This window comes from Coffea arabica, chromosome 5e, assembly GCF_036785885.1.
Source record: "Coffea arabica cultivar ET-39 chromosome 5e, Coffea Arabica ET-39 HiFi, whole genome shotgun sequence".
NCBI classification, from domain to species: domain Eukaryota; kingdom Viridiplantae; phylum Streptophyta; class Magnoliopsida; order Gentianales; family Rubiaceae; genus Coffea; species Coffea arabica.
In genome coordinates, this window is record NC_092318.1 from 40506648 (window position 1) to 40578736 (window position 72089).

General features: G+C 34.0%; 1 protein-coding gene and 1 pseudogene across 1 annotated transcript; both read left to right on the forward strand.

Moving 5' to 3' along the window:
• Window positions 1-4727: 4727 nt before the first annotated feature.
• On the forward strand, window positions 4728-12668 carry LOC113694759 (cysteine-rich receptor-like protein kinase 10). The gene is made up of 6 exons (XM_072049698.1): window positions 4728-4771; window positions 9672-10193; window positions 10265-10284; window positions 11083-11320; window positions 11457-11607; window positions 12336-12668. The coding sequence occupies exons 1-6, from the start codon at window positions 4728-4730 to the stop codon at window positions 12666-12668; spliced, it is 1308 nt and encodes a 435-aa protein (XP_071905799.1).
• A 23618-nt stretch (window positions 12669-36286) lies between these two features.
• Window positions 36287-41479, forward strand: LOC140007017 (glycosyl hydrolase 5 family protein-like; annotated as a pseudogene).
• Window positions 41480-72089: the final 30610 nt, after the last annotated feature.

A 72089-nucleotide genomic window follows, 5' to 3' on the forward strand; every position in this document is an offset into this window, starting at 1 on the left:
TACTGATAACGAAGGCACCAAACAAACTGAAGTTTTTGTACATTTGATGTATATTTGTATATATTCATAATTTTGTAAATTTGAAGAGAAGGGGATTCTTGTAGATTGATGTTAACTGTTGGACATGATGTCTATTATTGTTATTATTTTTTCACAATTCAAAACAAGGAATTATGTTGTCCTATATTCGTTGCTTGTATTTATGATCAAGCAGTGTTTGTTTCTATGGCTTTTGTTCCAAGCCAGTAAAACTTAACGATATGATATTAATGCTTTGTCTCCTCAAACCAAAATAAATAAATAAATAAAGGTTGTACTTCCTCCTTCGATTAATTCTGCTGGTGTTGTTCATCCATGGATTTTGACTAAGGTCTATACAAAAGGCCCCGCTATTTATGCAAATCCTGCACACAAAAAAAGGTAAGAGAAGGAGAGATAGGGGCTGAGGCCAGATTTATTTTCATTCTACTCTCTGAAACAAATGCAAAACACTAAGGTGGCGTTTGGTTCGCACATCGGTATTGGATTCGGATTCGGAATCGGATATCTTGGGTTTGGAATGAGGTCATTCATTCCAATACATTTGTTTGGTTCAAGTACCTGGAATGTGTATCATTATTATAGTTGATGTTTGGTTCGTCAACTCTTTCGGAATGGAATATAATAAATATATTATAAACCCCAACGTAAATGATAGTTATTGGCTCTTTGTAAATGGGATATAAGAAATCTTCACTAATTAAATATATTAGTATAAATGTATTAGTAAATTTAGTCTAAGTAATTAATAATTTCTATTAGTAAACATGTATAATTATTAGTATAATGGATAATATTAATTATATTACATAAATTAATATGCATTATATAAACATATAAATAATAATATTATTATTATAAGTTTGTAACTAATTAAATTAAATATTATATATATAATTAAATATAAATATACAAATGTTATAATATAATTATATAATTATATAATATACACAAATATTAATTATAATAATATTTTATATAAATATAATATATATTACATATTAAATATAGTTATTATTATATATTATTATATTTAAAATAATAATTATTATAATTATATAACTTATTAATATTACATACATGTATATATTATAATTATATGCACATATAATATACATTTATAAATATAAATATATATTATAAATATAATATTATATAATATTAATAAATTTATAATATATATTATATAAGTATAATTATATTTAACTAAATAATTATAATATATAATTATATAATACAATAACATCATTATTATAAGTTTGTAACTAATTAAATTAAATATTATATATATAATTAATTATAATTATACAAACGCTATAAAATAAATACATAATTATAATTATATAATATATAAATATTAATTGTACTCATATTTTATATAAGTATAATGCATATTAATATTAGATATAGTAATTATTATATATTATTGTATTTAAAATAATAAATATAAATATAATTATAATTATATAATTTATTAATATTATATACATGTGTATATTATAATCATATGCACATATAATATGCATTTATAAATATACATATATATTATAAATATATTATTATATAATATTAATAAATTTATAATATATATTATATAATTATAATTATATTTAACTAAATAATTATAATATATATTTATATAATGTACTAATATTATAATTATAATATATTATATATATGTATATATTATAATATATAATATATATAAATATTAATTATATCATTGTATAATTATAATATGTAATTGGATTTGTTTCTTGGAATCAAACTTGGGAATCGGACAAAACCCACCAAAATACTTGGGAATGGAGAAACACCAAATTTTTAGAAATCATTCCAAGATTTCAATTCTTATTCCAGTGAACCAAACACCATTTATGGGGTTCATTCCATTCCCCGAATCCGATACCCTCTAACCAAACGCCCCCTAAAAGTGAGTAGAATTTAATAATTAATTCACCTTGGGTCAGGTAATAGGGAAAATTAACAATAAAATAAATGATAAAATTGCAACCTATCAATTAGATTAGATTAGTTACTGATTTAAATGTTGTCTTATCTTTTGGGTTTATATTTTGTTCCCTGAAAGCACCATAAGGAGTGGGTGTCTCTTTTTTTTTTTTTTCAAAAGGGTAATTTGTTTGCTAATGTTCTGTACTTCAGGGTGGTAATTTTAAAGGTTTAATGGTGGGCCAATTTCCTTTTTCTATATGCTTATTTGGTGCTTTAAGCATCAAATAAAAAAAATCTTAATGTAATTATAAATAAAATTTCCCCTAATTTTTTGTGTTCGAGGGTCTTTATTTAAAATCGGTCTATTTAGCGGATAATGATTATTAATATGTGTTTATATATGATGTATTGCATGAAATATAGATTCATTAACAAGTGCCCTTTTGACACCCGTTAGAAATACCCATTTAAAATAATACTTTGATCTAAAATTAAAATAGACGCTATGGCATAATCATCTGAAATAGAACGGCGTAGTAGAAGTCTTTGACTCCAACAAGCAATGTTTCCTCTGCGGTACCAACACTGTGAAATGAACCCTCCTGAGAAGCACCAAGCAAGTGCCTATAAATTATTTTTTTTCTTTTAATTTTACTTACAAATTATTCTTAAAGTTTAAAACAACAAGAACTCTGTCCCCCTAACATTTATGCATGTGTCTCGTACTAATAAAACGAAGAAAGTCCAACTCTGATTCCCATCCAAAACCAAATTCAAATGGCACCGAAAATTCCACCATGTCAACTACTTCCATGAAAAATAAGAATGCCCAATACCAATTTAGTTATCTAATCCTATAACAGAAAGCCCAAGCCAAAACCCACCATTACCTATTGTCTTCTTTTTTAATTATTCTTTTTCCCTTAAAAAGACAACCAGGCAAATTCCATATCCTATCCTGTGTAACTTCTTGATTTTCGTCTTGTAAATTTCTATACAAAATTTTGTGCTAAGATAATTTTATTTGCAATGTTTCATTAATTCATCTACCCAAGGCTCCAGCATTCAGTTTAGCTATTGGGCAAATCTTTTGTTTTTCTATGTTTCGTTTTGATAGAAGACAAAAATTCACTTTTAGATTTTCTTGGTCACAACTTTTTTTATATATTCATTCAAAGATGAAACTTTCATTTTGTGCATTTAATATATATATATATATATATATATATATATAAATTAAGTGAATTTGAATCTTGGATGTCATTAGATAACATTTATAATAACTATAATTTTCTTGCCTCCAATGATGTACATCCAAAACAAAGTCCGCTTAATTCCTCAGGTTAAATAGAGCAAAGGGTTTGAAGCCGTTCCCTAATGGTATCTATTGATAGTTTATTGTGACGCATGTCAAGAAAGGATAGGTTGCTGTTTAGAGCTCGATGGAATTTCAAATATTGAGATTAGTGACGGGGTTGGTGTGGGCCGAAGTGTAATCGAATCGGGCTGAGCCTTATTTTTAACATGCTCCAACTCGGGTTCGAAATCAACTAGGGATGGCAACGGGGCGGGGTTGGGGCGGGGGACCCCTCCCCCGTCCCCCGCCCCGTTGCCTATTAGTTCCCCCCGTCCCCCGCCCCGTCCCCCGCCTCCCGCTCCCCCCGCCCCCGCCCCGCCTTGCCCCGCTTCCCCCGCGGGGGCACCCGCGGGGTTAATAAAATTTTATTATATAATTTTATTATAATTAAATTTTAATAAATAATCAAGTACTAAAATATCAACACATCACCAAATTATTATTCATTGTAATTTTACAATTGAAACTCATAAAAACAATCAAACAGAAGTTATTTGAATACAATCCAATATGATGAAATAAATATAACTAAAATAGTCAAATTTTCACTTTTAGTACAAATGCAATCACTAATTCATCATTGTGTTTGTGCTTTTTTTTGAGAAAAAAGTGTTATTCTATTAAGTGTAATTAGAAATTTAGTATAAATGTATTAGTAAATTTAGTATAACTAATTAATAAATTCTATTAGTAGACATGTATAATTATTCATATAATTGATAATATCAATTATATTACATAAACTAATATACATTATATAATACATCTAACTAATAATATCATTATCATAAGTTTATAACTAATTAACTTACATATAATATATAGTCATTTATATATATATATATATATATATATATATATATTTTTTTTTATTTTTTTTTGCGGGTGGCGGGGCGGGGGAGTATACCCCCGCCCCCCGCCCCGTTTCTAAGCGGGGGGGAAAAATTCCCCCCCGCCCCAACCCCCGCCCCGTGAGCCCCCCGCGGGGCGGGCACCCGCGGGCACCCGCCCCCATTGCCATCCCTAAAATCAACATCGAGCTGGATATGAGTTTCAATTTTAACTTGACTTTCCACTCGATACAATATTTTGACTTTCATTATGCTTGAAATTTTGATTGACTTTTCCTTAAAAGTTAGGTCCTTCTATTACGTGCACTTAGCAGATTGGATAAAAGGTACTATAATTCATCTTAATGTACTGGGGACAAGACACAATTCTTAATTTTCCTGTAATCTATAATTCATCTTGCAAATCTTTGCATTTTTTTCCCTTTTTTGTTGAAGAATTTTTTTTAAAAAATTTTTTTAGGTTAGATAATCATAGCGGTTTTGCTTAATGTATGTAGCTCTCGACGCATGAAAATGAGGTCAACGAAATGGAGGGTCAGTCTAAAGAAGAGTATATTGGATCATTGAGAAGGTATGTGTACAAACGCAATTGGCAATAGGATCACAAATTTCCTTTAAATGTTAGAGCTCTTTTTGATTTTCTTCCTATATTAAAGAATTTACTAGGTTCTCCAATGAAAATGTCAAACCTTCATCGTTGAAACTGAATCTTCAGCCATGAATTCTTCTTGTTTTCATCATTAAATTTTCAGGATTATATCCTTTAGAACATGATCATAAGGTACCATAGGGGATATTCTTAAAGATTCTAATGCAAAGCAATAACAAAGATTTCCTTCTCTTTCTTTTCCTCCTCCAATCCTCTCTCTCTCTCATCCACAGCAGGAAAGCATATATTATGGCCTACTACTTAGTAGTGTAGTGGGGATTTTTAGGTTGGTCATCGCTTAAGTTAGAATATGGAGCAAGAGAATATTAGTTCCTTTTCATCCTCGAAAAACCCTGGTTCACAAAAACTGATAACATAAACGAGGATTTACAGGAGTAGCTCTATTGTGACCGGTTTCTTGCAAAAACAAAGATCAGCAACCATCACAATGGTCGCTTCTTACTGATGCTGCAGGCACCCTTGTAAATATGTTTAAAAAGTGGCCCTTAAACTTGATGAATTTTTTAAAACAAAGCAACGCCGAATTGGTCATTAATAAATGGGTAGACGTTGCTTTCCTTGAGGGTTCCTTTGAATTAATCAAAAGAAGATTAAGAAATGTAAATCAGTTTGACAAAATGGTGAACACGTATGTATTGCAAACACAAGTAGTTGGACAGTTTATTGGCATTTTTTACAACGAAAATTATTGGAAAGTTTGAATCCAATTAAAATGCGGCAGACTTTACGGGATTTTATGGTAAATTACATGTAATCACCTTGGATTTTTATATTAATATATGATCTCCTTTACATTTCAAAATATCCGCATAAATCCCTATTGTTTCATGTAATATGAAAAATAGACGGAAAACATCAATGGTTACAGTGATTGAACTAGATGTGCTCCAAAAATGCATGTGGTGAATTAGTAATATCCGCTTAATGCTCCTACAATTCATAAATATCCACTTTAACCCTCTATAGATTTTGTATTTATCCACATAATTCTTCTATAACTTTATACAAGGTGGTCTGATTGTTGTTCGATTTAATATTTAAGTAAGGGCAATAATAGTAGTTCAACTAATAGTGTAACATAAGATATTTTTTTGTAAAATTTCTATTTTATATGAAACCATAGAGGGTTTATATGAATATTGAAAACATTAGGGTTGTCATGTGACAATCAATGAATCTATAGGGATTATGTGTATAATTTATCCTTTTAACTATATATAGAGAACTTTTTCTTAAAAGTATTGAACTAGTAGGTAGAGATTCAATTTGGGTCCACTTTACTCAATAGAGCATTAGTCAAATTACAATTATCCTCCACGATGACGCTGTTTGATATTTGTTAGCATCCTGAAATTTGCAATCCCGTCAAAATCCATTCTATTTTTTTTTTTGTCAAACGGTCAAAATCTATTACTGACGTATTGAATTTTGGTTAGAGACCATTCAGCTGATGGTTCACGTCCAGGCTACTTGGTTGACCGACTTGCTAAAATAAAGTCATCTTATAGACTACTCGTTTTCGTGACCTGTACAACTTTCATGATCCCTCAACCAAAACTTTGGCACCTATGTTACAATTGTAATTTGTGGATTTTTAGCCTTTTGCTCTTTTGATGCCTGCCTTTGAAATTTGTTGCTCCACTTCCATTATTACTTTGTTTGCTTATTAGCTTCCATACCACACTCACTAGCCCCGTTAGTTTTCTTGAGTATTACTGTGGAAATACTCCATACAATCCTAATAGTCCTACCGGCAGCATTTACAGAACCAATCTGAAATTCGTGCAAAATGCATTATATCGTAAGGGAATTTATTGTAATTAACCCTTAGGGATATCAATGTCTTTTTGACATTTCCATTATACAATGTTAGCATTGATTAATGGTTTAGAGGCTAAAGTCAAAAATAAAAAATAATGTTAGGGGACAAAGTACAAAATTGGTTAAATCTTAGGGGGGAGATTTTGTAATTAATCGTATATATATAGGCACAGACACATACACACACAACACTAATCTTACACTAAATAAAAACCCTTTGAATGAAAACATGAGTTTCATCTAAAACCTGAAAATTAGCAAATATAAAAACCCATCAGCATTCATCGATATATTTTAAAAAGTTTTTCATCCGTAACTAACAATAATTATCTAAAAATTCTTTAACATAGTTCCATGTACCATTAATTGATTCTAGTAAACCTTTCAGTAAACAGTTATTAAAAATCATTGAGTTTATAATTAAGCCTCTTTCAATTTCAAAATATTCAACTTGTGCAAATCAGAAAATATCAAGATTTGACAATGGTTAAAAGATTTAATTGTCCCGGCCGATTCACTGTTTTCACAAGATATTTATGCAGTTGGAATTTGGAAAGATCAATGATGTCTTTAGCTTTCGTGAAGGAGTCATCTCCGAAATCTTAATTTTAGAACATTCAAATATGACTCCAAGGTTACCTGAAAGACTAAAACTTCCAGAATGGACTAGATTTACATAATCGGAAGCTCATGAGTTTGAAAAAATCATACAAGAATGGGCTTTCCACCACTATATACATCAAGAGGCTAAAACTTTGATGAGAAACTGTTCCAAGATTTTGAATTGAAACAGTCAACCTTGAAAAAATTTCTACCTTCAATATAAATTGAACCAGAAGAATTACTTTATAAGTAGTAAAAGCCCTTTGGGAAAGCACATGGCACCTTAATCCAAGCTTTATACACCACATTATGACGGATTCAATGCAACTATGCTATGCAGACTTTTCTATGCAAGATCATGAGTTTTTCTTATTTCCAAGTCATGGTTCTGCTGTTGTAGAATACAAAAACCATGAAACTTCATCATAAACGGCTCTGTATCATATAGCTTCTAGGTTTAATAGGTTCTCCAATTTTCTAGAGTATTCATGGGTTAGGATCACGATCTTGAAACTGCTAAAACATGAATATGTCAAACCTTCAGCCATGAATTCTTCTTGTTTTTCATCATTGAATTTTCAGGATCATATGGTTTAGAACATGATCATAAGGTATCATAGGATACTCTGAAAGATTTTAATGTAAAACAATAACAATTTGTAAGTAACATGAAATAGAAGTAGCGATTTTACCCTACACAAAAATTCCTTCTCTTTCTTCTCTACCCTCCAATCCTCTCTCTGTCATCCACAATTACTAAGGAATATATCAGCGCCTACTAGCTAGTAGTGATCAAGGGTTTTTTAGGATCCTTCAATAGTTCCTTTCATTCGTGAAAAACCCTTTTCCTCTAAGTTCTTTTTTTTTTTTTTCAAAAATCTGTTCTTCTTTTCCCTTTCTGGGCAATGATAAATGTTAATAATAACTAAAACAATAAAAATTATTCACATTTGATAATTTCAGCACTAATAGGTCGTAGAAGAATGTGCATCCTTATAATTACTAAACAGAATAAATATCTAAACTAGATACAAGCATCTTATGAACAACACAACTATGTACTCCAAAATATACATATGTTGTAAAATTTGGGTGATTTTGACAACAAAAATACTGAATTAGATTTAAAATCCTTCAAAATAATTTCTTAACACGAACAAAAAACAATATAAAAAGAACACCAATCTTGAAAAGTTAATTTTAACATAAATTAGAAGCCAACAAGCACATGGATTATTTAATTGGTAATATAAATTGGACAGGTATTTCTTTCGTTGGAGGGCCCTTTGATTTAATGCTTGTCTTGTGATATTCCCACTTTAGCCAAAGAAAAAGAAAAGTCTATGAAATGTAAACAAGTTGGACAAAATGGTGAACACACTAATATATATTGCAAATGGTATTTTCGACAACGAAAATTATTTGGAAGTTTCAATCCAATAACGAAAATACGATAGACTTTACATGATTTGACTAGGTTAAATTAGGCCCCTCCCCCCCACCCCCCCACCCCCCCCCCCAAATAATTTTCCATATTTCCATACAATCCCTTTAGGATTTCAAAATATTTATGTAACCTTTTCATGTAATATGAAAAATGGACAGGAAGCACCAATAGTTACACTGATTGAACCATATATAAAAAACGTGTGTAATAAAATCAAAATATCCATTTAAAGTCCCTACGATTTGCATGAATATTCACTTGAGCTCTCAATAGTTTTTGCATTTATCCACATTATTCCCGTATGATTTTATGTACGGTGATTAAAGTGTTGATTGATTTAGTGCTTGAATAGGACAGTACTAGTAACTAACAATATTACGGGATTTATTTTCCTTCAAGTTTTCACTTTACATGAAATCACATGAGATTTCTGTGGGTATTTAGAAATATTAGGTCGTTTATGTGACAACAAGTGAATCCACGGGGGTATTATGTATAATCTATCCTTTTAACTGTATATAGAGAACTCTTTCTCAAACCAGTATGAACTCTGAACTACTAGGTAGGGATTCCATCTGGGTCCACTTTATTCTTCTCAGCATTAGTCAATTTCCAATTATCCTCCACAAATGTCGTTGTTCGATACCCTTAGCATCTACTGACTATAGAATCTTGGTTACAGGCCAGTCAGCTGATGGTTCACGTCCAGGCGACTTGGTTGTAAGACTTGCCAAGGTCAAGTTTTCCCAGGCCATAAGTTTTCCTGGCTTATACAACTTTCATGATCCCTCAAAAAATACTTAATTTGGCTCCTAATCTACCAATCTAGTTTGTAGGTTGTTAGCCTTTTACTCTTTTGATGCCTTCCTTTGAAATGATCTCCAGAAATTTGTTGTTCCACTTCAAATATTACATGCTTTGTTTGCTTAGCTTCCATACCATTGAATATTGTTGTTCCACTTCCAACGACACAAACCCCTGGAACTATCTTGACTCTTCCTGTGGAAATATTACATACAATCCTAACAGTCCTTCCGGCAGCATTTACGGAGCCAATCTGAATTTATTGCTTTACAATCTGTCTTCGCATGCATCTCGGACAGACAACAATGGCTTCTATAATTTCAGTACTGGCGATGACCCTTCAAACAAGGTCTATGGCCTCTTTCTCTGTCGAGGTGATGTCAGCACTGATGTTTGCAAAGAATGCGTCGCAGATGCCCACACACGACTACTTCATGAGTGCCCGAATCAAACAGCTGCTATTGTTTGGTATGACGAGTGCTTGGTACGTTTTTCTGACCAGACGATCTTCTCCAAGGCTGATTTGGGAGAGAATTTGACTAGGCGCAATCCATTCGATGTCCCTGGACCTGACTGGGACAAATTCATAATAGTATTGATCAATTTGTTGCATAACGCTGCGGATGAGGCTGCAAATCATGCCATAAAGTTGTGGACCAATTATTTTGGACCAATATTTTTGCACTATCACTTTCTACATTTGCCGATAAAATCATCAGCTGCATTGAAAAATCAGAGGGTTCTTCATTTATGACAACTTCATTGGATGCATGACTTTCACTATCCTGCTGCATCCCCATCAAAGAAAACACTAGCCAGCTCTGCACACAACAATCTACTGCCTGAGAAAGATCAAAGATGGGAAGCAATTTATGGCTGCAACAACTTCACATTAACTGCAACTACTAATGTTCTGTCATGAAATTCATTCATGGCCATGTAGTATTACATAGCAAGAAAAGAAAGAAAGAGGCTCAACTGTCTACATGATTAAAGGGCTTAAACCTCAGACGCACTCAAACTTTAGTTTTTAAACTTTAATTTTGGATATTTCACATTTGTCACGCATCATTACAATCACTCACTCAATTGTCAAAGTGGGATGATTTCATTAATAATTATACTGAAGTGGGACAATTTAAAACCTTTATAGCTAGTTTGTGAGTTGAGGATAGAAAAGAAAAGAAGAGAAAGGGTAAGTTATGAGGGAAAAGAAAGGATAAGAAAAAATTTTGTAAGCTTCCATCAGTTTTCCTTCGCTTTCCGCCCGTTTGGTCAGAAAAAATTTTGCACTGTAGCAGCGCTAGGCTTCCCTTCAAGATCCGTCCGTTTCTTTTCTTTTCCGTCTTACTTAAATGTCCCAAACGTAGAAAAGTCCACCTTTCCCTTCCTTTTTTTTTCTATTCCTTTGAAATCTGAACTCCCAAACTAGCTATTAGGGTGAAGTGTCTGTGGAGTGCATTTATATTTTAAAAGCTAAAAATGTAATTTACCTATTTGATTATGCTTTCTGGAGTTATTGTTTAAATTTGTGTAGATCCAGAAAATAAACGATCATTGAACTGGTCAAGACGTTACAATATCATTGGAGGTATAGCAAAAGGACTTCTTTATCTGCATGAGGATTCTCGTCTAAGAATTGTTCATCGCGATCTCAAAGTAAGTAATATATTATTGGATGGAAATATGAGTCCAAAGATAGCAGATTTTGGCATGGCAAAGATTTGTGGAGTTGATCAATATGAAGGAAACACAAATAGAATTGCTGGCACAGTGTAAGTTTTGCTCCCATACTATCTTTTCTCACATAATATCACTTTGAATCTTTCATGGAAAATTATGTACACCTCCATTTGATTGCATCATTCGGATTATCTTTGTGCTGATTATAACAATCGTTGTGGCTTGTAGTGGTTATATGGCTCCTGAATACACAAGGTGGGGTCAGTTCTCACTAAAGTCAGACGTGTTTAGTTTTGGGGTTGTAATTTTGGAAATTGTCACGGGCAAGAAGAGCAGTGATTTCCATCAATTTAGAGATTCCGAAGACCTTCTAAGCTATGTAAGTACAAATTGCAAAACCTTTGCTATAGTTGTTACTTTTTTTTCTTTTATTTTGGCTTTTGCAGAACTGGGGAGGAGGATTTGACATTGGCACTCCTAATTTTCAACCTTTTATCTTTTCTTTTCTTTTTCATTATTAAATTCACCTAAACTTGCAATACCATTTTTTGTGTGAACCAGACCAAAATGGCACGATAATTTATGAACTACCTGCCCTAAATAAATACGTATTTCTGTTTATGTGCTTCTTATGGAAATTTTTGGATGTCGGATGCAAGACTTGTCATAATTGCTATTCTTTCTCTCGTTTTGTACGTTGTCACACACTCAAAGTAGAGTACTTGTAAATTTCAGTAAAGACCATTGTACTTCTTTCTCAGGTTATACTTAACTACAATGATGGGAAAAAAGGTTGTGATTCGAAATCTTTTATGAATAAATCTCGTATATCAGACAGTGTATATACTATCACCGTTAGATTCATAACATGTATGCAAAAGTTAAATTTAAAATTTAAATTTTGCATAATTGTTGTTCAACCAACAATGACAACAGTGTATACACTGTCAATGTAAGAAAGATTAATCAATCTTTTTATATGATTAAACTTGAAATAGAGAGTATTGACAATTGCCTATTGTGAATATTGACATTACCTGTATATCTATTTAAGCTAATTGAAGTTTTTAAGTCTGAACTCCTCATACGTGGGATTATTTCGAAAAGGCTTGGAACCATTGGAGACGCGGCCAAACTTTAGCTCTTTTGGATTCAAGCGTTGGAGATTCTTATGCCAGAAATGAAGTCATTCAATGCATCCAAGTTGGCTTACTATGTGTTGAAGAAGATGCCAGTAAAAGACCCAAAATGGCTTCCGTGGTCAGCATGCTCAATCCTGGTTCTGTTTCCCTACCAACTCCACATCGTCCGGCAGTTTTCCGGAGCAATGGATCGGAGAGCAGGGTAGACGAGCTGAAAGTTGATCAATCCAACACTCAAAGAATTTCAGCTCCAAGCTCTGTCAATGATGCATCAATTACTGAACCATATCCCAGATGAAGGAAGAAATAGGCCAATTCTGGAAGAAAATATCAAGTTCATCATCAGCATTATGTTGTAGATTTTGAAGCATGATTCATTTACCAGGAAGGTATCCAAATTTGCCCACTATTGTTGGAAATTAGGGGATCGTTTCAATGTTTGCTTCTTCACACTAATTGACTTCTTCCACCTTAGGGGTATAAGGATGTGCTTGAAAGAAAATGCAAGTTGTTGTCGCTCTTTAGATATTTTTTAAAAATAGAAGAGCAATTTTATTTATGAACATTAATCCCCAGCTGATCGAACAAACAATGTGTCTTGAACTTTTATCATTTGTACATAGCAAAGTTGGCTTCCAAACTGAGTCTATCAATTATATCATTGTACCAACGAATTATGAAGGATAGCCCGGCCGGGTTTACAATGTATACGTTTGGTAACAAAACCAATATAAAGGCTGTCTTGGTTCACAATTCTTGGAGTGTGTTATTAGTTAAAAGGAGTTTAAATTATATCAGACTCATCCTGATTTGGAACTTTTTCAGCATTCAATGATTTATTATCACCTAAGCTTTCTTAAGTATTCTATTGTAATAACATTGTACTTGCATTCATACAATCTTCGTATTTGTTATTCCTTCTTTTTTTTTTTTTGGTTTAAAGTATTTACCCAATTTTGTCATTTAATTTTCTCTTTTCTTTATTCTTTTCTTTATTGCACTTACCTTTTTCTATTCTTCTTTTTAATGTAACTTAGCCAATCTTTTTCCCTTTTCTTTAAGCAAAGAAAAAACCATTCATATAATTGTGTAAATATGATGGCTATCCCAACTATCAATGATTACGCAAAAAAGAAAAAGGATAGTTGATGCATTTATACAATCTTCACATTTAGCATATGAACTTTTTCAAGTGAATAACTACATCTGTGAATTATTCTGCTACATAAATAATCACAAATAACCTAGAAATCTTGAGAATTTAAAGGTATATAAAATTCCATGAAATCCCCAAATGCATAGATGAAATTTAGAGTATGGAAATTGATATTAAAAAATACAAAATTATCAACCCAAAATAATACAAGTGAATACCTTAGCAAGTGTATGAGAGATAATGGCAGATCAACAAAATATTTCTTATTCTTCATCTTGGATTTTTCTTTCCTTCATTTCACTCTTTCTTTTTCTGGGTAAGGAAAAGCCAGGGAATTGTGATGTTGTGATTGGCAGGAAAAAATATTGGCACTTTAAGGAGGACTCCTTATTTCATAATTTTTTTAAAACTTTTTAACTCAAATTGGTGTCCAGATATATTATAGGTGATGGCGTATAAGTGTAACAGTAGAACACTTAAAAGGAAGTTTAGGTTGCAATACCTAATTGGGTGCCTATAAAGTCTTAATATATACCCTTAGTTAAGATATGTAAATGTTTTATCCATATCAAATTAGACATCATCTAATAAAATTAGATTAGATTAGTTACTGATTTAAATGTTGTCTTATCTTTTGGGTTTATATTTTGTGCCCCCAAAGCACCGAATAAGGAGTGGGTCTCTTTTTTTTTTTTTTTTCAAAAGGGTAATTTGTTTGCTAAAGTGCTGCACTTCAAGGTGGTAATTTTAAAGGTTTAATGGAGGGCCGCCTTCCTTTTTCTATATGCTTATTTGGTGCTTTAAGCATCAAATAAAAAAAATCTTGATGTAAAGATAAATGAAACAAAAATAATAAATATTTCCCCTGTTTTTTGTCTTCCTTATCATAGAGCAAGTATTGTAGGGTCTTTATTTTGGGCAAAAAACTGCGGTGGTCCTCAAACTTTCAACTTTGTGCACTTTTAGTCCTTCAACTAATAAGTTCGTAAATGTAGTCTTCCAATTAATAAAAATGTGTAGTTGTAATCCTTTTGTCTAATTTAGCCGTTAAGATGGACGGGATGATACAAAAATGATACAAAGAATAAAGGGATAATTTCAGAAACCTCCCTTGAGGTTTTTAACAATTTCATTTAGCTCCCTGGGGATTTTAAAAATTATACATACCTCCTTATCATTTAAAATGACAATACTACCCTTAAATATTTTAATGAAATTTCCTTGTTTGGTATGTTTATACTTAGAATGACTTTTAAAATTATTTTTTCATTCTTTTTCCATCTTATTCCTTTTTTTAAAAATTTTTTGCCAATAAAGTGGTAGAACTACCACTATTACCTCTAGTTTCTATTGTAACCAAATGTCCAACAAGTGATTTTTTTTTTTGATGAGTTAACTTTATATGCAATACAATATTTTTGCTAATCTTTGTTTTCTATTTTTTGGTATTAAAATTAACAATAAATCAAAAGAAAATGGTCCAAAATCACTATTAAATTATGATAATCCAACTATTCAAAAAATTCATAAATTCTAAATAAATTATTTCAACATTTTCTTTTTTATCTTATAAATTTAAATCCATAATAAAATACCATCAAAAGCATCCTATCATAGTCATAAAAATATTATTATAGTTGTTTATCAAATAATAGGTATGGACATGAAAAATTTGGCACATTTTTCTTATAATTATACTAGATAACCTTATAATTGTATAGGGAAGTAAATTAAAACTCATTACACAAGGGTATTTTTGGTTATTCATTTAAAAATTTGACCTAGTCAATACTATTTTAAGGTTTTGTTACTAAAACTATCAAATCAAGGGAAGTAGTTGTAATTTTCCAAATCTCAAGGGAGCTCAATGAAATTGTTAGAAAACTCTAGGGAGGTTTTTGTAATTATACCAAAAATAAATGTCATATGAGCAATCCATTATATGTTTTCCATCCATCTTAACAGCCAAATTGGACGGAAGGACTATAACTGCACAATTTTATTAATTGGAGGATTACATTTATGCACTTATTAGTTGGAGGACTAAAAATGCGTAAAGTTAAAAATTTAAGGACCACCGCAGTTTTTTGCCCTTATTTAAAATTAGTCTATCTAACAAATAATGATTATTAGTGTATGTTTATATATGATAGATGGGATGAAATATAGGTTCATTAATAAGTGGCCTTTTGACATCAGTTGAAATAATACTTTGATCTAAATTTAAATTAGAAACCATGGCACAATCATCTGAAATAGAATGGCGTAGTAGAAGTCTTGACTCCAACAAGCATTGCTTCCTTCTCGGTACTAACACTGTGAATTGAACCCTCCTCAGAACCACAAAGCATATGCCTTTTTTTTCAATTATAAATTATTCTTTTTTTTAATTTTACTCACAAATTATTCTTAAAGTTTTAAAAAAAAAAAGAAGTCTCCACCCCTAACATTCATGCATATGTCTCGTACTAATAAAAAAAAAAAAAAAAAGTCCAACTCTGATTCCCGTCCAAAACCAAATTCCGCCATGTCAACTACTTCCATAAAAAATAAGAATGCCCAAATACCAATTTAGTTATCCAACCCTATAACAGAAAGCCCAAGTCAAAACAATTGAAAAACCCACCATCCCACCGTCACCTATTGATGGGTTTTTACTTTAAGTGCAAGTTTAATTCCGAATTTACACCCGTTGGACTGCAAGTATACAGGTCGCAATTGTAGTACAAGATATGTATCGGGTCGATCCCACGAGGAGCAATTAAAACAATTATTAGATACTAATTTACTCTATTATTTAGACTTACAATTAATTTGAGCAGAAACTTCAGATTTTAATTCAACTACAAAAATTCTTAAATAGATAAATGCAATTTCACAATAGAAGTAGAATTCACTAAATATTAAGATCTAGGGATGTAGATTCCACATATAACACAAAAGATCTAAAACGAATGAATTTAACACTTGTTACTACTCTTGTTTAACCAAGGATTCATTTCCAACAATACCAAAATCACATTTTCATGATAATAATGGGTTAAAACAGATTAGTTTTTCCTAATCTCTTGGAAAATACTAAATCTGTTTTGTGCATACCTGAAATATAGATTTTATCCACTTGAATGTATTTCTATTCTCATGAATATACTACTCAAGCTCTACTTATGTCATTCCATTATTTTTACCATTTCTCAATGAGTAAAAACAACTATAAACCTGCTATTGGTGATCAAGCAATAACAAGTAATCCAACATACACAAGTAGATAAGTTAATACAAGACATAACAAGCATAAATCACAATCACTTCATATCATTTGGCCATAAGCTTCATCTACTCCCTAGATAAAGGAAATTAGCTACTCATGAATGATGAAACACTCATAACTTCATTAATGTAAATCATCAGGAATTACAAATACAAACAGAGTAAAGAAAGTCTTAGCCAAGATATGGTAAAGCCCTCCAAAAATCTCTTTTGTCTTGAACTTAGATGATTACAAGATGAAACCTCAATTGCCCCTTGCAAGTACCTAGGTAGAGAGAATATGTTTTTCTGTAAGAAGCTGACGTGCGCGGAGTATACATATACAATTAAGCTCATCCTAATCAAGTTTTACATTTATAAACTCCTAAATACCCCACACGCGATTTATCGCAAGTATACGAATCGTGAGCGAGTATAGGGTATTAAGGGTCGATCCCACAAGGAAGATTGCAATTACCGGTACTACTAAAGCTTCTCTATTATTTAGACTATCAATGAATTATAACAAATTAAACCTACTGAAATTATACAAAATAACAAATGAAAGCTCCTTGGGTTGTGGTATCCCTAACTACTCATGCAAGTGCTATATTTGGATCATTGAATACTACATCTAGGCTAATTATGGTGTAATTTCCTTATGCATTTGAATCCTACTTTCGTAGTGAATCAATTATACTCATAACTAATCCATACCTATTTTCATGGTTATGAAATTAGCTACAAGTTCATTTCTTCAATGAAATTACATGAAATGAATCACTAAAAACCACATAAGTGCACCTCTACTTTCGTGAGTGTACTCCCTATGTTTAGCACTTCTTGAACTAGTGTTAAATCTCAATTTTCATTGCAGAAACAACACCTTAGATAATCACAATTAATGGTACCAGATTAATCATGATTTCAAGAGCTAAAGTGCTAAATAACTTGCTCAAATCATAGCAGTCAAATAACCAAATAATAAACACTAACAATTATAGAAAGTTCAACCAAACCCAAGGTATAAACTTTAGAAACACATAATGAACACAAAATCCAGAACTTGTATATTAACTAAACTTGGAATCAAATACAAAAGATAAAGAGTTTGGAAGGAATACAACCCTTGTCACATGAGCTTTCTTCCTTGCCTTCTTCATCCTCCATCTTCATCCTAATCTAGATAATAAACAAGAATGGAAAAGCTACACTACTCTATACTAAGCTAAACTAACACTAGAGAGATGAAAGAGCTACATTTCTGCAACTTCAAGCTTCTCCCGTATGTCTCTCTATTTTTCTGCTATGAACTCCCCATTCCCTATTTTTGCAATGAATTTGGCTATTTAATGATGAAATGTGGTCAAGAAATGAGGATTACATCTCCCTTTTACAGCTGGGAATGTTTCTCACATGTCTAGCATCCAATGTGAGTTGGTGGAGGTGAAATTGAGTTTTACGCGTACAGAGCAGCCTTTTCTGACCAGTGATCCGAGCTGCTACAGTACCTCGGATCCACTAACCCAGAAACAACCGAGGGTTCGGATGAATAGTGGATCCGAGTGTGGATCACTTGCTCTGTTTTTGGCCCAACTTCAACCAATCTTTTCTTGATGTTAGAGGCTGAACCAGCTCATGTCTAAAACACGAAAGTTGTAGCCTTTTGAGTTATCTTTCTAATGCATCAAGAATCACCTCATTTGGATCTGTGTAGGCTGAGATATGACTGGAATACCCTTGCCTGCTCATTGCCCTGTTCCAGCTTCGACCAGTTGAAATTTGCTATTGTAATTCGGCATTTTGACCTGGAAAACCTTCAAACTGGATTTAGATGTCTTCACCAAAGTTGTAGATCTATCTCTTATATTCAAATGGGTTCAAGAATCATCCCAATCCGATCATTGTAACTCAAGTTATAGCCGAAATACGAAAATGTGTCAAAACTGTCAAAATACACAAAATCCAAGTAAAAAGTGATAAAAACCTCATTTAATCACTTAAAAACATTTATTCACCAATTATAGCCAAAATGATTCATATTCTTCCAATAATATAACCAAAGTGACTAAAAATAATATAAAATGTCATACAATTATTACGTAAATTAGTCACTTATCAGAAGCTAAGCTATCTCTCCCCTCTCCAGACCCCTCTCAATGTCTCTGCATAAAAACTACTCAAAAGCTCCATTTTTCCAAGTCAAATTCTATCCTTTGATTCCCAAATCTCCACTTTGTTAGCATAGTCAAAAACCAATATTTTTGACTTGAAAATAAGCCACTTTTGTTGCCCTTTTGTCTTTTGAAGCATGTGCACCGAATTCCCTTGCATCTTATAGCTGGAAAGTGGTATGAACACAAGAGAATTGGCTGAGTCAAATTGCAGAATTTCGGCTATAAAACGCGCCTACACAAAACGCGGCATAAACTCGCGTTTTTTCTACTCGCGTTTTCACTCTGGCCTTATTTCAACTGTGATTTTCTCCATGATAAAGGCCAAAATAGCTTTTGTGCAAAACACAAAAGTTGTAGCCCTTTGAGTTAGCTTTCCAATGCTTCAAGAATCATCCAAATCGGAGCTTTTTAGCCTGAGATATGATCGAAATACTGTCACCTGTTCAAGCCTCTGTTTTAACTTCCGACCACAGAATGCAGCTTCTGTATTCCAACGTTTGCCCATGAAGATGGCAGAAATGGATTTCGATGTCTTCACACGAATTGTAGGTCTCTTTCTTAGTTTTAAAATGGTATAAAGATCACCTCAATCCGATAAGTGTAGCTCCAGATATGGTCAAAATACTGAAGAGTGTCAAAACTGACTTGTATTGCATTTCCTCACTTGAACGTTTTTCACTTCATTCTTCTTGTTGCCACTTGAATTCATCATCAAATCTCTATTTTTTACCTCATTTGACATCCTTTGGTGATTGAATCATCATTCCTGCATAAAAATGAAGTTTTTACTATTAAAATCAATAGAAATGCAATATTATCCACTTTTACCAAAAATATATAATTTTACCAAAAACCTCTTTATTTTATTTATAAAACTAAATAATCAACTCAAAATTAACTAATAAAATGCACTTAAAAATACGTAAAATAAACTCTTATCACCTATTGACCTTTTGTTTTAAATTAATTATGCTTTTTCCCTTAAAAGGATAACCATGCAAATTCCATATCCTATCCCGTGTAACTTCTTGATTTTCGTCTTGTAAATTTCTATATAAAATTTTGTCCTAAGATAATTTTATTTGCAATGTTTCATTAATTCATCTACCCAAGCCTCCAGCATTCACTATAGCTATTGGGCAAATCTTTTGTTTTTCTATGTTTCGTTTTGATGGAAGACAAAAATTCACTTTTAGATTTTCTTGGTCACAACTTTTTTTTATATATTCATTCAAAGATGAAACTTTCATTTTGTGCATTTAATATATATATATATAAATTAAGTGAATTTGAATCTTGGATGTCATTAGATACATATATATATATATATATTAAGTGAATTTGAATCTTGGATATATGTCATTAGATAACATTTATAATAAAAATAATTTTCTTGCCTCTGTTGGTTTAAAATTTAGTTATCCTTTCCTCATTAGTCCAATAAATTGGCATTTTAGATTAAATAAAATTGACAATTACTTCTTCTATTTTTCAATCGGTATACTCAAGTATTACCACCAGTGTTTATTGAGGATTTTGGGCCCAGTAGGGGGTGTGGATGGTGGACGGAGAGTAGTTTAAGTGGTGCTCTATTGGATTGGTTACTTACTTGAAAGTTGACGGAGTGTCAACTATTATTTGATCAAGCTCTGGTGATGAAATGGGAATTTAGCTCTTGAGAGCCATCCGTATCCTTATACTATGGAATGATTCGTACTGATCGTGTTATTGTTTCGTTTTAAAAGAAAGCTTTACACTCGTTCATTTTGAGATTTGCTACTTGAAACGTTATTGCTCACTTTTATGAATTTTTCATACTCATTACCTTGCCACGTGATACTTGCACGTTTAAATCACGGTCAACTTGCTATTTGGAATCTCACTGGACTTTTAGCTCATTCCACGCCATTTGTTTTTCTTACAGGGGTATGAGCAAGGCGTGAGACGTGTGTAGACTAGCGTAGTCTAGTTGTTTTGACTTTTATAATTGTACTCGCACTAGTTGCTCGATTAAGGTTGAATGTACTGAGAACTTAAATCTTTTGATGTATTTGGGATTGTATGGATGGCTGAGATAGAAATGAATGTATTCGTATGTTCCAAACTTGGGAACTATTATTTCGTTTATTATTGAGATTGCATCTTATTTTATTTGATGTGAGTGAGTGAGTCCTGACGAAAGTTGGGCAGGCGGTCAGCTAAACCCTAGGGTACGCCCAGGGGAAAGTGGGGCCGTCACACCAAATATCATAGGTGATGGTGTATTAGTGTAGCAGTAGAACACTTAAAAGGAAGTTTAGGTCGCAATACATAAGTGGGTGCCTAAAAAGTCTCAAATCATGATGATCCTGATGTGCACCTTAGTTAAGATTATCCCTGTTCAACTCCACATTGTCCGGCTGTTTTCCAGCGACATGGATCGGAGGGCAGGGTGGAGGAGCTGAAAGTTGATCAATCTAATACCGAAAGAATTTCAGCTTCAAGCTCTGTAAATGAGGCATCAATTACTGAACCATATCCCAGATGAAGGAAGAAATAGGGCTAATTCTAGAAGGAATATCAAGGAATTGTGTATCGCATTTCCAAATCTTCCTAAGAATGAAAAATCTGCTTGTACCGCAGTGTGTCCTAGTTGACAAAATAGCCCCCATGTACAAGTGGACATTCTTGTTAATCACTAGCGATTTTGAATTGAGCTGCACAAAATTTTTTTTTTCTTTGAAAGTTGAACATATGCATAAACTCATTCATTACATAACCTTTGCAAGATATATTCAGTCAGGACAAGACATCTTTGCTTGGTTTACCACTATCTATTATCTCTATGACACCATTAGCGTGATTAAACTACAACAATTTTTAAAAGGCTTATAAACTACATGTAACTCTAATCAACGATACCGCAATCATACTTCTTCTATTACTGATAAGTGACTAATTTACGTAATAATTGTATGACATTTTATATTATTTTTAGTCACTTTGGTTATATTATTGGAAGAATATGAATCATTTTGGCTATAATTGGTGAAAAATGCTTTTAAGTGATTAAATGAGGTTTTTATCACTTTTTACTTGGATTTTGTGTATTTTGACAGTTTTGACACATTTTCGTATTTCGGCTATAACTTGAGTTACAATGATCGGATTGGGATGATAATTGAACCCATTTGAAGATAAGAGATAGATCTACAACTTTGGTGAAGACATCTAAATCCAGTTTGAAGGTTTTCCAGGTCAAAATGCCGAATTACAATAGCAAATTTCTACTGGTCGAAACTGGAACAGGGCAATGAGCAGGCAAGGGTATTTCAGTCATATCTCAGCCTACACAGATCCAAATGAGGTGATTCTTGATGCATTAGAAAGATAACTCAAAAGGCTACAACTTTCGTGTTTTAGACATGAGCTGGTTCAGCCTCTAACATCAAGAAAAGATTGGTTGAAGTTGGGCCAAAAACAGAGCAAGTGATCCACACTCGGATCCACTATTCATCCGAACCCTCGGTTGTTTCTGGGTTAGTGGATCTGAGCTCGGATCCATACGGATCCGAGGTACTGTAGCAGCTCGGATCACTGGTCAGAAAAGGCTGCTCTGTACGCGTAAAACTCAATTTCACCTCCACCAACTCACATTGGATGCTAGACATGTGAGAAACATTCCCAGCTGTAAAAGGGAGATGTAATCCTCATTTCTTGACCACCTTTCATCATTAAATAGCCAAATGCATTGCAAAAATAGGGATTGGGGAGTTCATAGCAGAAAAAGAGAGAGACATACGGGAGAAGCTGGAAGCTGCAGAAATGTAGCTCTTTCATCTCTCTAGTGTTAGTTTAGCTTAGTATAGAGTAGTGTAGCTTTCCATTCTTGTTTATTATCTAGATTAGGATGAAGATGGAGGATGAAGAAGGCAAGGAAGAAAGCTCATGTGACAAGGGTTGTATTCCTTCCAAACTCTTTATCTTTTGTATTTGATTCCAAATTTAGTTAATATACAAGTTCTGGATTTTGTGTTCAATATGTGTTTCTAAAGTTTATACCTTGGGTTTGGTTGAACTTTCTATAATTGTTAGTGTTTATTATTTGGTTATTTGACTGCTATGATTTGAGCAAGTTATTTAGCACTTTAGCTCTTGAAATCATGATTAATCTGGTACCATTAATTGTGATTATCTAAGGTGTTGTTTCTGCAATGAAAATTGAGATTTAACACTAGTTCAAGAAGTGCTAAACATAGGGAGTACACTCACGAAAGTAGAGGTGCACTTATGTGGTTTTTAGTGATTCATTTCATGTAATTTCATTGAAGAAATGAACTTGTAGCTAATTTCATAACCATGAAAATAGGTATGGATTAGTTATGAGTATAATTGATTCACTACGAAAGTAGGATTCAAATGCATAAGGAAATTACACCATAATTAGCCTAGATGTAGTATTCAATGATCCAAATATAGCACTTGCATGAGTAGTTAGGGATACCACAACCCAAGGAGCTTTCATTTGTTATTTTGTATAATTTCAGTAGGTTTAATTTGTTATAATTCATTGATAGTCTAAATAATAGAGAAGCTTTAGTAGTACCGGTAATTGCAATCTTCCTTGTGGGATCGACCCTTAATACCCTATACTCGCTCACGATTCGTATACTTGCGATAAATCGCGTGTGGGGTATTTAGGAGTTTATAAATGTAAAACTTGATTAGGATGAGCTTAATTGTATATGTATACTCCGACCACGTCAAGTTTTTGGCGCCGTTGCCGGGGAAGATTTGGCAATATCGGTGTGAAGAGTAACTTTATTAGTTTAGACATATTATTAGTTATACTGTGAATGTTATTTTCTGTGTTTTATATGTGTATGTGTTTTATTACCTATTTTTCTTACTAATTTTGCTTTTGAGGTTGTTTAAAAGCAATTTTAGGTAATGAGAAGGGTAGGTCAATTTGGAGGACAATGCTTGAGAAGTGGAAGATTGGCAATGGATGGTTACCAAGTGCAAAGCTCCTTCAACAGAGGTAACCAAGAATTTACTGAATGTATGTCTTTTGAAGATGGTTTAAGGTGCTTAAAGGCAAAATTTGATGTAATTAAGTTACAAGTTCAAATGGACACCATGATGCATGAAATTGAGCAGAGAAGGAATGTTAATGCTTTTAATTCTTATCATGTGATTTGTGACTTGTGTGGAGGTTATCATGCTACTAATACATGTATGCAAGCACAAAATGTGGATTATTATGATGAATTAGAGCATTACAATCCTTGTTTTGATCAATATAGTGCTAATTGGACCAATTCTCCTGCTTATGGTTGGAATAATCAATGTACTTATAGTGATAATTCATATTTTTATGATCACCAACCTGAAAGTGTCCAATATGAATCAAAACCATCTTGGGAGTTGGCAATAGAGAAGTTAGCTAATACACCTCTACCTTGGGAGTTAGAAAGTGAACCATTAGCTAATGATTCTAATGCATCTTGGGAGCTAGCTGTAGAAAATTTTTCTAATCAATTTGATTTAGCAATAGAAAAGCTAGCAAATGCAACTTCCGATCGTTTTGATAGGATTGAGGAAAGAATAGATGAATTAGCTTCTCACTTTGGTCGAATACATGAGCAATTGAATGCATTGTGTGAAGTTATTTCCTCTAATAATGTGCAAAATGATCCTAGCATGAATGATGGGAATGTTGTATGTGAAAATGGGTTGCATTTTGATGAAAATGATGAATCTCAATTGTGTTTCAATGAGCAAATGTCCATTTCACATGATAATATCTTTGGAACTAACTTTGAGCCTCAAGAGGTGAGTTTTAATGACTCATTTTTCACCCCTCTTGAGGAGTGCATTGAAAGTATAGGTTCTAAAGGTATTCCTGCCCAAGATACTCTCATGACATTTCCTTTGGTAAGTTCTCAAGTGGTGCATATTCAAGGTAATATCTATGGAACACTTGGAATATGTAAGTCACTTCCATCTCTCAGATCATTAGTTCATGTGGCTTTTTCTATTAAGTCACCTTACAATGATCCACCAAGGCCTAAAATGGTGGATTATTCGTTAACTAAGCCTCCTTGAAAAATGAGGTGATATAGTCAAGCTATTGACTTTAAAGAAGCGCTTATTGGGAGGCAACCCAATGCTTGTTTAAGTTGGTGTTACTTTGGAGTGATTTTATGTTTAAAGTATAAGTTTGAGTTATTTTGTTGTTTTTCATTTGTAGGTTTTGGAAAAGTGACCAAATGAGGTAAAAAGGCGAAGTTTGATCAAAGATCTCAATACCTCAAATTCAGTAATTGTGGTTTTTGATGCATTAAAGAGGTTTAGAATGCATGTTTAGATCATTTTACATGTGCGTGAATGGTTTATTTTGACATAGAAATGATCTAGGGTGTATTTTGAAGAATTGAGGTCAAACTGAATATTGCAAAAATTTTGCAATAAGTGCAGATTCAATGGATCCAAGGCCTCGGATCCATATGGATCCAAGGCCTCGGATCCACTTCTGCAATCAGAGAAAAACTTCGAGCTTCTTGATCCGAGCTCGGATCCATATGGATCCAAGGCCTCGGATCCACTTCTGCAATCAGAAAAAATTCGAGCTTCTTGATCCGAGCTCACTTATCATGATCCGACCTCGGATCCTTTCAAAAACGACCTCGGATCCTTTCCAAACGAAGCCTCGGACCACTTTTCCTCATTCTTCCCTCTTTTTCCTCCTTCAACTCCACTTTTCTTCTTGTTGGTTGCAAGCTTTTATTCTTAAGAATTGTATTTTTGTTTTTTTTTCAAGGTGCATTAATTGAAGTCTCCATTCTTTCAAGTAAAGTTGGAAATTCATCACATTGCCATGGATTCGGATCGCGCAAGTTCATTAGGGGAGTATTACTTTCTCTTATTTTCGTTATTTTTCCTTTCTCACATTGAGGACAATGTGAAGTTTAAGTGTGGGGGAGGAAAGTATTGAACTTGCATTTACTTGCCATGTGATGATATTTTGTGGATTTAAATGCTTAGAAATGTTGGAATTATGTTTGAACTATTTGCCATGTGGATAATTTGCTTGAAATTGGGTTTGTTGGCAGGGAGTTTTCATCCATTTATAAGGAGAAACTCTGTAAAAATTTTTCTAAAATCTTTTCCAATATTTCACTATGGCCCAAAAGTTCTTCAAATTTTTGCATTTTCATTCAAAAAGGGCAAAGTATTCCAACCTTAAGTGTTTTATTCTTCCAATTGTTGAAACTTTATGTGTATTTTGGAAGGTTTAGTCCTCATTTAACTTGGAAATAGTATTATGCAATTAGAATTTTTACATTTTAGAAAGTATATTTGGTAAAGTGAGGAAAATTATGCCTATAATTTTACATGTTTAATGAGATTTCTTCTCTTTACTTAATTTTGCAAGTAAGTGATTGATATAGTCGATAAAGGTTATATTCCTCCTTTGATTATTCTTATATATTTTCTAAGAGGGGTTATCTATTTATTGTCCTTTATTTCTGAAAAAGAAAAAAAAAGAGTAAAAAAAAAAAAAAGAAAAAAAAAAGAAAAAAAAAAGAGAAAGTAAATAAAAATTGTTCTACTCCAATGATTCATGTACCAAGTAACCGGGGGTTGGCATCAACAAATGTCGACATTCGCGTAAAAAGGTACTTGAATTAAGAGTATGCATAGCAACTTGAATAAGTGAAATGTTGAGTAACCGGGGATCTTCACCTAAAAGTGTCGATTTTCGCGTAAAAAGGCATTCTCACTATTTAAGTAAAATTTGTGTGAATAAATCCCTCTTAGTTATAGAATTTTGAGAAAAAGATGATTATAGGAGGAGGAAAGCTATAAATTGACTATGTGATTTGCTTATTTGTAAAATTAAGTTAGGGTAAGAGATTAAGTTTAACTTGTTGAATTTAGGGTATAATTATCTTTTCTTTACTTGATATTATAAGTATTTAGTGTAAATTGAATAATTGTATAATGATTATTTTCCAAGTCTTGAGGAATTAAATTGGACAAAGTGCATATATTGTTTCACCTCTTGAATCATTGCATTTGATTATGTGTGAATTGCTTGAGTACAAGCAATGATTTAAGTGTGGGGGAGTTTGATAAGTGACTAATTTACGTAATAATTGTATGACATTTTATATTATTTTTAGTCACTTTGGTTATATTATTGGAAGAATATGAATCATTTTGGCTATAATTGGTGAAAAATGCTTTTAAGTGATTAAATGAAGTTTTTATCACTTTTTACTTGGATTTTGTGTATTTTGACAGTTTTGACACATTTTCGTATTTCGGCTATAACTTGAGTTACAATGATCGGATTGGGATGATTCTTGAACCCATTTGAAGATAAGAGATAGATCTACAACTTTGGTGAAGACATCTAAATCCAGTTTGAAGGTTTTCCAGGTCAAAATGCCGAATTACAATAGCAAATTTCTACTGGTCGAAACTGGAACAGGGCAATGAGCAGGCAAGGGTATTTCAGTCATATCTCAGCCTACACAGATCCAAATGAGGTGATTCTTGATGCATTAGAAAGATAACTCAAAAGGCTACAACTTTCGTGTTTTAGACATGAGCTGGTTCAGCCTCTAACATCAAGAAAAGATTGGTTGAAGTTGGGCCAAAAACAGAGCAAGTGATCCACACTCGGATCCACTATTCATCCGAACCCTCGGTTGTTTCTGGGTTAGTGGATCCGAGCTCGGATCCATACGGATCCGAGGTACTGTAGCAGCTCGGATCACTGGTCAGAAAAGGCTGCTCTGTACGCGTAAAACTCAATTTCACCTCCACCAACTCACATTGGATGCTAGACATGTGAGAAACATTCCCAGTTGTAAAAGGGAGATGTAATCCTCATTTCTTGACCACCTTTCATCATTAAATAGCCAAATGCATTGCAAAAATAGGGATTGGGGAGTTCATAGCAGAAAAAGAGAGAGACATACGGGAGAAGCTGGAAGCTGCAGAAATGTAGCTCTTTCATCTCTCTAGTGTTAGTTTAGCTTAGTATAGAGTAGTGTAGCTTTCCATTCTTGTTTATTATCTAGATTAGGATGAAGATGGAGGATGAAGAAGGCAAGGAAGAAAGCTCATGTGACAAGGGTTGTATTCCTTCCAAACTCTTTATCTTTTGTATTTGATTCCAAATTTAGTTAATATACAAGTTCTGGATTTTGTGTTCAATATGTGTTTCTAAAGTTTATACCTTGGGTTTGGTTGAACTTTCTATAATTGTTAGTGTTTATTATTTGGTTATTTGACTGCTATGATTTGAGCAAGTTATTTAGCACTTTAGCTCTTGAAATCATGATTAATCTGGTACCATTAATTGTGATTATCTAAGGTGTTGTTTCTGCAATGAAAATTGAGATTTAACACTAGTTCAAGAAGTGCTAAACATAGGGAGTACACTCACGAAAGTAGAGGTGCACTTATGTGGTTTTTAGTGATTCATTTCATGTAATTTCATTGAAGAAATGAACTTGTAGCTAATTTCATAACCATGAAAATAGGTATGGATTAGTTATGAGTATAATTGATTCAATACGAAAGTAGGATTCAAATGCATAAGGAAATTACACCATAATTAGCCTAGATGTAGTATTCAATGATCCAAATATAGCACTTGCATGAGTAGTTAGGGATACCACAACCCAAGGAGCTTTCATTTGTTATTTTGTATAATTTCAGTAGGTTTAATTTGTTATAATTCATTGATAGTCTAAATAATAGAGAAGCTTTAGTAGTACCGGTAATTGCAATCTTCCTTGTGGGATCGACCCTTAATACCCTATACTCGCTCACGATTCGTATACTTGCGATAAATCGCGTGTGGGGTATTTAGGAGTTTATAAATGTAAAACTTGATTAGGATGAGCTTAATTGTATATGTATACTACGCGCACGTCAATTACATTTGGAGATTTATTCGTAGAATTTCTTATTAGTATAGTTTTTCACTCTTCCTCACCATAAACACCTAATTTTCTCCAATTATACATTTGGCAACTCAATTTGGATCAAAAATGGCATGAACGGTTATGCAATGTTGTAAGCCTCAAAACACCGCAGAATCCGTCTGGCCAAATTTGAGCCAACAACAGGAGTAGCCAAGTTGGATACCATGGCTAGCTTCGGGTAATGTAGTGAAGAGTCATATTTTGGAGGGTTTTGAAAAGTCGTAGGGTTTCAACCTTGTAATACTAAGTTATTCTTCTTGAAAGTTGCGAAAATTATCCATTTCATCGAGGTACTTTTCATTTTTTTTTTTAATTTTGTTTGTAGTTTCTAACTTAATAGATATTATCATTCTTATTCATTGTCCCTTTTCCACGGATAAATAATACTAAAAAGATACTATGTCTCATTTCTCAGAATTGCAGTGTTCAAGATCATGAACCATTAACCATTGAGATTTATTCATGAAGTTTCTGATTTTTAAACTTGGAGTCTTGTCTTGTAACAGTAAGTACATAAATGTATATAGAATCCAGGTTAAACACTGATTCTTAATCCGCATTGAAACCAATTATAAACTGAAGCATGTAGCCTGGCCCCTATACATATAATCGCAGTTTGTTCCAATTCTACTTCTTGATTCAAGGCAACGAATTAAAAAGTCACAACATGGATTTTATTAGGCCAGATAAAAGGCAACGAATTCACAGCCTGGAGATGATCAATACTGTAAATTATATACCTTCAGATGTATTGACAAAGATTCTGCTACGATTTTATCTGATATCATTGATACAATTCAGGAGTGTTAACGAATCCTGGTGTGCCCGGAATTCAATACCCCCAGGACCTGGAGGTACCAAATCTGAGTGATTCATGGATTCAAGTAACTGGTCCTATCAACAGCATCTTTTGCATCATGGATGGTTCTGATATTTGTGTTTGTAATCCTGTGTTTCACAAATCAGGAGGCTTCCAGCTTCCCCCTTCTGGTTTCTCAAGAATATAGCGTTCACGGGAATTTGCATCATTACTCATGGGGGTATGATCCCAGCATTAATGCCCACAATGTTTTTAGGCTTGTGAGGATTCTGCCATAGGACAGATACAGCTTTGTTTGTGGTTTAATAAGAGCTGACAAATAATGACATTCGAGTTTGTCTAAAGTTCTTAAATTAATATGAAATTTTCATATTGTTATATGCCTTGGTAAGGTTGATCTTTATGGTTGATTTTACAGGTTTTGTTTTTCCTTTGGTCTTTGCTAGTATAGATAAGATGCCTTCCTTACAATGGCTGGTGGAAACCTATACCAATGAACCCAAATTTGTAGTGATATGCTCCTCTTACAACTTAAAATAACATTCGTTCTTCAATTCAGAAAAACTTGAAGTGGTTGCCGAACAACAGAAGTGAAATGTATCACTTCGAATATTTCTTGTTTAAAGCACGTCTTAATTTGTTTCGTGTTAGAATTTTTTTTTCCCTATCAAATGGATGTAGTTGGATTACATGGATTATCCACGTAAAACCGCCATTTTAATGAGTTAAGCTGGATAATCATTTAATACTGATGATGAAATTTTTCTCATTCAAATCCATCTAAAGTGTTCTTTGAATCATGGCGTCTGATAGAGAAAAATACCTCGAGAGAGTCCACCAAAGAATCCAATATATAAGTTAGAAATCCAACTCTGACCCAAAAGTTTAAGCGATTAGGTATTGATCTCTTACTTACATATTAACCGCTCTTTCTTCATCTTTCGAATTACTGTGGGATACAACTCTTTACTCATGAATCTAACAAATCTTCTCGTTCATAAGTAACCCCCACATGAAACCCAAATTTTGGACCTCCTCTTCAAGCCCATTTTAATACTCAACGCAAGCCCACCTTATCACCTAAGATCATCTCTTCTTCCAAACATGGACTTACTCTTCTTCAATATCCAAACTGTATTTTGGACCCCTACCAACCTTTGGCTCCTTGGTCTAACACCAACTGGATCCCCTGCCAAACCCATGGCACACCTGGTCTAACACTAACCAAATTCTTGGGCACTTCGATCCACCACCAAGTAGAGAATTTTTCACCAGTCCAACTTCGAGAAGGATCCACTTGCCCATGAGTAGCCCAGTCTTGTAACCTGAAACTCTGATACCAATTTGATAGGGAGAAACAGCTCAAGAGAGTCCGCCAAAAAGCCCAATATGTAAGTCAGCAATTCAAACCCAAAAGTTTAAGCCATTAGGTCTTGAGCCCTTACTTACATATTAACCGCTCTTTTTTCATCTCTCGGACCAATATAAAACACAACACATTACTCATGAACCTAACAATGTCGAATGGAAATCAATAGTTTAACTTAATCTTTTTATTTTCCATTTTATTCCCTTCTCATAACTATTGTAGATCTCCAACATACATGCTAATATGTAACAGGTTCTTCTCTGCATTTCATATTAATCTTTGTAGAAATTGGAAGTATACATTATATTATCTGCAAAGATCATTATTGTGGGTAGTAGTAGAGCCAAGATAATTTTTAAATAGGAGCACAAATAAAAAAAAATTAGGTTTTGCAAGTAGAAGGGGACAAATATAATATTCAAATAACAAGTAATTGTATATAGTATCAGTCAAACTTATTGTTGAATATTGCATACTAACCTTCAGAGAATGGTTATTTAATGAGGCCAAGAGTTCTCAAACTCAACCTGCTATTTTTAATACATATCATTATTATGGTCCAAGCCTGTGAAGCTGAATATGCACGCGTTTTAAATGAGCCCATTAAGGCCCACCTTTAGTTCCTAACATGAGCCAAGCGATTGATGGGCATTAAAAAATGTTTCTAAAAACCAACTTCTTTTGAAGAGTTGCCACTATCTTTAATGTGGAGTGGGAGGTCAAGATTTCAACCCTTGCCTCTCACATCAAAAAGTTGCTATTTAATGTGATTTTGCTTAGATCCATAATAGTGCAAAAGTATCCTTATGATCCGATGGTGGTTCAGTTCCTGTCGGTTCTTCATGACACTGTTGGGTCACCCCCTCGTATAGGTTAGATTAGGAATAGGAGTAGTAGTATATGTAGATGATGATAAGAGACAAAAAAATTTATTTCTAAAGAAATTTGTTTACAAAACTTAATTTTATTTTTTGCAATAAATAAAAATTCAAGCAATATTTATGTAGAATTTGTTTTATTTTTTTTTATGGATAATGCAATTGTGGAAAACTGATAGAAGGTCCCAAAAGTTTAGATAATGAAAGGTAATGAACTGAGTGGTATTGTGCTTAGTATCTAGTTGTTAAGAAAATGGCGTGGGATTAGTTTCTTTTTTACTATTTTTGTTTTGTTCTAATAGATTAGATAATTTTACCTTTACAATTAAAGGAACATGATAGAAATTTTGAAATTTAACCATTACACACTAAACGTACAGTAGAAAATTTAAACAAAATGTATGATATCATTATACATTACAATTTCAAAGTTCAAAACTCTCTCTAAAATACCGCGATCAGGGGCATCATATGTTCCATTTTAGTTCATTTGAGGGTAAAATTATTATTTTAAATTTTCATACCATATTCCAACTTGTTTACACCCTACCTAAATTGATTTATTATTCTATACTCCTACTCGTTTACACCTAGGGACAAACAGGTTTGAATTGAAACTTGTGAGGCCCCATCTGTAAAATAAGCAACTTTCCTAACTCGTCACCTTTTCAACACTGATGCAAGCTACGTGGACCAAATTGGATTATTCTCAAGCACAACCTATTTGAAACAGTCCTAAATTAATTTAGGATTTTGTGTCGTTGTTTAGTTGATAAAGTAAGTTTTTGGAGAGAAGTAGGAGGGAAAGGAGGAGAGGAAAAAGCATAATGAATAAGAGTAGAATACGCTAATAGCATAAGTTTATCAATATTGTATTCCAATAGATCTAGGAGTTGGGGTTTGGTGTAGGGTGTGAAGAGATAAAAGGAGAGGCGAGGTGCGTCATCAATGTCCTTCCTAAATCAAAAGAAAGTTGAGGAAATTAATAGGGGGCATTTTAGTGACAAATCGCGGTGGAGTATAAATATAACAAAGGGCCCCTCCTGGGCAGCTCATCTGGCAGCGCACGCCTCCTTAGGAGCGCTTGCCAGGGGTTCGAGTCGTGCAGGGGTACCGTGCTTGGGGGGATGGGGCCTCTCCTCCCGGGCCGCTGGGGATTAGTCGGGCCGCCTTCGGGTCTTGACCCGGACACCCCAGTGACGACAAAAAAAAAAAAAAAAAGTATAAATATAACAAAGGTGTAAATATAGTATTGAATATTTTAATGTGAAAATAGTAAAGGATTAAACTTTTCTATATATTGATAGTGTATATATTATTGAATTTCAATTTATTGCATTCGTGCAAAATTTTTATTTTAAATTCAAACTAAAATTAGTTATCATGCATCGATATATATATATATATATATATATATATATTATCAGCATATAAAATATTAATATATTATTAAATTAGTTTAACCTGGTAGAGATAGAAAGAACTCAATAACGATGAGCTAAGAGGCACCATAGAGAGATGTATTGGTTCATGAGAGAAATATAATGACTCACCAAGGGAGAGACCGGGTTTTAATGTGATTGGATAAAGGAAAATTTCTGAATTAATAGATTCTCTAGAATTGAAAGGAAAACGAAATGAAATCTTTCTTCTTCTTCTTTTTTTTTGTGTTTTTTAGGGCTTTTCCCAGAAGGAACCCTTCTAGAAATTCTCGATGGCTTAGGCTGAATCTAGGCCCAAGAGGGGATTTGGAAATAGTTTTCAACCAACATTGGATGCGCCTCAATTAGAACCTGTGTTTTTAGACTCGGACCGGACAAGCCAGTTCGACCGGTCAAATCGAGAATCGGTTAGATATTCGGTCCGAGTTATTCTAAAAACCCCATTGGAAGAAGTTCGATCAAACCCGGTCAAAAATTGGGTTGAACCGTGAACCATGCAAACCGGATTAATTTTTATTTTCTCATTTTGCTTGACTTTTCAACCGACCAGCCCTAATTCTTGATTCTTCCCATCATATTCGCACCAGTCGTCACCACCAAAATCACACCTTGCTTTCCTTTTTCCTCCTCATCCAATTTTCCTTCTCACTCCATGGAGACATGTCCCTACGCCAGTGACTTCATCTCGCTAAGGTAAGTTTCTTTCTCTTCATTTGTCCTTTTTTTTAAATTATTTTTTTCATTTTTATTTATTGCTAGTATAAAAGTGTTAATTGGCATCTGCTTTGCTCTTGGGGATCGGCTCTATGTACTCATATTATTTGTTTTCATACTAGTAGTAGTTAAAAATGGGCATCAATACAAGAAGCAGCATAGTGATAATTGATACTACTATTTGGGAATCAAGTTTTGTATTAGTGTTTTTTCATTTTTGACATTCGTATTTTAGATTAAACTTCACATGTAAGAAGTAAGAACTTGCCAAAGATTATATTTTGCAATAATTTGTGACATGAATTCTAAGAAAAAGAACTAAAATGTATATATTGGGCCTAGAAAATTCTTGAATAACTCAATGTATAGAAACTTAATATGTGAATACCTAAATAAATACTATGATATGTTTTCAACTGAACAAAATTTATTATACTTCAATTTGTTCTGTTTTTGTTCTTTTAGATGATGTTCATGCGTCGAAGTTTTAGATTGAAACAAGTTATTACAATATTTCAACTTGAGGGAGCTGATGAATATACAAATAGAGGTGTACTTTTCATTGTCTTTAGATTTTAACATGTATTAGTTTTCTGTTTAGTTTAGTTTGTTACTTTGAATAGATTTGGAGGTTATTGTTCTTCATTTGTGAAGTTATTCTTTGGATTGTATTGTTTGAGTTTTCAAAGTTGGTTTTACTTCATGGGTATGATATGTAGGAAATGTGTAGGAAAAAGAAAAACACCAAAATGTATATACTTGTCATGGTATTCACGTTTTATATATTTAATATATATTTATGATATCATGATGACATCATCTGGTTGGACCCCGATCGAACCCGATCGAATTCATTGACCCTTAACCCCTGAGTTTGGCCAAATCGACACCTGATTCGAGTCTAAAAACATAGATTAGAACCTCATGAGTTGCGTCATTGCCCCAAGCGCAAATATAAAAAATCAAATCAAATCAATTATGATACCGTCATGTACTTTAGATATACCACTAGTTTCTTTCCCGTGCATAAATATGGGTCATTTTACATTCACCAACACAATTAAATATTGCAATGCAAATTTTAAAAAATTAAATATTTATTTATATAGATGAACCACTATTTTGATTAACTATTCAAAAGTAGTTTGAAAGTGGAAGAATTGATATACTATATGTTAAAATTAAAATGAGCCAAATTTTGGAAAAGATATGTAATATAAATGCTAAATAAAATGAAAATTAGGTAGGAGAGCTAAACAAAATTAAAATTCAATCTAAAATTAATTTTGGAACCAGTATACAATCTATTAAACCCATGCATATGCTAGAGCAAGTGCAATATTTTCCTCGAGAAGGGAATAAGTGTCATAAGGCATTCAATAATGAAATGTTCAAATTTTGTTAAAAAATATAGAAAAACAATATGTTAAAAGAAATTTGCTATAAATAAAGAAGTAATGAATCATTGAAAACATAAAAATTATTCAAATTTTAGTAATAGTAATTTTTAACATATAATCAAGCAAAATTAACAAATTATAAAACATGATTGGAAAGAAACATAAATAAGAAAAAGAAAAATATAAGTTGATTGCTAAAAAGATTTAGTAAGAATAATTAATATAAAGGCCATAAACTCATAAATAGATTAAAAATTTCTATAAATAAGAAAGTGAAAAAGGAAGGGAATTAACTATTCCAAAGAAAAGGAAAAGAATAAAAAATAAAAAACACAAACATTAAAGTAGCCAATATGTATATATATGGATGTATGTTTGTATGTATGTACGTGTGCGTATATACATATACACATACACACACATATATATATATACATACCCCATATATATCTATATATGGGTTTGTTGGAATTTATGCACAACTTACTCCCTCATTTTTTGTCCTACCATATACTTTTCCACTCTCATAATTCTCCATCTTTGGAAACTAATCCTTATCAGCTTCAGTCAAGGAAGGCAAGCGCCATTTCTCTAGCTAATTTGTGACTGAATGTATTGCAGCAAAGTTTCACTCCTATGAATCATACTGTGAATCCTCAAACGTTCCGCAATTGTACGGATTAGCAAAATTGTATAAACTAATTAACAAGAAAACCAAGCAAATCATGCATAGAACCCTTACTGCAATTTTGCTAATTTCCTATGTAGCTTCATCACGTTCATTGCCACTATCAACAAGCTCAAGATGGATCTTCGATGCCTCCACCGGTGAACGAGTGAACCTTGCCTGTGCCAATTGGCCAGGCCACGTGGAAGCAATGGGTGCCACAGCGGCTTCAGAAACGATCCTTGCACGAATTAGCATTGCATGTATCCTTGATGGGGTGTAACCGTATTCGTCTCACATATGCAACCCATATGTTTACATGCACGCAAATCTCACCGTAGCACAGAGATTGCAGAATTTGAATCTAACCAATGCCATTGCTGGGATTAAAGAAAATAATCCTGATCTTCTGAATGCCACTGTTGTAGATGCCCAAAAGGCTGTCATCGAGGAACTTGGTTTGAATGGTGTAATGGTGTTATTTGATAATCAAATTAGCAAACCCATGTGGTCTTGCAATGATGATGATGGCAATGGATTCTTTGGCGACAAGTATTTTGATCCAAATGAATGGTTGCAATGCTTGTCTTTAGTATCTACCAGGTACAAGGATACACAGACGGTATGTTTTTGTGTTTGTTTTTCCCAGTTTATTTTTGTTTTGGTCCTTTTGTTGTGTAATAAAATAGTGGCTATTTCACACATAGTATAGAATAGATTTCACTTATTTTAGATTTCTATTAACAACATACTAATTAATTGTGGACACTTTTTTGTCCTTCTTTTTTCTAATTATTTGTCCAATTTAATTTCACTTTTTCAATAAAAAGCAAACGCACGCTATGGGGCACATGTAATGCGCGCCTATTAATTTTTGGTTAAAACACTAACTCCTTTTAATTTATAGCTACTTATGAAAAGAGAAAGAAAATTTATATAGCTACTTATGAAAAGAGAAAGAAAATTTATGTAGAAAGGTGTTAAACTTGTACAGGACGATATTGAAGTAAATGTCAACATTGTTTTTCACTGCCATAATTATCTTGAAAAGACAACTAAAGAATTATTTCCTAATATGTATCTTGAAAAAAGAACAACAAACTAAGTGCTTTTCATTTGAATGAAAAAATATAATTAAATGGATATGTACTCGTAAATTAAAAACAGAAAAATAAACTTTTTTATTTTTTTCAGGAGATGTTCTCAAACCGAGTTGAATAACATTTTCTTGTGTGCCAAGAATAATTAATTCGCATCTTAACTTCAGTTATTAATCATTTAGCTTTTGGAGCTGATTATTGAGGAAACAAATTACGGACACACTCATCCTATATAGATTTGAAATAAGAAAAACCAAATAATTAACAAAAATTTGCCATCATAATATGCAGGTGATTGCAATGAGCTTCAGAAATGAGCTTCGAGGTCCACTCCAGAGTGAGAGAGTTTGGTATCAATACGTCGAGAAGGGTGCACAAACAATCCATAGCGGAAACCCTAATGTCTTAGTACTTATATCAAGCTTGAATTATGATCTTGATTTCCAGGGTCTTCGAAATAGAAGCTTTTTTTTTTTTTTTTTTGGCAAAGCCCCAAATTGGGGTAGGGGCCATCCCTTAATTTATTTATATTGAAAAAGAGTACAGCGAAATAGAGGGGGGTCAAACCTGACCTCTTTTAAAGTAAAAGAGAGCTAATGATCAACAATAATAAGCACATGTGGAAAAATCTGGAATTCTAAACACATACCAGATCAATCGAACGAAATCATCCAAATGAGGGTGACCCACATTTGTGGGATTGTAAACGAGCATGGGAATTTAGTTTAACATCTTGATGTGTTTGCATTGTTTTACCTCTTTTTGAAAGCTGCTTCCTCACTTTCTTTGAAATTACTTGGATAAATTGCTTATGAACTAGGATCTGGTCTTGATCTTTGTCTTTTTCGCGTTGTAAATCATCCTCTTCTTCTTCATTTTTGTCATCATTGCATGTTGTATTTGAATGAAGAAAAGACTTTTGATGTACGAGGGGGATGCTACCATGTAATCTCTCCCATTTAAGCTCTTCGAACACATATTTAAATTATGGCACATCTTTGAATCGTGGCATTGAGGATTTCGTTTGTGTTCTTGTACTTGTACCCACAAGGGGTGTGATTCCAAATGACACCACATCACGTGGGTCATGAATTTGGTCTACCTTCGCTAGCGTAACGTTTGTCATATCAGACGTAATTACATTACCTTGTGTGAGGAGTCATTAGCCTCCATCGCCTTCTTTTCCGATGCAGCCTCTGTAAATATGCCATTAGCTGGTTGAATGGAATGGTCATCCTTAGACTCCAGATCAGTGAATTCCCCATCATCAAGTGGATTCGAAGTCGAAGTCTGCAGCCCAACATATGCTCCATGCTCCGGCACCACAACCCGATCTGCGACAATAGCAGACTTTGCAGCTTCTCCAATCCGAGATTTCGACTCATCCTCCACCATAATCTCCTTCGTACGTTGCACCTCTGCTGGCCCATTAGTTTGTTCATGCGCTGTTTTCCTTCCTTCATTTGAGATTTCTGCCATGCCCTCCTCCTTCGCACAGGATGACGTCGTTTGAGCCTCAGCACCCACATCTTGCCCCTCTTGCTCCACTACCACCAAAGCAGCAGCCAAACTGTGTGTGTTCTGCCTACCAGCCACATCCTGGTTCACCGCCCGTCCTCCTCTTTGTTGCGCATCCTGATTTTGCAGTAACAACTTCGCTGGGTTCACACTTTCCATCTTACCCACCCGGAGTTCTGGTCGGAGAACATGACAGCCCTCCAATCCATGCCCTTGCTTAAAGCAGTGCGAGCAATTTTGCCAGATGAAACTTTGCCTGAAACCATCTTGATCTCCATTACTGATCCATATCCTGGACGGCCGCGGTTTGAGGAGATCTACCTCTACACAAACTCGGGCATAACTTAGACGCATCGCTGTCGAAGTTGCCGCATCCACAAACAAGGTATGCCCAGTGGGGAGACAATCTGAAACAGCACCTCTTATTGAAATAATGAATCGGCAATTTAGGAAGTTGGAACCATACCGGAGCAACGGACGGTTCTTTGTCAACATGAAACGCTGTTGACCACTTAAAAATCCTCATTGGAAGCCATGAACATACAGATGCTTCTAGACCACAATCTATGAAAATCGACTTCATTGGAGAGCTTGATAAAGACATGTCTGGAATCCATTAAACCCACTGATGCAGCCTCCCTCAAATCCAAAGCAAAGAAAAACTTTCATACGTCTTTCATTTTTGGCCTGCCTCTGGAAAATTTTCCCACCAAAGCATACTTGTAAGGAGTAGCAAGCTGTTCAAGATCATCCTGCGAAAATACTATAGCCGGCTCCCCCTTATGAGTGGAGGAGGAAGCTTTAACAGACAGGTTCGGTTGTGAGGAACCAGGAGAAAAAAAAGCAGAGAAGGATTTACGCTGGAACAATTGGGATGGGGAGGGTGGTGAAGATTTGGAGGAATGCCCCCCAGCAATGTGCTGGAGGGCAGCCATAGCCGCTGTAGCAAGGAATTTTCAGTTGGGCATTTTATCAAACAATAACAGGGGAATAGGGTAACTACAAATTGCCTGAATCTACCAGGGTTATACGCACAGCATGAAGTAATTTAGTGCTGGCTGAGCAATTCTTGCAGCAGGTCACGACATCACCTGACTAATAGATACAACACATAGTATACTTTTGGACCATTAGCTATTTAACTCTGATGCTTTCTTTTAAGTTTCAAAGCTACACAATATTTCTGCAAATAGAAGCTTGAATTTGAATATTGGTAACAAAATCGTCTCTGAGACACATAGGTACTCATTTTTGGAGGAACAAAGACCCTGGTGGGAAAACATAAATTGAAATGATGTTTGTGCAAACATTACCCTAGAATTAGATGAAGTAGGTTTCTTGACCAAGGGAAAGAACCCTGCTCCACTTTTTGTTACTGAATTTGGGGTTGATCAGATAGGGGAAAATCCATCGGATAACAAACTTTTGCCATGTTTTATGGCTTATTTGGCTCACCATGGTCTTGACTGGGCACTCTGGGCTTTTCAAGCAAGCTATTACCTTAGAGATGGACACCAGGATCATGATGAAACATATGGGATGTTTAATTCCAATTGGAGACATCTTAGAAGTCTGGAGTTTCACTCCAAGCTGTAGTATTTATAGCAGAAACTTCGAGGTATGTGGCATGGTTGAGAATTTAATGTATAATTTGACTATTAGAAGAGTAAAACAATACCTTTTTAATATTTTGTAGCCAATCTTATTAGGGCATGAAAACTAAAACTAGGTGTGAGTACAATCACCCTATTGACTAATTTTGGAAATGCACTTATTGAATTTTTTAGGTCAAACTCGGCAGGACTAGCATTTCATACTGACAGTTTACTTTTGGTATCCATCGAACTTTACTTTGACAGCAGAAACTACTATTTTCATCTCACTTTATTTGTCTCATGGTTAAAATTGCACAGTTTATGTTCGAGTTTGACAATGATCGAATAGTTGCTAGTATATTCACATAATTGCCACCTCTTTTAATGTTTATTTGATAACCCAAAATCATTACTTTGATAATTGTTGGCAAGTAAATAAATTTTAATTTCTTAGACTTTTCAAATCATGGCACACATTTTGAAGTACACTAAAGCACTTAGTAAGCACCACAAGTAGAATAGACTGGAGGCAGTAGTAAGTTAACTAATGAATTAGTAATTTCTAGTGAATAATCAAACTTTTCTTAACTTTATGCAGATCCAAAGTCAGATGGTAGGAGTTACAAGATATTGTACCATCTATTAAGTGGGAAATGTGCTAGAGCTAACAAAAACAATGATATCCATGTAAGTGAATGCTGGGAAATGAGTAAATGGGACCATCAAGGAGAGGGAACTCCTACAATATTGCAGGGAACTAGATCATGTTTGAAGGCAATTGGGGATGGATTACTAGTGGCTCTTACTATTGATTGCAAGAGCAATCAGAGCAAATGGACATTGGCTTCAAATTCCCAGTTCCAGCTAGCCAGCAAACATGAAAATGGGACAGAATTGTGTTTGGATTGGGATCCTTATTATTCTCGAAAAGTTCTCACCAACAGTTGCATTGTTTCTATGGATGATGGGGATAATTCGACAAATTTCCAAGATCCCCAGAGCCAATGGTTCAAACTTGTTACATCTAATATTGCATAGTCAATTTTCTTTAACTCCTTAGTGGAACAGGATTATGCATAACTTAGAAAAGGCTGAGTATTCAAAATTCAATGAGTTATAGCAATTTTAAGAAGTGGCAAAGAGTAGATATTGGTTTTTGGTCAGGTAAGTTTAGCTTCTTTAGGGACGACCAATTCAGGATAGGATCGAAAGCTTTTAGCTTTACCTGATAACGAAGGCACCAAACAAACTGAAGTTTTTGTACATTTGATGTATATTTGTATATATTCATAATTTTGTAAATTTGAAGAGAAGAGGATTCTTGTAGATTGATGTTAACTGTTGGACATGATGTCTATTATTGTTATTATTTTTTCGCAATTCAAAACAAGGAATTATGTTGTCCTATATTCGTTGCTTGTATTTATGATCAAGCAGTTTTTGTTTCTATGGCTTTTGTTCCAAGCCAGTAAAACTTATCGATATGATATTAATGCTTTGTCTTCTCAAACCAAAATAAATAAATAAATAAAGGTTGTACTTCCTTCTTCGATTAATTCTGCTGGTGTTGTTCATCCATGAATTTTGACTAAGGTCTATACAAAAGGCCCCGCTATTTTTGCAAATCCTGCACAAAAAAAAAAGGTAAGAGAAGGAGAGAGAGGGGCTGAGGCCAGATTGAATAAAGCAGCCATATATACATGTACGTATGTATATGACAATAAGGAATTCTAAGCCTGACAGCTGGTAGCAAAGAAAACTGCTCCCGATATTTAAGAAAGAGACAATGTAAATAAAGAAGACATTATGGTTGAGTCCCAACTCGGATATTTAAGTAAGAGACTGTCAATAAAGGAGGTAGATAAGTGTCTATTTTATATGTTTTGAGTGTATTTTATTAGTTAGTTCTAGTGTGCTTCAGTCATTTTTACAGTTAATTAACTAAGTTTCTAGTGAAAGTTTGCATTTTATGGTTGAAGTGTGAAACATTGCATTTCTATGAATGTAAGTGGAGAAGACTTTATGTTTTGTAGGCTTTAATGATTTAATCATCAAATGGAATTAAGTGAGAAGATATTTGCACAATCTTGATGATTTGAAATGATTTAAAAAGGACATGAAATATAAAATATCATAGTATGAAAAGCAATCAAGTTTAAAATAAAAAATGTTTGACAGCTTTAACACCTTCTAATATTTTAGCTATAACTTATGCTAAAAGCATCAGATTGAAACGATTTTTGAGCCATTTTGAAATAAGACTCAGCTTTACAATTCCTATAAAGGCATTGAAATCCAGTTCATGCATTTTCTGGTCATAAAGTCAAAATATAGTTGAGCAAATTTTGCTGTCAAAAGTTGATATAGGTGATTGACTAGTTAGGGGTATTTTGGGCATTTCTTGAACTATAGACATCCAAATGAGATGATTTGTTATCATTGAAAATAAAACACAAAGAGCTACAACTTTTATCTTCGAGCAAAAGCTAGTTTTGCTTCCATCATTAAGAAATTTGTAGTTGAAATTGGTGAAAAACCAGAGCAATGTTGAAGACTAATCAGAAAAGTGCAAACCAATAAGGAAGGACAAAACACGACCTAATATGCAACCTTCATTAGCGTTTTGAACCTGCATATTCATATTTCGACTGTTTTATAGCTACAACTAGTTGTACTTCAATTTGCATCTCTTTTCTACTACTTTTGGACCAATTTTTTGAACAGATTTTAGTTGGAAAGTGCAAGAAGTATCTTGGAAATTTGGAGAAACAACTTTTGGAAATCTCATGGCACAATTTGCACAACTTGAAACATGATTGCTTGGAGTTTTAATTCTCTATAAATAGAGGCCTTAGAGAACATTTTTGATAACTTTGAAGGTTAGAGACACTACAAAAATTGTAGTCTTCACTAGTTTTTCATAGTTCATTAGTTTAGTATAGAATAGTATAGTTTCCATCCTTCTTGTATTAGCTAAACTTGGATGAGATAGAGGCTAAAAATGGAAATGCTTGGAACTCAAATGACAAGGGTGACTTCTCCCCAAAAACTTTGTTTCTTGTATTAATTCTTATATTTAGCTATATATAATATAAGTTTGGTGTTTATTTTCATGTTTAGCTAAAGTTTATGTATATATAGAGTTATGGATGGACTTTCTATATTTTGTTTGTGATATTTACTTGGTTATTTGATGATATTATCTCGAGCAAGATATTTATCATTTTTGCTTATCTAATCATGATTAACTGGCCATTAATTGTGATAATCTTAATGTGCTAAGTTTACAATGAGGACTCATGAGAATAGAGGTGCACTTGAGTGGATTACCTTTGCATGTCATGAAAAATAAAAGAGTAGATCTAGTTATTCACCATAAGAATAGGGAAAACTAGATTAGTCTAAACCATTACATCATGAGAATGAGTTTTGATAAATATGGAAATGAATTTCTAGTTAAACAAGAGTAGTAACAAGAGGTAAATTTATTCACTTGTATCTTTTATGTCATAAATGGACTCTACATCCCTAGATTCAAGTATTTAGTGACACTTTTTCCATTGTCGATGCCTGTGCAATAATAATAATGATAACCCTAGTTGCCAACGAAAGCAATTTCTAGTCAATTCTAGTACTAGAGCAGGAACTCTGGATGTGTAATGTGTTACTAGATTCACCCTGGTTTCGAAGAATTTGCTAAATTCGATATACCAGAATTTATTCATGAGAACTTGTTAATTTGTATATAGAGCAAGTAGGCTCGAATCCATAGGGACTGGGAGTAATTTGTTTCTGCTAAAGTTCAAGTTATAGGGGGATTTTAGGGAAATTAACAATAAGCTATAGTAATCAAATATTACAGTTAAATAAGAATTAAATAACAATAAGGTAAAAACTCAAACAGTATTGGACAACTCTAGTCAAGAAGCAAATTTGGCAATAGTTCACCTAATTGATCGTTGATGCAAAGGTAATTTCAATTATTAACTAATAAATAGGTTATAACTGTCAAACAAGCGATGACAATCAACTCCTCCTTATTGTGTCGGTGATTAAGGTACGCACGTTAATCACTACTCTAATTGAGAACCAATCCTAAGTACGCCCGTAAGATTCAATTCCCCAATTGCCTTATATATTAGAGGAGCCCTATTCTAACCAAATAACATACTATCAGGGTTATTTTATATTAGCTTGCGTATTCTCCTGACATGAACCTAATCATGCCAATTGCCACTATTTTAGAACAATTGAACAACTACGGATTCAACGCTCCAATTAACATTAGGTTGCTAAATTAATTCAACATTCAGGCCTAAGATATTCAATTAACAAAACAACCATAAACACTACAAATAAGGAATATGCAAATACCGGTAAATAAGAGGAATAAATAAAATTAATTCGATCTCACAATTTTTAGATGAACCAAAATCTTTGTTGTTCCTTGACTAGAAAAGAGATTTAGTTCATCTCCGTCAAAACAAGCTCATGCGAAATTGCAGAAGTAATTGTCACGTACATTGTCCTCAATTGAGATGATTGAATATGATGGAATAAGGACAAGGAAAAACTACCAAGTCCAAAGAATGACAAATGTTCCTCCTAATTGCCTGCAGCATACGATGGACTAATAGAAAAACTAGAGAAAACAACAGACTGGCCAAAAAGGCCAAGCGGCCGTCCTTCGATATTGTGGCCGACCCCGCCAAGATAAGAAGATACCTAATGACTACTAATCAATAACCAATTCAGCTTCTCACTTGGACAACTGGAACTAGAATTCTAATTGAAAAAGGTAACTCCAAGAATAATGCCAATTGTTTTCTAAATAAAATATCTAAGAAAAATTGTAATTTCCTAATCTTCCGCCAATAATCCATGTAGACTCAATCTTGAATTGGAAAACTCTTAAAAAATCACCTCTTTTATCACTTTTTGCTCCATCTTCCTACAATTAGCACCAAATACCAAATATAAGTATAATTCACTAATTAACGAAATATTTGGTACAATAAAAGAGGGAAATAGGCATAAAATTAATGACAAAAATACAACCTATCATAAATTTATTCACTTGTATCTTTTTTGTCATAAATGGACTCTACATCCCTAGATTCAAGTATTTAGTGACATTTTTCCATTGTTATCTTGTAAGTTATATAGTTAAGGTAGTTAGTTAGTAAGTATTGTTATTGCTATTGCTTTTATTGATAATTAGTCTAAATAATAGAGTGAGTAAGGACCTAGTCCTTGCAATATTCGCTCTTTATGGGATCGACCAAAATATATGCTCTAAACTACTATTTGACCTGTATACTTGCAGTTAAATGGGTGTATTTTGAATTTAAACTTGCACTTGTATCAATAACCTGTCATGGTCAAGCCACTAGGGAAGTAAACACAATCAACTTACTTTTTCCAAAAAAAAATCTAATAACTTTCATTCATTTTAATAAAAATAACTTAATTTTTTTATTAATTACACACTCATATGGTATACTGACAAGCACAGAGTATGCGTATAAAATTTAGCTCAATTCATAGTCAAGTTTTATTTTTATAAATTTCTAAACTCTCCACATGTGATTTTTAGCAAGTATACAGGTCATGATTGAGTACAGGGTATTAAAGATCGAACTCATAGGGAAAAATGTACAACAATTAGCACTAGTAAAGCTCATCTATTATTTAGATAATCAAAAAAATTGAAGGAAATAAAACTACGCTAAAATGTGCAAGAAAATTAACAAATGAAAGTTCTTTACGTCGTCATGGCAATCCTAACTACCAATGGAAATGCAAATTTTCGACTCATTAAGTACTACTATTTTGACTAGTTATGGTATAATTTTCTCATGCATATGAAATCTACTTTCGTAGTAAATCAACTATACCTATAACTAATCTATAGCTAATCTTGTGGTTATGAAATTAGCGACAAGTTCAATTTCTACTATCAAATTACATGGGACAAAGTCCCAAAAGTCACAAAGGTTCAACTCTACTCGTGTGAATGTGCTCTCTAAGTTTAATACTTCCATAAACTAGTGTTAAATTCCAACTGTCATTTCAAATGTAACACCTTAAGATTCTCTCAATTAATGGCTAGTTAATTATGATTAGATAAGCACAAAATGCTAAATAATTTTTTCAAAAGAATAACATCAAATAGCCAGGAAATCAACATAATACAATCACAAAAAGTTAATCAAAAGTCAAGGATAAGCTTTAAAAAAAATAATGAAACACTAATTCAAAACTTGTATATTAACTAAACTTGGATTCAATGCAAAAGATGAAGAGTTGGGAAGATAAAGTAACCTTGTCGCATGTGCTGCCTCCTTACCATTTTATCCGAAAAATTCATCTTCATCTGGGTTGTACACAAGAAAGGATGAACTAACTAATCTAAACTATCCTATAGTACTTAAACTAAGAAAATATAAGACCAACATCTTAAAGTGAAGAAATATCTTCACTCTCTTTCTTAATCTTCCCTTTAAAAATGTAAGATACAAGATCTATTAATAAAGAAATCTTCAAACCCTTCACTTGTATATTCAATATAAACATAGCTCTAATAAGTCTACATTTGTTGGCATCCAAGTTAAAACACATATTTATAGAAGAAATATGGTCCAGAATTATTGTTAGAATCTCAACTTTACATCTATAAATCTTTTGTAAAATTGATAAGTATGTATTTTGTGTGTTTTAAATGTATTTTATTATTTAGTTTTGGTGTGTTTCATTTATTTTTATAACTAGTTAACTAGGTTTCTAGCGAACATTGACATTTTATGGTTTAAGTGTCAAAACTTGTATTTCTATCAATTTTAATGGTGAAAACTTCATGTTTTTATAGGTTTAATGATTCAATCATAAAATGGAGTGAATTGAGAAGATATTTGGATGACTGTCGATGATTTGAAGTGACTTAAAGAAGATATGAAGTGCAAAATGTTCAAATGATGAAATGCAAGTTAAGACAGCTTTGCACCTTGTGATATTTCGGCTATATCTTGAGATAAAAGAATCGGATTGAGGTGATTCTTGTGCCATTTTGAAGCTAACACATATTAAGATTTCTTATGAAGATATCAAAATCCAGTTCAGCAGTTTTCATAGTCAAAATGTCAAAATACAGTCAGTCATTTTTATTGTCAAAAGCTGAAATAGGAGGATTGATTAGTCAAGGGTATTTTAGTTATTTCTTAGTCTACAGTGCTCCAAATTGGATGATTCTTGAGGCATTGAAAACTAACGCAAAGGCCTACAGTTTTTATGTTTTGTAAAATAACTAATTCAGCCTCTATCATCAAGAAAATATCAGTTGAAATGGTGCTAACCTTGCAGAAGTGAAAATGCGAGCTCTGAAAATTTGCCATCAGGTCGTGTATTCTCCGCTATTTTTTTGCAACTTGAACATCAACTTTTTCTACATTACATGGCTTTTCTAGCTATTCCCAACTCAGAATTTTGGCTGCAACTATAAAGGAAATGCATGAAGACTTGAAGAAGTATCTTTTAGGAATCTTAATGAGCATTTCACATCAACTTTAACATCTTATTTGTACCTTAGATTCCTCTATAAATAGAGGCCTTGGAAAATATTTTCAGAACTTTGGGAGGCCAGAGAAACCCCACAAAAATATAGTTTTCATTAGAATTTCTTTGGTTCACTAGTTAGGGTAGATAGTATAGTTAGTGTAGTTTATCCTTGTACTTGTAGCTATACTTAGATGAAGATGAAGGAGCAAGGTGGAGAGTTTGATCTCATGTGACAAAGGTGATATTCTTCTAGTACTTTCTCTCTTATATTTGATTTCATGTTTAGTTATTATACAAGTTTGGATTTGTGTTTCAATATGTGTTTTTAAAGTTTATGTCTTGAGTTTTTGTTATACTTTCTATGATTGTATTGAGTTAATTTCTTGGCTATTTATTATTTTGAATAGGTTATTTAGTACTTTTGCTCTTCCAAATCATGATTAACTTGGTATCATTAATTGTGATTACCTAAAAATGTTGTTTCTTCAATAAAATTGGGATTTAACACCAATTCAATAAGTGCTAAATCTAAGGAGTACACTCACGAGAATAAAGGTGCTCTTATGTGGCTTTAGTGGCTTATTCCATATAATTTCATAGAGGCATTAACTTGTAACTAATTTCATAACCATGAGAATAGGTATGGATTAGTTATAAGTATAGTTGATTCACTACAGGAGTAGGTTTCACATGGATTAGTTATGGAAATTACGCCATAACTAATCAAGATAGTAATATTCAATGATCCAAAAATATCACTTGTATGAGTAGTTAGGGATACCATATTCTAAGAAAATTTCATTTCCTATTTTCTTGAGCATATTTTTATTTTCTTTAATTTGTTGGTAGTCTAAATAATAGAGAAGCTTTAATAGTGCCAGCAATTGACATTCTTTCTCATAGGTTCGACCCTTAATACCCTACACTCAATTATGACCTGTATGCTTATAGAAAATCGCGTGTAAGGTATTCATAATTTTATAAATATAAATTTTGAATATGGAATGAGTTTAATCGTTATATGCATACACCACACTCGTAAAAAATGTCCATCAAAAGATGTCAAATAATGGAGTTGAAACCAAATTGCGCAAGTTGCAGCTAGCGGCCAAATCTAACTGAAAATATTTTTTCGCCCTTTTCTTTTCCATTAGGTTTTGCTCGATAAGTATATATTTAGTGTGTTTTATTAGTTAGTTTTGGTGTGTTTTATTTAGTTTTATAGCTAATTAACTAATTTTCTAGTGAAAATATTCATTTTGCAGTTTAAAGTGTAAAAATTACATTTCTATGGATTTTAATGGTAAAAACTTCATGTTTTGTTGGTTTAATGATTCAATTATCAAAAGGAGTGAATTGAGAACATATTTGAATGATTATTGATGATTTGAAATAGTTTAAGGAAGACATGAAGTGCAAAGAGGAAATGCAATTAAGTTCAAAAGAATGGAAGTTCTATAGTTTTGATACCTTGTGGTATTTCAACTATATCTTGAGCTACAAGTATCTGATTAAGGTGAATCTTATACAACTATGAAACTAAGAGATAGAATACATTTGTTATGAAGCAATTGAAATCCAGTTTAGTCGTTTTCCTAGTAAAAAACTCAAAATACAGAAGTGCAATTTCATCGTCGAAAGATGAAACAAAGTTCCAACCTGGTGGCTGTCAAACTACCAAAAATAAAATTTACATTAGATCTACTACCAAAACTAAACGAGTATAGTGGTGAGTAGGGTCGTCTCCTCAGGGAACCGGTAGATTTATCACACACAGGTAATTGGGAAATTTTTGAAAAAGAGAGATAAATGAAACAAATTAAAGACGTAAGATAACTAAAAAAAACAATCACAATAAATGCAATAACTCAAGAATGAAATAAACAATTAATTGACACAACCTAGTCAAGGAGATAATCTCGGCACCGGTTCACACAATTGATCATAGATACCATGGATAATTCACACATTCGCAAATAAATTGGTTCTAGCAATTTAGCAACCGCTAAACCACCAATCTTTCCTTAATTATATGGTAGTCTAGAAACGCTCTTAAACTACCCTCTTGTAAATTAGATAACCCCATAGGCGCTCGAAGGATTTAATCTATTCACAGTTTTAGGAATTAGAGAAACCCAATTCTAGTTAACAAACACATATGCGGGTTCATTTAAATTAGATTAATTATTCCTACGACCCAGATTAGACTGCATGCGAGGCACTGAAATTGTGTCGTGCGCCACTACTTTAAAACAATCAAGTGATATGCACCCTTGTCCTAATTGGCAGTATACTATTCAGACAATTGAACAACTGGTCACATTGATCCAATAAATCTAAACAATAATAGGCTGTTAAAACAGAGAATAATTAAATACCCATAAACACTGAATTTAGAATAATAAAAAACATCTCACAATTGTTTGTGCACCGGGTCTTGATTATTCCTTAACTAGATAAAAGAACTAGCCTTGCTGCATAATCATGAAGCAATTGAAGGCTTTCATGGAGTTTAGCCGATTGAAGTAAAGAGCGGCACAACCGCTAGTCTCGAACTCCCGTTGAGAATGAAAAGAAAAGCAAAGATAAAAAGGTCTGAGCTTTTGAAGATAAAAACTCCTAGTCTATTGCTGTTCTCTTTTAAAGCTTCGCCGCCGTCCTTTTAGCTAACAAGGTGATTGTTTCTATAAGGAATCCCTTTCCGTATTTTCTCTTCTTTAGTTGTTGTCAAAAGAGAGACTCTGAAGATGTCTCCTAATTCGACGTAACTTCCAATTACATCTTCCAAGAATAGCGGCAGACTCCTAGGGATAGGTCCCGCGGTCCGTCTTTTTCACGCAGCTCTGCAGTTTCTGGCGTGGGCACGCTCTGGCGTGGAAGGACTAGTCTTCTGAAATTTGGCTTCTTTTCACCACTTTTGACACCAATCGCCTGCAACAGACACAAATACCAATTACGAATAGAAACCCATTACTTTGCATAATAAGTGGCTAAAATTGAGACCAAATACCATCAAATAAAATGCACAATTGTCTCACTATCAAATCCCCCCACACCAAGACAATGCTTGTCCTCAAGGATCTCGGAGCTCAAAAATACAATCACAGTTACACACATGTAGCAGTCCACCATGCGAGTACAAATACCCTATCCTCCTAACAATGTTATCAAATTCAGAAATTGCAAGATTTAACCCTCTCTTATAGAATGGTATATGATTGCTCACCATACCTACATGAAACACAAAGGGTTACTCTCGCCACACAATAAAATAACGTTTCCATATGCTTGCTAATATATCACATCGCTACCACTGAATCCAAATTTAATGCAAAAATCAAAGGGTCTTGATGCGGGTTGTAATGGGGCTCAGGCACGAGGTTGGATCAAACAAGTAATTTAGGTTCATTATGTCAAAGAAAACACCATTGACCCCGCTGCATGAATTCCAATTTCATCCTTCATTCCATTGATCGTTCCAAGGCCTAACCATAACCTTCCCCAAAAATTAGCAAGTGCAAGCACAACTAAGGACTTTACCCATTTTTCTCAACAGAACACACATAAACAAAAGCACGCTTTTTTCTCTTTCTTTTTTTACCTTATGTTTTTTTTTCTTCTTTTTTGTTTGTTTGTTTTTTTTTGCTTTGTTTTTTTTCTCTCTTTCTTGGTGTGATCCTTTTCTTCTCTTTCTCCCCATTCTCTCTTTTTTTTTTCTTTTTCTCTCTCTTTTTTTTTGTTTCAAATACGCCCAACTACATGGGAATTTAGACACACTTGCTAACTTCAATCATCTCCTTTCAACCCAATTCGAAATCATCATGCACTGAAATCAAGACATTCCCTTGACACAGGGTAGAAACAAAGAGGATCGAACACAAGAGTTTTAGGGGTGACAAAATGAGTTTTTAAACAAAGAAAAGATCCAGGCTCAACCATGGTCAATTAGGGAAGGTCTGATTAGGGTTGGTCTTTAAAAAGCTAAAAATGGTGAACCTAAGTGCCCTTATCATTTTAATGCATCAAACTCAGGGATGTGATCTTGACATGCACAACAAAGTAAGTTCTAGAACAATCAAATCATGTGTGATATCACTCGATAAAAGAAAATAGAGCAATTATCGATGCATTGCTCATTGGCTTGACAGCTCACAAAATGGTTACTAATCGCCAAGTCTTGCAAAATTCATCATTCAATTCCATTATCAAGAAGATAAGACATTTAACCACATAATATCATTGCTCATGCTTGTAGAGTAATTGCAATCATCATCATAGCATCAAGTTCTAGACATTTTCAACTATAGCCAAATGAACTCACATATATCTATTTTTTCCTCTTTTTTTTGTTTTGTTTTTTTTTTTCAATTAAAAGAGTTAGGACTACTACTCTCCCCCACACCAAAAACCTACATTGCCCTCAATAGAGCAAAGAAAAATAGAAACAAAAAAGAAAGGAATTAGAGCTTCCCTGAAGGCCGAAAGAATGCAATGAAAGCACTGTAGGGGAGGAGAATGAGGCGGCTGAAAGCCAACATGGGCAAAAAAGGTTGCTAGTTTTTTGCATCTGAATGGAAGTGTGGACTTGCAAGGCTCTCTCTTTTTCTTTCTCACAATGGTTGGAAGGCGTGGGCACGCCTTGGAACCCATAGTTTTCTGTTCAACAAACTCTAATTCCCGTAAAACGTCACAGAACACACCCAGGACCTATAATAAAAATTTTCTATCAATAGGAATCCAAAACAACCTGATCTTGAACACAAAAATATGAAATAAAAACACAAAAAATGACTAAAAATTGAAACTCTTGGGTTGCCTCCCAAGTAGCGCTTCTCTTTAACGCCTTTGGCTAGACATTGCCTTGTTTATTCGCGGAAGATAAAATCTTGTGGCTCATTTCAATGCTTCATCCTCTGTATAGTCTTGATAACCCTCGTAAATAGAGTAATCATTGAACACACGAGGTACGATCTTCCATGGATTTGTAGATGATGCCAAACAAATAAGTAATGACCTTAATTCTTCACTCACTCCTCCAGTACGAGCACTTATTGGTTCGAGATATTTTGCCATCGTGACTCTTAACTTATTCCTGTCATGAAATTCAAAATCTTCTGGTATAATAAAATCAATCTCACTAACAGGAATTAAATAATAAGAGTCAGGAGAATATTGACTAATGAATGGAGAAGATGTCACCGCATTTAGAGATTGTTCACTAGATTTATTCACTTGAATAATTTGATATTGGGGTTCCATTTCTTGTACTTCAATTCCCTTTTCAACTGCATCTTTAGATTCTTCTTCTTGAGACTCTTGCAGTTCCATGTCATTTGTCAGGATAATTGTACTCTCATCTTCTGTAAGGTCGTTGATGGTCGGTGAGGGCAATTCTTCATACATTGGAGAAATCAATTTACTCATTGTAGATGTCAATTCACGCCTTCCATCTTCCATCTCTTTAATCATCCTGTGTGTCTCCTGGTGAAAATCTATTGTCTCCTGATGAAAATCCATTGTTTCCTGTTGAAGTTGATGTGTGTTAACAGTTATTGATTTTATCATTTCTTCAAGAGACATATCTAATATAGATGATGGTTGTTGAGACTCTTGTTGTTAAAAACCCATTGGTCTGGTCGCATAATTAAAATTAGAATCATCTCACCATTCTTGATCATATCCGTTTGAATAAGAGTCAAACCACATTTGATATTGAGGTAAAAAATCTGTAAAAGTGTCGATTGGAGCACTCAGGCCATCTTGAAATGTAGGGTATATGTCTATTGAATAATCTGAGGCAAAATAACTTCCACAATTTGCAGCAGCCAATTGATCATTAGAAAAAGCATGAGTCTCATAAACCCTTCTAGAAATAAAATCCAATCCATCACTAAAATATGGAAGATTAGCAGCCATAAACTAGTTTAAAAAAATAAGACAAGAAAAGAAAAAAAATAAAAATAAAAATAAAATGAACTAAAAAAGAAACAAATTAATCAGATACCAGTTCCCCGGTAACGGCACCAAAATTTGGTGGCTGTCAAACTACCAAAAAATAAAATTTATATTAGACCTACTACCAAAACTAAACAAGTATAGTGGTGAGTAGGGTCGCCTTCTCAGGGAACCAGCAGATTTATCACACACAGGTAATTGGAGGATTTTTTAAAGAGAGAGATAAATGAAACAAATTAAAGGCGTAAGATTACTAAATAAACAATCGCAATAAATGCAATATCTCAAGAATAAAATAAACAATTAATTGACACAACCTAGTCAAGGAGATAATCTCGACACTGGTTCACACAATTGATCATAGATACCAGGGATAATTCACACGTTTACAAATAAATTGGTTGTAACAATTTAGCAACCGCCAAACCACCAATCTCTCCTTAATTATATGGTAGTCTAGAGACGCTCTTAAACTACCCTCTTGTAAATTAGATAACCCCAGAGACGCTCGAAGGATTTAATCTATTCACAGTTTTAGGAATTAGAGAAACCCAATTCTAGTTAACAAACACGCATGCGGGTTTATTTAAATTAGATTAATTATTCCTACGACCCAGATTAGACTGCATGCGAGGCACTGAAATTGTGTCATGCGCCACTACTTTAAAACAATCAAGTGATATGCACCCTTGTCCTAATTGGCAGTATACTATTCAAACAATTGAACAACTGGCCACATTGATCCAATAAATCCAAACAATAATAGGCTGTTAAAACAGAGAATAATTAAATACCCACAGACGCTGAATTTAGAATAATAAAAACATCTCACAATTGTTTGTGCACCGGGTCTTGATTATTCCTTAACTAGATAAAAGAACTAGCCTTGCTGCATAATCATGAAGCAATTGAAGGCTTTCATGGAGTTTAGCCGATTGAAGTAAAGAGCGGCACAACCGCTAGTCTCGAACTCCCGTTGAGAACGAAAAGAAAAGCAAAGATGAAAAGGTCCGAGCTTTTGAAGATAAAAACTCCTAGTCTATTGCTGTTCTCTTTAAAACTTCGCCACTGTCCTTTTAGCTAACAAGGTGATTGTTTCTATAAGGAATCCCTTTCCTTATTTTTCTCTTCTTTAGTTGTTGCCAAAAGAGAGACTCTGAAGATGTCTCCCAATCCCACGTAACTTTCAATTGCATCTTCCAAAAATAGTGGCAGGCTCCTAGGGATAGGTCCCGCGGTCTGTCTTTTTCACGCAGCTCTGTGGTTTCTGGCGTGGGCACGCTCTGGAAAGACTAGTCTTATGGAATTTGGCTTCTTTTCACCACTTTTGACACCACGTGCAACAAATACAAATACCAATTACGAGTGGAAACCCACTACTTTGCGTAATAAGTGGCTAAAATTGAGACCAAATACCATCAAATAAAATGCACAATTGTCTCACTATCACAACTAGTTGAGGGTATTTTGATCATTTCTTGGTCCACAGAGGTCTACAGAGCTCCAAATTGGATGATTCTTGATGCTTCTTGATGCATTGGAAAGCAACTCAAAGGGTTACTAATTTTATGTCTTCTACAAGAGTTATCTCAGCCTCTATCATCAAGAAAAATACGGGTTGAAGTTGGACCAAAAACAAAGTAAGAATGAATCTGTCCAAAATTGAGCAAACCTGCAAAAGCAATACGTGGGGTGCAATAAGCAACCTAAGGCCACCTATTCATCATTTTTAGCTGCAACTTGCTCTGCAACTTGTTCTTTGTTCACACAACTTTTCAGCTCAATTCCAGCAAGCAAAATCAGCTATATCTGACCAAGAAGAGTGTGGAAACTTGGAGAACAACTCTTGGTGAGTTCAAAAGCCAACTGTGCCAACCAAGAAACAACTCACCTTGAGCTTGAATCCTTTATAAATAGCAACCTTTGGAGACCATTTTGATAACTTTGGAAGGTTAGTGAAATTCTACAAAAATGTAGTCTTCATTAGTTTTTCTTAGTTCATTAGTATAGTATAGTTAGAATAGTTTATCGTTCTTGTATTTGTAGTTAGATTTGGATGAAGATTGGAATAGTAAAAATGGAGAGTTTGAAACTCATGTGACAAAAGTCACTACTCTTCTATCACTTTCTCTTTTGTATTTGATTTCCTGTTTAATTATAATATAAGTTTGGTGTTTGTTTTCATGTTTTGCTAAAATTTATGCCTAGACTTATAGATGAACTTTCTATATCTTGTTAGTGAAGTTTACTTGGTTATTTGATGATATTATTTTAAACAAGTTATTTATCACTTTTACTTATCTAACATGATTAACCGGCCAGTAGTTGTGATAATCTTAAGGTGTTAAGTTTGCAATGAGTATTGGAATTTAACACTAGTTCAAGAAAGTGCTAAATTTAGGAAATACACTTACTAGAATAGAGGTGTGCTTATGTGGTTTTAGTGACTTGTTTCATATAATTTCATAGAAAAAATATACTTGTAGTTAATTTCATAACCACGAGAGTTTGTATGGTTTAACTACAAGTAAGTTGATTCACTACGAGATTAGGTTTCATATACATTAGGAAATTATGTCATAGCTAGTCAAAATAATAGCATTCATTTAACCGGAAACTTTATTTGCAAAAGTAGTAAGAAATTTCATATCTCTAAGAGTTTTCTATTATTATTTTTATTACTTTTATCTCATGTTTATAATGTAGATTCAATTTCTTGCACTTATGATAGTCTAAATAGTAAAGGAAACACCATACTGTAGATTCCATTGACCCATATGCTCAATAAATGACTTTTTTACTCGCGAAAAATTGCATATGGGGTATTTAGAATTGATAATTATAAAATTTAATTATGGATGAATTAATTGTTATATGTATACCTGCGCTCGTCAAGTTTTTGGCGCTGTTGTCGGGGAAGATTTGCTCAATATCAGTGCTAAAATAACTTTATTAATTAGACTTTTTATTTATTTTTCTTGTGTTTGTTGTGTCCTGTGTCTTAATTGTTGTTTTTAGTGTCTTTTTGAGTCTTTGTTTATGTTTTTTTGTGTGTTTAGAGTCATCTATTTTTCTTGACTAAATGTGTTTTTGAATTACTTTAAAAGCATGTTTAAGGGTTCAAGGAGAGTAGAATACATGGACGAAAAATGCATGAGAAGTGGAATATTACCAACAAATAGTTACCAAGTGCATAGCTCCTTGAATAGAGGTAACCAAGATGTGTCAGAAGGGATGTCATTTGAAAACTGTTTAAAAAGTTTAAAGGCTAAACTTGATGTTATAACGTTAAAAGTTCAATTAGATACTATTACACATATGCTTGAGCAAAAGAGGAATGCTAATGCTTTTAATTCTTATCACATGATTTGTGACTTGTGTGAAGGTTATCATGCTACTTATACATGTATGCAAGCACAAAATATGGATTATTTTGATAAATTTGAGCATTGTAATCCTTATTTTGATCAAACTAGACCTAATTGGGGGAATTCCTATGCTTGTGGTTGGATAATCAATGTATATATAGTGATTCTTTATATTTTTATGATTACCAATCCAAATGTGTCCAATATGAATCAAAATCATCTTAAAAATTGGCAATAGAAAGATTAGTTAATGCATCTTTATCTTGGTGACAGGTGCCGAACCTGTGCAATAATAATTACCTACTCAAGAAAAATACAGATTTTGTATATAGCGGTGAACAGGGTCGAATCCACAGGGACTGGGGATAGTTCGTTTCTTCTAGAGTTCAAAGTAAAGGGGGTTTTGAGATTAAATGCCAATTAAACAAATTAAATGCAGAAAGTAATTAATTCAAAGAAATAATTAAGAGAAGCTCTAGCCAAGGGTACACTTCAGAAATGGTTCATGCACTGATCATTGATTCGTAGATAATTCCAACTTTTATTAATAGATTGGTTATAGTTGTCATGCACGCGATAAACAACCAACCTTTCCTTAATTTATCGATAGCTAAGGTACGACCGTTAGATATTTCTCTAACCCAAAAACAACCCTAGGTACGACCGTAGGATTTAATTTCTAGATTGCATTAATAATTAGAAAGGCCCAATCCTAACTAACAAACACGCTACGAGGGTTTGTTTAAGTTAGATCGTATATTCCCCTGACATAAACCCAATTACGCCAGTTGCTACTGAGATAGAGATAACGAACAATTACGGATTCAATTACCCCTATTTAGCAAAAATAGCCTATATGAATAATTAATTATTGCGCACTAATCAATCATACACAAGGCCACAACAATTAAAATCAAGGAACATACAAATACCAATAAATGAAGAAAATAATTAAAACAGATTCGATCTCACAGTAATTGTCGAACCAAATCGTCAGTTGTCCCCTTGACTAGAAGGAAGGCTTAGCCACGCCGCATAATTAAATCACCACACGAAGTAATGGATTGCAAAGGCATGGCGGTTTTTACTAGAAAGCAAGGAATAAAAGATGTTTTTCCCGTTGGGGAATATTGTCGAACACCTGGCGTGCGTCAGAGACCAGTCAAAAGAAAGAAAGAAAGAAAGGAAACTAAAACTAAACTAAAAACTACACTAAAACTAGGGATCTCCTTTTGCTTCTGTACGTCTTCCCTTAAAAAGCCAAAAGAAAGAAGCCTAAAAGCTATTTCCTGTGGTCCCCACACATGTGGACAAAGCCTCCCAAGTACTTCTTGTTCCAAGTCTCTCTACGTTGCTTTCTTTGAAGCCCAAATGACCAAATGCCTTTCACTAGCTTGTGGTCCCCCACCAATTCAAGGGCCCAAGGATTGAAACCCTTAGAAGTCTCCATTTTCCCATAAAAGTCCCTCCTTTTTGGTAATTTTCTGCTTTGTTCCTGAAATTAAGTCCCAATACCAAATATAAGTAAATATTAATAACTAAAACAATATTTGGCAAGAATAAAAGGGGAAATTAACAATAAAATTACTAACAATTAACACCCTATCAATTCCCCCCACACCTAAATCATGCTTGCCCTCAAGCATGAGAACAACAATTGAACACCAAAATTTGACCATGGCTGTTACTCCAACTAACGTATTGCCAAGACACCAAGAAAATCATATATCAAGCGACACAGGTCAAGATCCAAGAAAAATCACCCCGGTTAGCATCTAAACTACCAACTCCTCCAATTTAAAGCAAACTAATCTAAGAAGAAGGAATGGTTGCTCACATTTATCAGCAAACGGTCCAACTATTAACCAAAATCTCGACATTAAAATCACAAATCGGCGAGCTGACTTTTTCATATACTAATACACTCCTTACTTTACTCTTTTTTTTTTGTTTTTGTTTTTGTTTTTGTTTTTTTTTTTTTTTTTGAGTAATAGCAGACTTAGTATATAGCCCTTAGAGCCTTTTGACGCGAACTCCAACATTTGCCAGATGGAAGAGCCCGGTTACTCAGCTCCAATTGCTACAGGACCACGCACTCATAGCAACTACTACCTTTTGACGCGAAAATCAACACTTTAGGTGAAGATCCCCGGTTACTCAGTAGTAACCACTAGCGGAGTACAGTCAACTCTTATTTACAACCATATAGCACGATATCTAAAAGCAACACAAGAATAACAGCAGCCAGCCTCAAATTTCCAGACATGGAGAACTAAAATTAATAACTGGACCAATTCACATGAAAAATGCCAACAAACATTCCCTATGCCTAGAAAAGTTAACCAAAAATTGAAAAATTTAAGCAATTATTGATATTCACCAAAGAGATGTTCCTGAACTCAACCACATCAACTTGATACCTTTTTATTAATAAACTTGGCAATAGCAGAATTAGAGACAACAATCCAGCATCAAACTTGGTAGTCATAGAAGAGCTGACCACTAAAAAGAAAGAAAAGGAAATAAACGAAAAATAGAACAAATAACAAAAATAAAGGAAAACATGTAAAAACTAAAAATTAGAAATATTAGCTGTACCCACAGCTATCCCCCCCACACCTATGTCCGACATTGCCCTCGATGGAGGTAATATAGCAATTAAAGCGAAGAGAAAAACGAAACTTCCCTCTCAAGCGGCTACGGGATAGGTGGGAACGGGGGAGTGAAGCAGACATGGTGGAAGTACGCGGCCAGGTTCTTAGAGATTGGAGCCATCTGGTTGGCGATATGCATTACTTGCTCATCCGCGTGGTGAACCTGATCTCGGAAGTGGCACCACTTAGCATCAGAGGCCATCGGTGGGAGAGGCCACTTAGCAAATTCAAAGCAATACTAATTTAATAGCCACTGGTGCCTCCCTAGTAGACAACCCAGTCAACAAAATGCACAACCCAGGCACCCAGAGACTATACAAACATCCCAACAATACAGCAATTTCAATCAATACTCACTGGTGGCCTCAATTGGGTCAAATGCAGGAACAATGTAGTCCAAAATCGCAACAAATGCTCTAAAGATTTAACAATTGGAATCAATAGGTAAAATACTCCCAGCACGTCAATTAGACACAACCGATCAGCAATAAACAAAGGAGGGGCACAGTAGCCTTCCAATTCGACAAAAAGGTACAAAGAAGTACCCAGCCAACAAGACAGCAAATGTAACCAACAAGTACCGGAGGTCCAAAAATGCAACAAAAGTCTCCAATTGGACAATTCAACAACAGCAATGCCAAACAAAAAGCATATGTGGATCCAATTCAGGCAAAAACAGAAGTAATGCAGCCCAACAATTGCACTAAACATGCTCCTAAACTCAACAATTTCATCCTATCTGAAGCGTTCCAGGCAATGCCCAATTTAACCCACAATTAGACACAAATTACAGGGAACTATACTCAATGGGACCTAAAATCGTAACCACTACCTCCAAGTGGGCAGTCAATTACTCAATTCAACCCGCTAAAATTAGCAATGGAGCCAAGCAACAGGCAATGGCAACAACCAATGGAATAAGAAATGTCCAGCACAGAGGAATAAGAAATGGAAAGCAACATTGCAACCAGTACCACTGGTGCACAGACAGGAAAGAATTAAATTCAACGGCAGCAACTCAACCACAAGAACTGAAACTTAAAAATAAAGATGTAGCTGCAAATAGAAGTAACAATGATATGCAAAAGATCTCAACCAGTACCACTGGTGAGTCATAGGGAAAAATTAATCAAACAGCCAACTCTGCAATAAATAGCAGAAACTATCCCCACTATGGCAGCAATTAAACCTAACTCTGTCCAAGATTTATCCTAGAAAATGCCCAAATTATCACCTTCTTTTAGCCATCAAGAAATCCAACTACAAATTCCAGAGAGTGAAACTAATTGGGGAAGAATTCACAATACCTCCACCTGTCTAAATTGGACAGGTGGTAACAGTCGCGCGAGGTTGGCGGACGAGAGACGTGAAGCTGGTGGGAGCTGCGTGGGTGTGGTGGTCAGCAGCGGCCGTCGACGGGTTGTGTGGAGGAAGGAGGCGGCGCGCAACACAGGAGGAGCTGCGGCTGCTGGCTGGTGGACAAAGCTGGAGAAGAGCTGTTGGGGGGGGGGGAAGAGACCCGGGCAGGCGGGCGCGCGCGCGGGTGGAGCTGTCCTCAAGCTGTGGAAGAGGACGAAGCTGCAGACTGCAGCGGCGAGGTGGAGAGAGGGCTGCGTGGCGGGCGGAGCTTTGGGCGCGCGGCTTGTGGGTAGCGGCGGCTCTGGTTGTGGGCGAGGTGCGGCGGCGGAGGCCCGGCCTCGCGCGCAGTTGTGCGCACGACGGTGGCTGGTGGCGAACGAATTAACAATGAAGGAAAAGTGGAAAACAGGGGAACTGCAGAGAAGAAGAAGAAAAGGAACGGAAAGAAAGAAAAGAAAGGAAGAAAGAAAAAGAAGAAAGAAAAAAAAAAGAGAAAAAAAAAATAGTTTTTGGGGTTTTTTTTTTTTTTTTCAAAAAATTTTTTTTTCCGAATTTAAAATTTCCAAATTTGAATTTTTGAAGAAAAGGAAAGAAGAAAAAAAAAATGCTTTTTGAATTTTCTCAATGTGAAATTTTAACTCTTTTTTTTTGTTTTTTTGTCAAAGAATCTCTAGCTTAGGCTTGGGCATGCCTAACCGCTCCCTAGTCTTTTGACCATCCGGCGAAAATTCTCGATCCATTAGCGTGACCACCTAGCGTGGGCACGTCTAACTGCTATAGAGTCCGCAGATCTGGTGCGAAAATTTCTTTCCCTCAGGCGTGGGCACGTCTAACTGCTATAGAGTCCGCAGATCCTGAACGAAAATTTCTTTCCCTCAGGCGTGACCACCTGGCGTGGGCACGTCTAACTGTTAATTTCCTGCCACCAAACATCAAACTATTAATTGACACTAACACTTAACTAAAACTTCAAAAATGCATGAAAACTGAAACAAATAGTCTTGGGTTGCCTCCCAAGTAGCGCCTTTCTTTAATGTCTTTGGCTAGACATGCTATGCTTGTTCACGGGGGATAAAATCTTGTGGCTCGCTTCAATGCTTCATCTTCAATATGATCCTGGTAACCCTCATAGATGGAGTAATCTTTGAGCACACGAGCTACGGTCTTCCATGGACTAGTTGATGGCACTAAATAATCAAGCATTGATCGCAATTCTTCATCCACTCCTCCATCAAGAGCATTCAACGGTTCAAGACATTTGACCATAGCTACCCTTAACTTATTTCTGCCATGAGACTCAAAAACTTCCGGTATAACAAAATCAATCTCATTAACAGAAATCATAGAGTAAGAGTTAAGAAAATGCGGGTTAGGGAATGGAGGTGGTGTCACCACATTTGATGATTCTTCACTGGATTCTTTCACTTGAATGGGTTGCGGTTGGGGTTCCATTCTTCATTTTCGGCTTCTTTTTCAACTGCATCTGTAAATCTCTCATTTTGACACTCTTGCATCTCCTCATCACTAGTCAAGCAAATTGCACTCCCATTTTCTTCAAGGCTAATGTTGGTTTGTGAGGGCAATTCTTCAAGGTGAGAAACTAATCGCTCTATCCTGGACGTCAATTGTTTCATTTGATCTTCCAGATTACTCATTGTATCCTTCATCATCCCATTTCTCATTTGTGTCTCCTGTTGGAATTGATACGTATTAGTAGCTATTGATTCAACTATTTCTTCAAGAGACATACCTGACATAGATGATGATTCTTGAGACTCATACTGCTGAAAATTCATAGGCTGCTGAAAATTCATTGGCCCTGTTGTATAATTATAACTGGAGTTATCCCACCATCCTTGATCATACCCGTTTGGAATAGGGTTATACCAAGTTTGAGACCAGGGTGAAAAATCTCCATAATTATTGAGTGGGACACTCAGATTATCTTGATATTCGGAGCATATACCGGTTGAATGATCCCTGGCATAACAAATTTTACAGGTTGCAGCAGCCATTCTTTCTCTAATAGAGTTCAGTGCCTCTGAATATGCAAACTTAGAAAAGAAACTAGTCTCATCGCCTTCCCCGGAAACAAAATCCATTATATCACCAAAATACGGAGTGTTAGAAGCCATAAACTATATAAAAAAATAAGAGAAAAATAAATTAAAAATGAAAACAGGGTGAACTCAAAAAGAAACAAATTAATCTGACACCAGTCCCCGGCAACGGCGCCAAAAATTGACAGGTGCCGAACCTGTGCAATAATAATTACCTACTCAAGAAAAATACAGATTTTGTATATAGCGGTGAGCAGGGTCGAATCCACAGGGACTGGGGATAGTTCGTTTCTTCTAGAGTTCAAAGTAAAGGGGGTTTTGAGATTAAATGCCAATTAAACAAATTAAATGCAGAAAGTAATTAATTCAAAGAAATAATTAAGAGAAGCTCTAGCCAAGGGTACACTTCAGAAATGGTTCATGCACTGATCATTGATTCGTAGATAATTCCAACTTTTATTAATAGATTGGTTATAGTTGTCATGCACGCGATAAACAACCAACCTTTCCTTAATTTATCGATAGCTAAGGTACGACCGTTAGCTATTTCTCTAACCCAAAAACAACCCTAGGTACGACCGTAGGGTTTAATTTCTAGATTGCATTAATAATTAGAAAGACCCAATCCTAACTAACAAACACGCTACGAGGGTTTGTTTAAGTTAGATCGTATGTTCCTCTGACATAAACCCAATTACGCCAGTTGCTACTGAGATAAAGATAACGAACAATTACAGATTCAATTATCCCTATTTAGCAAAATAGCCTATGTGAATAATTAAATATTGCACATCTATTCAATCACTCACACGAGCTATAGCAATTAAAAGCAGGAAACATATAAATACCAATAAATTAAGGAAGCAATTAAAATAAATTAGATCTCACAGTAATTGTTGAACCAAGTCTTCAGTTGTCCCCTTGACTAGAATTAAGAGGTTAGTCCTCCATTAATGGAGAACAACCATGCGAAAGAGCTAAGAAAAGAAAACTAAAACTATACTAAAAGCCTAAACTAAAAACTATTGATAACTAAAACAATATTTGGCAAGAATAAAAGGGGAAATTAACAATAAAATTACTAACAATTAACACCCTATCACTTGGCAACTAGAAAGTGAACTATTAGCTAATAATTCTAAACCATCTTGGGAGTTAGTTTTAAAAAGGTTAGCTAATGCAACCACCGACCATTTTACTAGGAATGAGGAAAGCCAATACGTGACTTCAATATGCCGCATTTTCTATTGAAATTTCTCAGAAATGAATACGTGACTTCATAAAAACGTGACTTAAAGTCGCGTATTGAAGTCGGTTATTTGGGCAATTGTTAGTTGAAAGCCAAAATGCAGCTTGTATTCTTCATTTTTCTTCTCTTTTCCAACTCGCGTTTTCTCTCCACCAATGCACACAATTCACACACATTCATTTTTACTCCATATCTTTGCTAAAAATCATCAATCCAACACTTTTTGATTATCATATAGCCTTTCTAATCAATTGAAATCCAAGAAAAACAACTAAAAATCGATTTTCAAGATATTTGGGGCTAGGGTTCTTGGTTCTTAATTTTTCTAATTGGAGGTCAATTGGAGTATTTTTCATAGGGTTTTTACATAATCATCATCGCTAGACATCACTCTTCGTAATTGAGGTAAGTTTCTTCATCAAATCTTTGTATTTTAGAAGTTGATATTTTTCAATTTCCTGAGTTTTTTGACATCTTCTAATTTCAAATTTTTTATGATGTTTGTTGATATTTTTGGCCTCCAGTATGCTTATTATGATTGTTTAATCACTTTTATATATTCAAATGTAGCAAATTGATGAATCATTAGTTGTTTATATTTTTAATTTGCTATATTTGGATAAAATTAGAAAGGTAGCCTGAATTGTTACTTGAACCCTTTTAATTGATGATTATGATTAAAAATAATTAGTTGATGATGTTTTAGCATATGCATTGTGTATAAAGAGTAATTTTGATGAATTTTGTGATTTATGGGGATTATTTATGCTTAATCATATTTATAGCAAAATATCGATTATTATTGCTAATTAATGCTTGCTATAAACTTGATTATTGCTAAATTCTTTAATTGGAACATATTTGTTGCTTATTTTAATAAATAGGTGATTTTGACAAATTTTTGATGAATTTTGAAATTTTTTTAATGTCATGTCTTTAATATCATAATCTTGGATATTTTTTACCATATAATTGACTTTTTATGACATAAAGATATGTACTTGTGGTTATTTGTGCCAATCTTGATCCCAATACATGCATGATAATTTTATAAAATGCCTACGGTTATTACAAGTAGACAGATTTTTATTTAGGCATTTTATATGAATTATTTTATGTACAAGATATGAAGTGTGCAACTTTTAGCCTAGTATGTGAATATAATTGAGCATTCTTTCTTAGGCATCATGGTACAAACTTGAAGAGCTATCTTTCATTCATCATCCTTCTCTTCCAAGAGTGAGGAAATGGAAGTAAGCTAGGAAATAGAAGAGAGTGAAGAAGAGAGGTCTCTTTCATCCCAACCGGTGATTAGGAGTCAACAGGGGAGCACGTCTCGTAGCCCCATGGTTAAAGTATTTGATAGTACTAGATTTACAAGTCTCAAAAATCGAAAGTGGAACGAAGCACATACTAACTTGGAGTTTATCTTTGAGATGCATATTAATCTGAAAATTGAGACAGTCTATCGTATTTTGGAGGCGTTTAATCAATTTGGTTGAGTGTCGATTCTCACATTGCCGACTCACTACTACCTGAACTTGGTGCGCGAGTTCTATGCCAATATTGTTAACAAGCCAATCACAGTGGAGAGTTGGTGGAGTCCTGGATGTGCGGTTCTCGAATTTACTTGACCCATGCTCTCATTGCTGGTATTCTGGGTTGCAACAACATAGGGAATGTGGTTGATTTGAAGAAAGGGTTTGTCCTTCCCAACAAGAGGTAGGATCCCTCTCATGCTATGTGTCGTTTTTGTCTTGAGTATCAACCTTTCCGTTCTTCAAGGAAGGAGAAGAGGTAGGATCCCTCTTATGCTATGTGTCATTTTGGTCTTGAGTATCAACTTTTCCGTTCTTCAAGGAAGGAGACTATGGTGGCTAGTATCTTTGAACCTCGCCATCATCTCATTATTTATAAGATGGCGCATAATGTGATACCTAAAAAGACTGGCCATACAGAGATATAAAAAAGTGACATTTATTTTCTAGATTATATGTTTCATAATCGGGAGTTCTTTTACGCTCAAATTCTGTTAGCCGAACATCATCATCAGTTACATAAGTTCTACAGTGAGGCGTTGGACCACTTCTTTCAAGTTGGCATTTCCTTGTCTTCTTTCTTTGGTGTTCGAGTGACAAAGCGTTAACTTGCAGGGAGTAGCTCGTGAGTTTGTTAAGCCTAAAATCGAGTTATCGGTTTCTTCACTTCGTCACATGGATATTGGTATGGAGCACATTCCTCAACCTACCAGAGAAGGGAGACAGGGAGACAAAAAGCCCATCATGGCCAAGATGAAGCCGGATCTTCCACTACTGCTCCACCTCCTTCACCACATCGATCAAATTGGCAACGGCTCTTTACTCGCTTGGATAACATCGAATATCAGTTAGGACGGATGGACACTCGCTTGGAGAGGATTGGATATAACTTGGGCATTTCTCCATCTCACGATGGCAATGAAGACGAAGTTGATGATTGAAGATGCACCTCTGGATGGCTCTTGTTTTTGCTTCCTTGTTTTCTTGTCGTTTTCTTTTCATTTTTTGTTTGTAGGATGTTTAACTTGCACTTATTATTTTGCATTTGGGACTTGTGGCAGTTTTAGTATATATTGGTTGCAGATTCGTCGATAGCTCGTGACTCATGGTTGACCTAGATTTATGCCATTAAATTGGGGAGTAACTCTTTCTTATTTTTATCTTCTTTCGCTACACAATGAGGACAATGTGTATGTTAAGTGTGGGGGAGGGAATAGGTTAAATAGAGTTACTTGTGTGCTTATATGATTTGAATGCTTGGACTTGATATTGGAAATCTATCTTGTGGTTGAAAATTTGTCAATCTTGGGGTTTTGTTGGCAAGAAGTTTCGTCCGTTTATGAGGTGAGATTTTGCCAACATTTTTTCAAAATCTTGTCCAAATTTGCAAACTTGCTCCAAAAAGTTTCAAATTTTTTCAATTTTATCCAAAAGGCAACAAATTTTATACCATTAGTAACTCAAATTCCTTCTACTTTTGAGATAAATATATGTGACTTAAAACTTCTTTTCCCATTTAATTTGGAAATGACTAATATGTGATTATAATTTGTATATTTATAGGAAAGTATATCCTATAAAGCGGAGAAAATTATACCTATATTTTGCATATTTGATGAAATTTCTTTTTTTTACTTGATTTTACATAGTTAAGTGATAAATATGGTCAATAAGTGTAACACTCTTCTTATGATTATTCTTTTGAGGGAATGTTTATTATCTTTGCTTTGAAAAAAAAAACAAAGTAGAAAAAGAAAAAAAGAGAATAAAAGTTGTTCTACTCCAATAGTTCTTGTACTTAGTAACCGGGAATCTTCATCTACAAATGTCGATTTTTACGTAAAATGGTACTTGAATTAAGAGTATACAATGCAACTTAAGATTGTGAAGTGTTGAGTAATCGGAAATCTTCATATAAAAATATCGATTTTCGCATAAAAAGGCATTTTCACAAATTTGAGAATATATTTAGATATGATATATGAATAAATCTCTCTTTAAGTTGAATAAGAAAATGATCATGGGTCTAGAAAGTATTTTATTGACCATATGAGTTACTTGCTTATGAAATTGGGTAAGGATGAGAAATTGAGTTGAACTAGTTAAAATCATGGTATAATTGACTCTCATTTACTTGATATTATGAATACTTGAACTTAATTAAATAATTGTATAATAGTTCTTTACCTTGTTTTGAGGAAATGAAATTGAATGATGCACATATGTTTATTTTCAAAATTTTGGATCATTGTTGGTTTGTATTTCTTATTGCTTAAGGACAAGCAATAGTTCAAGTATGGGGGAGTTTGATAAGTGTATATTTAGTGTGTTTTATTAGTTAGTTTTGGTGTGATTTATTTAGTTTTATATCTAATTATCTAAGGTCTAGTGAAAATATGCATTTTGCGGTTTAAAGTGTAAAAATTACATTTCTATGGATTTTAAGGGTAAAAACTTCATGTTTTTTTGTAGGTTTAATGATTCAATCATCAAAGAGAGTGAATTGAGAATATATTTGGATGATTATTGATGATTTAAAATTGTTTAAAGAAGACATGAAGTGCAAAGAGGAAATGCAATTAAGTTCAAAAGAAAGGAAGTTTCACATATTTAACACCTTGTGGTATTTCGACTATATCTTGAGTTACAAGTATCAGATTAGGGTGATTCTTATACCATGTTGAAACTAAGAGATAGATCTATATTTGATTTAGTCGTTTTTCTAGTCAAAAAGTCGAAATATAGAAGTACAATTTCATTGCCGAAAGCTGAAATAGAGTTCTGACCAGTTAAGAGTATTTTGGTCATTTCTTGGTCCACAGAACTCCAATTTGGATGATTCGTGATACATTCGAAAGTAACTCAAAGGACTACAACTTTTACATTTTATATAAGAGCTATTTTAGCCTTTATCATCAAGAAAAATATGGTTGAAGTTGGATAAAAATTAGAGCAAGATGAAATCTGTCTAGAATTGAGCAAACCTGCAGAAGCAATACATGACCTAAGGTCGTGTTTTCAAGGTCGCGCATTCATCATTTTCAGCTGCAACTTGCTCTGCAACTTGTTCTTTGCTCATACAACTTTTCTACTCAATTCCAGCAAGTAAAATTAGTTGTATCTGACCAAGAAGAGTGTGGAAACTTGGAGAACAACTCTTAGTGAGCTCATAAGCCAACTTTGCCAACCAAGAAACAACTCATCTTGAGTTTGAATCCTCTATAAATAGCAGCCTTTGGAGATCATTTTGATAACTTTGGAAGGCTAGAGAAATTTCACAAAAATGTAGTCTTCACTAGTTTTTTTTAGTTCATTAGTATATATAGTTAGAATAGTTTATCCTTCTTGAGGAAATTCTTAAATTATTATGGAAAAAAAGTTTTTCTACGAGAGAGGCTATTTGTGGGATAATTTCTAAAATCAGGTGGTTCGCATTTGCTGAATACGAACTAGCTTAGCTTGCATTCAGCAAATGTGAGCTAACAGAAAGCCAGGTAGCATTTTTTTTTTAAATAGACCTCGCATTTGAGAAATGTGAGGTCCTTTGTTTGTCGGTCAAAAACGAAACCCAGCTCCTTCAACCTCAGTCCTCTCGTTGACTCCTTTAACCAGAAAATCCTAAGAAATCACAAAATTGGGAAATACAAATTGAGGGGAAATTGCATCCCAAATATGTCATTGAAATCCTCGAAAATAGCAAAATTCATCAAGAGTGCAGCCGTTAGAGGGAAGGAGTCCAACTCTGGTCATTTTGAAAGCTCTCGCCAGAAAGTTGAATCCCTAGAAAGCTGCAAAACAAAGACCAGAAAATGTTGAAGCTACAACCATCTTTCGGTGAATAAGGTAAGCTTTCTGATGTTATTGCCCAATGACGGAAGAAGATGCTGAAATGCCAGTGACGGAAGAAGATGCTATTGTCCAGTGACGGAATCTCCCATATGCAGTACTGACCTCGCATTTGTCAAATGTGGGGTTGCCTAACCTTTTGACAAGGAAACCTCGCATTTGACAAATGCGAGGTTTGAAGCAATTTTTTTTAAATTTTTGCAAAATCAGAAATTCAATAATAAATCGCATTTGCAAAATGTGAACTTAGTGAGCTCGCATTTTGCAAATGCGAACATCACTTAGACAGAATGCTACACTCAAAAAGCTCCGTTTGTAGAAAAATTTTAAATTTTATCATAAATTGAGAAATTTCTCTATCCTTCTTGTATTTGTAGTTAGATTTAGATGAAGGTTGGAAGATCAAAAATGGAGAGTTTGAAACTTATATGACAAGAGTCGCTTCTCTTCTATCACTTTCTCTTTTGTATTTGATTTCGTGTTTAACTATAATACAAATTTGGTGTTTGTTTTCATGTTTTGGTAAAATTTATGTCTAGAGTTATGGATGAATTTTCTATATCTTGTTAGTGAAGTTTACTTGGTTATTTGATGATGTTATTTTGAGCAAGTTATCTATCACTTTTACTTATCTAATCATGATTAACCGACCAGTAGTTGTGATAATCTTAAGGTGTTAAGTTTGTAATGAGAATTGGAATTTAGTACTAGTTCAAGAAAGTGATAAATTTAGGGAATACACTCACTAAAGTAGAGGTGTACTTATGTGGTTTTAGTGACGTGTTTCATATAATTTCATAGAAGAAATGAACTTGTAGTTAATTTCATAACCACAAGAGTAGTTATGATTTAACTACAAGTAAGTTAATTAGCTACAAGAGTAGGTTTCATATACATTAGAAAATTATGCCATAACTAGTTAAGATAATAGCATTCACTTAACCGGAAACTTCATTTTTTTATTCTTATTTTTATTACTTTTATCTCATATTTATAATGTAGATTCAATTTCTTGCACTTATGATAGTCTAAATAATAAAGGAGTTCGAAAATCACTGGTAATTGAAAATCTTGCCTGTGAGTTTGACCCTTAATACCCCTACACTCAATAAACGACTCGTATACTTGCGAAAAATCGCGTGTTGGTATTTTGAATTGATAAATATAAAATTTAATTATGGATGAACTAATTGTTATATGTATACCCTGCGCTTGTCATTACTCATTCTTTTTTAGTAAAAGAAATATTATATTTCCCTAGCTCAGCGCCAATCATCTTTTTATTTTATTTTATTTTTAATCCTTTTTTGTTGGCCTTCTTATTCTTCAGCATCTAGGCCAAGCAAACTGTGATGTCTCGCAAAAATTTATTATTTTTAAAATCCATTTCGAGCATATTTAAATCTTTAATTGCCCATTTACTCTGATTATTATTTTCTATCCCTATTAGACCTAATTACATGGAATTATAGCTTCATTTTATTTTTAAAGTGACTTGTTACAAAAATTAATTTTTTGGAGGCTCGTTTAGTAAAAAAGTGAAAACACGTTTGGAAATTTTAATCGTTTGAGAGCACAATAAGTTTGGAAAATTGGAGACTTGTATAATGGTTCCAAAATAGGTAATTTTATGTTTAAATACTCAAATGATAGTTATTAGTAATATCGTTATAAGAAATTCTTGAAGGTTTCGCTTTATCGCGCTTAAATTGGAAATACGCGTTTTCACACGCGCGATTAATTGAGGGACTTTACACCATTATTTTGGGACAATTAAGAGTGAATAATAATCATATGAAAATAAGTGTATTGGAGGTTTAGTGCACTAGTGAAATAAACTCGAAAGGAATCGAGCCCAAAATGCACGCGTACACGCGCGAGAGAGAGTTGACTTTCGGGTGAATTGTGGCCAAACATTTAAGCTTACTTTAGAAGCTTTATTTCAGCACTACACTCTCTCTCTCTTTCCCTCTCACTTTGGCCGAACCATCAGCTGCAAAAAACAACTCAAAGTTTCTCAAATTTTCATCTCCAAATCTTGCACAAACCTCCACCAAATTCAACC

Excerpts from the sequence above, each read along its gene's own strand:
- LOC113694759 (XM_072049698.1), top strand. The coding sequence starts at position 4,728 with ATGGAGGGTCAGTCTAAAGAAGAGTATATTGGATCATTGAGAAG. Across the intron at positions 11,321-11,456 it reads AATAGAATTGCTGGCACAGT|TGGTTATATGGCTCCTGAAT; the intron begins GTAAGTTTTGCT and ends TGTGGCTTGTAG. Across the intron at positions 11,608-12,335 it reads CCGAAGACCTTCTAAGCTAT|GCTTGGAACCATTGGAGACG; the intron begins GTAAGTACAAAT and ends TATTTCGAAAAG.